The sequence below is a fragment of the Rattus norvegicus genome, chromosome 12 (assembly GCF_036323735.1).
Source record: "Rattus norvegicus strain BN/NHsdMcwi chromosome 12, GRCr8, whole genome shotgun sequence".
NCBI lineage: Eukaryota > Metazoa > Chordata > Mammalia > Rodentia > Muridae > Rattus > Rattus norvegicus.
This window is the reverse complement of record NC_086030.1, coordinates 22,782,378-22,854,466: the sequence shown is the minus strand read 5'-3', so window position 1 is coordinate 22,854,466 and position 72,089 is coordinate 22,782,378. Positions and strand designations below refer to the sequence as shown.

Genomic DNA, 72,089 nt, shown 5'->3' with positions numbered 1-72,089 from the left:
TGGACAGATGTCATAAGATGTCATAAGAGAAGACAAATGCCAGCCCAGGTTACTGTATCCAGAAAAACTCTCAATTAACATAGATGGAGAAACCAAGATATTCTGTGACAGAACCAAATTTACACAATATCTCTCTACAAATCCAGGCCTAAAAAGGATAATAAATGGTAAAGCCCAACACAAGGAGGCAAGCTATACCATAGTAAAAGCAGGAAAATAATGGTTTTGCAACAAAACAAAGAGAAGACAAGTACAGAAATGTAATGTCAAATCTAAATACAAATATATCAGGAAGCAACTATCACTATTCCTTAATATATCTCAACATCAATGGACTCAATTCTCCAATAAAAAGACACAGATTGACAAACTGAATATGCAATGAGGACCCAGCATTTTGCTGCCTACAGGAAACACACCTCAGAGACAAAGACAGATACTACATCAGAGTGAAAGGCTGGAAAACAACTTTCCAAGCAAATGGTCTGTAGAAGCAAGTGGGAGTAGCCATTCTAATATCGAATAAAATCAATGTTCAACCAAAAGTTATCAAAAATGATAAGGAAGGACACTTCATATTCATCAAAGGAAAAATCCACCAAGATGAACTCTCAATCCTACATAACTATGCTCCAAATATAAGGGCACCTACATACATGAAAGAAACCTTAGTAAAGCTCAAAGCACACATTGCACCTCTCACAATAATAGTAGGAGATTTCAACACCCCACTCTCATTAATGGATAGATCATAGAAACCAAAATTAAACAGAGCCATAAACAGACTAACAGAAGTCATCAACCAAATGGACTTAACAGATATTTATAGAACATTCTATCCTAAAACAAAAGGATATACCTTCTTCTCACCACCTCATGGTACGCTCTCCAAAATTGACCATAGAATTGGTCATAAAACAGGCCTCAACAGATACAGAAAGATAGAAATAATCCGATGCATCCTATCCTACCAGCACCGGCTAAAGCTGGACTTCAATAACAATAAGGAAAGAATGCCTACATGTACATGGAAGTGGAACAATGCTCTACTCAATGATAATCTGGTCAGGGAAGAAATAAAGAAAGTAATTAAGGACTTCTTAGAATTTAATGAAAATGAAGGTACAACATACCCAAACTTATGGGAAACAATGAAAGCTGTGCTAAGAAGACAACTCATAATTCTGAGTGCCTGCAGAAAGAAACAGGAGAGAGCATATGTCAGCAGCTTGACAGCACACCTAAAAGCTCTAGAACAAAAAGAAGCAAATACACCCAGGAGGAGTAGAAGTCAGGAAATTATCAAGCTCAGAGCTGAAATCAATCATGTAGAAAGAAAAAGGAGTATACAAAGAAAAAATAGAACCAAAAGTTGGTTTTTTGAGAAAATCAACAAGATAGATAAACCCTTAGCCAGACTAAGCAGAGGACATAGAGAGTGAATCCAAATTAATAAAATCAGAAATGAAATGTGAGACATAACTACCAAATTAGAGGAAATTCAAAAAAATCATCAGATCCTTCCACAAAACCATATATTCAACAAAACTTGAAAATCTGCAGGAAATGGACAATTTCTTAGACGAATACCAGGTACCAAAGTTAAATCAGGAACAGATAAACCATTTAAACAACCCCATAACTCCAAAAGGAATAGAAGCAGTCATTAAAGGTCTCCCAACCAAAAAGAACCCAGGCCAGATGGGTTCAGTGCAGAATTCTATCAGACCTTCATAGAAGACCAATAGTATCGAAATTGTTCCACAGAATTGAAACAGATGGAGTGCTACTGAATTCTTTCTATGAAGCCACAATTACTCTTATACCTAAACCACACAAAGACCTAACAAAGAAAAGAGAACTTCAGACCAATTTCCCTTATGAATATCGACGCAAAAATACTCAATAAAATTCTGGCAAATCGAGTCCAAGAGCACATCAAAACAATCATTCACCATGATCAAGTAGGCTTCATCCCAGGCATGCAGGGATGGTTTAATATACGGAAAACAATCAACGTGATCCATTATATAAACAAACTGAAAGAACAAAACCACATGATCATTTTATTAGATGCTGAGAAAGCATTTGACAAATTTCAACACCCCTTCATGATAAAAGTCCTGGAAAGAATAGGAATTCAAGGCCCATACCTAAGCATAGTAAAAGCATATACAGCAAACCAGTAGCTAACATTAAACTGAATGGAGAGAAACTTGAAGCAATCCCACTAAAATCAGGGACTAGACAAGGCTGTCTACCCTCTCCCTACTTATTCAATATAGTTCTTGAAGTTCTAGCCAGAGCAATCAGAGAAGAAAAGGAGATCAAGGGGATACAGATTGGAAAAGAAGAAGTCAAAATATTACTATTTGCAGATGTTATGATAGTATATTTAAGTGATCCCAAAAGTTCCACCAGAAAACTAATAAACCAGATAAGTAATTCAGCAAAGTGGCTGGGTATAAAATTAACTCAAATAAATCTGTAGCCTTCTTCTACACAAAGGAGAAACAAGCCAAGAAAGAAATTAGGGAAACGACACCCTTCATAATAGACCCAAATAATATAAAGTACCTCGGTGTGACTTTAACCAAGCAAGCAAAATATCTGTACAATAAGAACTTCAAGCCTCTGAAGAAAGAAATTGAAGAAGACCTCAGAAGATGGAAAGATCTCCCATGCTCCTGGATTGGCGGGATTAATATAGTAAAAATGGCCATTTTACTAAAAGCGATGTACAGATTCAATGCAATTCGCATCAAAGTACCAATCCAATTCTTCAAAGAGTTAGACAGAACAATTTGCAAATTCATCTGGAATAACAAAAAACCCAGGATTTCCTCAATAATAAAAGGACTCCAGGGGAAATCACTATCCCTGAACTCAGCATTATTATAGAGCAATTGTGATAAAAAACTGCATGGTATTGGTACAGAGACAGACAGAGAGACCAGTGGAATAGAATTGAGGACCCAGAAATGAACCCATACACCTATGGTCACTTGATTTTTGACAAAGGAGCCAAAACCATTCAAAGATAGCCTTTTCAGCAAATGTTGCTGGTTCAACTGGAGGTCAGCATGTAGAAGAATGCAGATCGATCCATGCTTATCACCCTGTAAAAAGCTCAAGTTCAAGTGGATCAAGGACCTCCACGTCAAACCAGATACACTCAAACTAATAGAAGAAAAAGTGGGGAAGCATCTCGAACACATGGGCACTGGAGAAAATTTCCTGAACAAAACACCAATGGCTTATGCTCTAAGATCAAGAATGGATAAATGGGATCTCATAAAACTGCAAAGCTTTTGTAAGGCAAAGGACACTGTGGTTAGGACAAAATGGCAATCAACAGATGGGAAAAGATCTTTACCAATCCTGCAAGTGATAGAGTGCTTTTATTTAAAATATACAAAGAACTCAAGAAGTTAGACCTCAGGGAGACAAATAACCGTATTAAAAAAGGGGTTCAGAGCTAAACAAAGAATTCACAACTGAGGAATGAAGAATGGCTGAGAAACACCTAAAGAAATGTTCAACCTCTTTAGGCATAAGGGAAATGCAAATCAAAACAACCCTGAGATTTCACCTCACACCAGTGAGATTGGCTAAGATCAAAAACTCAGGTGACAGCAGATGCTGGCGAGGATGTGGAGAAAGAGGAACACTCCTCCATTGTTGGTGGGATTGCAGAATGGTACAACCATTCTGGAAATCAGTCTGGAGGTTCCTCAGAATATTGGACATTGAACTACCTGAGGACCCAGCTTTACCTCTCTTGGGCATATACCCAAAAGATGCCCCAACATATAACAAAGACACATGCCCCACTATGTTCATAGCAGCCTTTTTTATAAGAGCCAGAAGGTGGAAAGAACCCAGATGCCCTTCAACAGAGGAATGGATACAGAAAATGTGGTACATCTACACAATGGAACATTACTCAGCTATCAAAAACAACGACTTTATGAAATTCATAGGCAAATGGTTGGAACTGGATAATATCATCCTGAGTGAGGTAACCCTATCACATAAAAACAAACATGGTATGCACTCATGGATAAGTGGCTATTAGCCCAAATGCTTGAATTACCCTAGAGGCATAGAACACCCAAAAATGAAGAAGGATGACCAAAATGCGAATGCTTCACTCCTTTAAAAGGGGAACAAGAATACCCTTGGTAGGGAATAGGAAGTCAAAGTTTAGAACAGTGGCAGAAGGAACACCCATTCAGAGCCTGCCCCACATGTGGCCCATACATATACAGCCACCAAACTAGATAAGATGGATGAAGCAAAGAAGTGCAGGCCAACAGGAACCAGATGTAGATCTCACCTGAGAGACACAGCCAGAATATTTCAAATACATAGACGAATGCCAGCAGCAAACCACTGAACTGAGAAATGGACCCCCGTTGAAGGAATCAGAGAAAGGACTGAAAGAGCTTGAAGGGGCTTGAGACCTCATATGAACAACAACGCCAACCAACTGGAGCTTCCCGGGACTAAGCCATTACCCTAAGACTGTACATGGACTGTCCCTGGGCTCCAACCTCATAGGTAGCAATGAATAGCCTAGTAAGAGCACCAGTGGAAGGGGAAGCCCTTGGTCCTGCCAAAACTGAATCCCCACTGAATGTGTTTGTTGGGGGGAGCATTGTAATGGGGTTATGATGAGGAGGGGAAGCCCATGTAGAAGGGGAATGGGAGGGATTAGGGGGATGTTCGCCGGGAAACCGGGAAAGTTAATAACAATCGAAATGTGAATAAGAAATACTCAAGTTAGAAATATAAAAAAATAAAATAAAAAGAGAAATAAAAAATAAAATAAAAAATAAATATGGTCTTCACTAGTTCTGTCCACTCACCTGTAAAGTTTATGATTTCATTTGTCTTTTGTCGGTTCAAGAAATAGCTATAAAACGTGCTGTTTTTGCTTAGTATTAATAACATGCATACCTTTTAGTACTGAGAAGTAGGCCTTCAATAATAACTTAGGAATCTCATGTCTGTGGACGATGTATTCCCCCTCCCAATAGGACTTATTTGCCTTTATCTATTCATGTAGGGTTGGGGATTGTGAGATTTGTCCTTTTTGCTTTGTGCTACCCATTAATGATGTCATTGTGAATGTCATCTTTTAGGCAGCCATATTGTTGAAATTTCATATATCATTTCAACACAGGGAAATAAAGCCTTAGATACTGAGACAGAGAGACAGTTGTCTAGGCATGCCTTTCTCACAGTGAACTTGAGCTCAGGTCCTAGCACAAGTATCAGACACTCAGGAGCCACATCAAACTCCAGGGCCAGGGATGAAATACTTCTGGCCTCTGAATACATGTACATTCATGCAATCTCCCCTTACATACACCCACAAACCGACACACACACCTACACAAGCACACACCCTTACTACATGTAATAATATAATAATAAGGCATAGATTCATAATGTGGAAGAAATAAAAAGTCATGATTGGTTAAGCATTCATTGTCCTAAGAAATTTCATGTATTATCTATAACTCCTGCTCAGAAACTTTCATTTTAGAGCAGATAGATTTCAGGTATTCAGTACTAACACAGGACATGTGGTTACATGACGAACATAAAAAGCATCTGGAAGTAGAGGAGCAACATTTCCAATCATCTCACTCAGATTAATGTGAGGGAAAACACTGTTGTTTGCTTGTGTCCATATGAGCACTCCTTTCCTTCACAGATTCCTGCACATTGACACCTCACATTTTGGGGACATATGGAACACTTAAAGAACAAACATTTGTTTTCCATCTGATGTATGGTATTGTCTAAACAGTGACTGACATAGTATGTTACCTCACTTTGATACTAATAAATTATTTTTAAAAATTCCTCCATGGTTCCTGTATAGTACATAGCAATTTCCTCTGATATTGTCCTCTGAGCTAGGAACCAAATGTTCAACTTTTTCCCACATAACATTTTAATAGATTCTCTTGGAGTTTTCCGTGATCAACTCCTATCATAATCCCTTTTTAGTCCTTCCATTTTTTCTCTTCCCTGTGATTCACCCTCCCCAAAACAAGCAGGTCTACTGATGTTATCGATATCCTCACTGGAGCATGATCAAATACTCAGTGACCTGACTGTCTAAATAGGACTGTGTCCTTCCCCTTCCAGACCTCTACCAGAAGCCATCAATTGAACAGAGCCACTTCTCATTAGTTCCATCACCATCACACTTTTAACAATTATCTTCTGTAGATTCTTGCCTAGTCTACTATATCTTACAATTTTAATTTAATTTATTTTACTTTAAAAATTCATTTTACATCATCATCACAACTCCTCTCCTTCCTCTCTTCTCAGTCCCACCCTTACAAAAATGTCCCCCATTGCCCCTTCTCTAGTTCTCAGAGTACCACCCCATTTTATGCCATATGGTTTCACCAGAAGTAGCCACATTCATTCCCAATGAGCCACAATTAAGCTGTTCAAGTTAGGGAAAGGAGATCCAATGGCAGAGAAGAGAGACAGAGACAGCCCATGCACTATTTGTTATGGGACCCACATGACTACCAAGCTTCACATTTGCTACTAATGTGTAGCGGGTATAGGTCCAAGTACTGTATGCCCCCCAGTGGGTGGCCAAGGCACTGTGGGTCCCCATGGCCCCAGGCTAGTTGACTAGGTGAACATTGTTGGACTCTCTGACATATTGACTTCTAGCCCCCAATCTTAGCAAAGAGTCTCTGGACTCTGTCTGCCCTTTGATTTTGGCTTCCTGTATCTGCCTCCTTGGATATATTGTGGGTGGTGGATTGATGTTCTCCTCCCTCCTCTAATAATCCTTCCTAACTACAGGAGGTGCCCAGTTCAGTCTCTATATCTCTTTCTGGTAACAATCTAAGATAAAGTCATCCACATAGATTCCCAATATCCTGTCCCATCTGAGGCCTTCATAAAGTCACTAGATATCACCCCAGTTTCTCTTCTTGGACTGAGGCTTTGAGTTGTAGGGATCATGACTGATGTCTTCCATATTTCTTCCTTTTAACTCATCTGTGTCTCATCAATATCACTTCAAAAGTATCCTCCTTGTTACTCAAAATCAGCAACAGCTCTAACCATGCATCTCCATAGGGATTCTCATGGGAGTAGAGATCATGAACATGACACCTGCTGCAGCAGGGTCCCAGACACAGACAAGACCCAGACCCTAGAAATCAATAAGTTCTTAGAAAGCAGTGAAGTCTGCCCACATCAATATGGCACAATGTAGCAGAACTGATTTTGGTGCAGCTTCAGGAATCATTTTCCACACATACATGCCAATTCCCAGCAGAGTTTGACTGATTGAGTTCTAGGCAGGGTCTGGCCTGGCTGTTTGGCCCAACTTTCTTTGCTTTTACCAGGTCTCTCAGCGTTTTCTTGGTAGGAGCAAAGAGACACAGAAAGGCTAACAGATTCAGTGGGAAAACTGCAGATTTTAATGTTTGCCCATGTTCCATAGCATCAAAGAATGATTTTTCTCCTGGAAGGATGACCCAAAACACAAGTATAAATTCAAGGTTACTTACATTGACCAAAGCATAGGGCAATGATGAAAAAAGAAACAGTAACATTGATTCTATCTGGGCTTGATCTTCGGATATACATCTCTACCTGCAATCTCAGATCTATGTTCTACTCTCCAGGCCATAGCTCAGCCTGCGTCCTGGGAGGCCTGCTGTCAAGAGTTCAACCAGAGGAGATACCAACTGCAATCCCATGCTACATGGTACCAAGGCAAGCCCAGCAGGCTGTAAGAATGCTCCCTCTGCTCTGTGCTCCATCTTCTTGTCCACACCTCTACTTGCTATTGAGGATCTCCATTTCCTATCCAAGAATGACCTTGAAGTCCTACATATCCCCTTCAGTTCTTTGCATGCCAGGCAAGTGAGCATTCAAGAACAGGAACCACATCTTTAGCATCAGTGATATCCACAAGGATACTCTACTCCAGATTTTCTTTACTGTCTGCCATCTCTAGGTAGAGGTCATCTGCTTGTTAACCGACCCAAGAAGGAGGTGGGACTGACAATATTGTCATTGTCAGATGCTGGATCTAAGCATTTTTACACAATAGGCTCTGGTGAATTCTCCAGGATCCTACCTGTCCCTTGTGGCCTTCCACACTTCTGCTACCTGCTGGCTAATTAATCCCAATTCATGGTCTCTGTCATAGTGCCTGGACTCAGTAGAATCTTCTTGGGACCCTGCTCTTGGGTATGATTCTGTCCAATGTGGTTTAATCAGTCTCCTGGACTGCCATCCTGTTTTTCCAATAGCAGTGACTCTGCCATGTAGCCATGTTGCTTTCTCAGGGGCAGGGCACTTTCTGTGGAAGCACAGCCTGTGGTTTTGCATGCACACAGGGAGCTTTTGTGAACCATGTGACCATGGGGTATGTCCAACTGGACAGTGGGAACCCAAAGTCCAGTGGCACATGTGTGTCCTGCCATGCACAGAATAAATATTAAATGAAAGGTAAACAATTAAACATATAGTGGTCTAGGAATGTTATTGCATGCCTTCAATAGTCATATATGGGAGACAGAGACAAAGGAAAATAGATCCTTCTAAGTTTGATGATAGCCTTGTCTGCAAGGGCTATACAGTGAGATCTTTTTCCCAAAAACCAAAATAAAATCGAAAAGCAAAACAAGTAAACAGAAAAACCCAACCAAACAACAAAACCTACGAACAAAAACCCCAAGATGTCTATTCATGTTGGATGGTGTCCTCAGTAGTAATGCCTGAGGTTGCCCTCTGTCCTCCATATACATGAACACACTCTTGCACATACATGCATCTTCATGCTGACAAGAATCATGTAAGGACCCTTTCACAGCTCTTATGCCACCAAATGTCTACCAGTTTCCATCCTGAGTAACTACGGCCCCTCCCAGCCCAAGGTCGGTGATTGTTCAGACTCCAGTGTCCACAGCATTCAGACTCTCTGATTTTATACCCAACTTGGTTGTACAATAGTAGCAGTGTGATAGAGAAGACTGAACACTTCCTTTTTGTCTGTGACCCTTCCATTCCGAGACATCCCTCAAATACCACATACTACAGTCTCTATGTTTCCTGATCCATCAGATAACCTCATTAAGCACCCCAACCATTCTCTGTTCTTGTCATTACCTCCTTACCCACATGATCAATGATCTTCCTTGTTTAGTGACAACACATAGACACAAAGTGGGTCTCCAAACTAAGCCACCCAGACTGGGGCATGGGGAAAGTAGTGAAGATGCTAGAGAGGGTGGTGGAAGGAGTTGGCAGGTGGTCCAGACAGGAGGCTCAGGCTGAAACTGAAGCTTTACAATTGCATAGTTGCCCTGCTGCCATCTGACCTCATGTTTCTCCCCTAGGATGGCATCATCATCTTCATCTTTCTTATCTGCTGCCCACCTCAGCATAAATACCTGCCTGCACCTCCCAAGGTGCAGTTGGCTAGTTCCCAAGAAGGGACTCTATACTGTGTCATAAATTCCCAGTGAGTGCAACTGGGTCCAGCTCAGTCTCTTCTGGAATGAGGTTTCCTAACTTCTGCTGATTGCCAGGACAGAAGCATTTATTTACATGAATCTTTGAGTTTGTGGTCAGAGAAACAAAGAAACTCCCCCTCTCTCCTCAGTGTTATGCATGTAGTTTAAAGAGCCAAACCAAAACCAAAGAAATGAACAAAAACAAAAGAGTATTTTTAAGAGGAATGGCTGTCAGGACTTCATCCCATTCTGTCAGATGCAGCAGCAGGAGATTCTCTGAATTCCAGGGCCACCTTAGAGACCCCATTATCAAAAACAAAACCAAACCAAACAACCAAAGAAAAACTAAGATATTGACAGTCACCAACAATCTTTATGTAAATCTGGAGAGATAACTGGTAAGATCCCCAGGGTCTCCACCTCCAACCAAGAGGGAACTAACTGATGACCTTACTCCATAACTTTTTGATGATTTACAGATTTGGTTTACTTTGCTATTGGTTTCATGATGAAGTTTCATGTAATGGAGGCTGGCCTCAAAGAGGTGCTAAGAATAGCCTTCAATTCAGTGATTCTCAGCCTTCCCAATGTAGTGACAACTTTTCCCCATTTGGTTGACTCCAATCATAAAATTAATTCATTGTTATTATATCACTGTTATCCATCTACTGTTGTGATCATAATTCAAACATATTATATGCAGGGTATCTGACATGCCACTCCTGTAAAAGGGAAGTTCTACCCTGTAAGAGGTTGTGACCCACAGGTTGAGAAGCAGTGCTTCAATTGGTAATCTCCCATCAATATATGTCAATAATTGGGACGACAGGCATGTTTTATGCCTAATTTCCTACAGTACCTATTTCTACTGACTACCCCAAGCTAGGGAACACATGTTATAAACATTGTTAGCCAGGATATAAGCCAATGGTTTTTCCCAGTTGGACCATAATGTTCACTTGTGGCAGATCAGAGATCCAGTCTCCCCAAGTGCCTTCAACAGGGGATGAGGTATATATGTGATTGCAGAATGTTGGCTCTGTGCTAAGTCTTCATTGTGAACATTTCTGTGTTTTTAACTTTGAGCAATGGGAAAGAACCTGGGAATTGATAAGACCATTTCAACAACTTCCTTTAAGCACCTTGTTGGTGTGTGCAGATGCCTGTGACATGAACCTAAAATGTGGACTCCTCTAGATGTCTTGACAGACCACCATCATGGCATCCTGCCTGTAAACACTTCAAGAATGTTCGGAGGAAACATAACTCCAGGGCCCATATCTCAGTGAAAGAATAATATGGTAGGTTCACTGGACCTCTTCGAGATTGGGTCCTATGAAGAAATAGGCTTCTCTGAGATGTTTTCAGTGAAACAGCTGTCTTTCACTGGGGGTTAGGAGGCAGTGTTACAGGGCTGTATGAACCCTCCTGAGTGATTATTAGTTACAGAGGGGAGTATACAGTATTGGCTGGTGCTGAGGTTCTGGTAAAACTTCATTTGCATAAAGAGAAATTCCAGGTGCTTGCTTGGCATGTCCTAATGGGAAGAAAGGAAGTTAAACCTATAATTTGGCCATTTTGCTATGACTACTTCAAGGCTAGTGGTGGTGGGGTCATACAGTCTCCTTGCTCCTAAGCATGCTGACCAGAGCAAAAAAAATATCCCTAACTCTGCTGTTCTCAGAATGTTATTTTCAGGGTTTGGACACAATTCGATTTTCTCCTTGCCCTGAAATGTCTCCCTGAGTTGCACAATGTTCTCTCCCACACTTATTAAAAAGTATCATTAACTCCAAGACCAAACAGGGAACAGCACAGTCAGGCTCTCAGGACCAGAGACACACAGGAAGACATGGGTTCTGAGGACTGGACATCAGAGCCCACATGGCAGAAGAGGGGTTATCTTCCTATCCCTGCCAGAGAACAGGGACATTTCACAGAACAATCCTGCAGCCAGGCATGTTGTGATTCCCAGAATAACAGAAGAAGAATTTGTAAATTGAGATCCTGATGTGTGGTCACCAATCACTACACTGATATAAACTCTCTCTCCTGGTGAGAGAACCAGGCACCTGGTGGTCTGTTAGCTTGGAAGAAACAAAGTCTGTATCACCAGGAGCCTGTGGGTGACCCTGAGAGACAGAGGACAATTGTCCAGAGTCAGTTTTCCCTGTAATCCATTTGGGTACCCAGGAGTTACACCCAGATCATTGAGCTGAGATATCTCACTGTCATATACTATTGTTTTTCCAATAGTACATTATTTGAAATACTTCCCTTCAAATAAATTTAGACGATGTTATGACCTTGATTTATCACCTTGAAAAATCCCCCTTGGTTTTTTTTTTCATTTTCTTGTTTGTTTTTTTATGTTATTGGATTCCTTTTATTTATATTTCAAATCTTTCCTGGTTTCCTGTCCATAACCCCCCTAGCCAATGCCCCTACACTTCTTGTATAAGATTGTTGCCCCTACCCAAACACCTCCCATTCCTTCCTCACTGTCCTGACATTTTCCTACACTGGGGTCTACCCTTGGCAGGAACAAGTGCTTCCCATGTCATTCATGACCCAAAACATCAATGTTACACATGCAGCTGGAGCCATGTGTCTGTTCATGTGTAATCTTTGGGTAGTGGTTGAGTCCCTGGGAGCTCCTGTTGCGTGGTATTACAGTTCTTATTGTGTTACAAGTACTTTTGGCTCTTTCAATCCTTTCTCTAATTTCTCCAATGGGAACTCGATCCTCAGTTCAATGCTTTGCTGCTAGCATTTTCCTCTGTATTTGTCATGTTATGGCTGAGCCTCTCAGGAGACAGGTGTATCAGGCTCCTGTCAGCACGTATTTCTTGGCTTCATCAATATTGTCTAAATTTGGTATCTGTATCTATCTATCTATCTATCTATCTATCTATCTATCTATCTATCTATCTATCTATATATATATAGGCTGGATCCCCCAGGTGGGGAAGGCTCTGATGGCCATTCCTTTAGTGTCTGTTCTAAACCTTGTCTCCATATTCTCTCCTATGAATATTTTTTCCCAGTCTGGACATTCCTCAGAAAATTGGATGTTGTACTACCTGAGGACCTAACTATACCTCTTCTGGGCATATACCCAAAAGATGCTCCAACATACAACAAAGACACATGCTCCACTATGATCATAGAAGCCTTATCTATAATAGCCAGAAGCTGGAAAGAACCCAGATGCCCTTCATCAGAGGAATGGATGCAGAAGATGTGGTACATCTACACAGTGGAATACTACTCAGCTATCAAAAACAACTTTATGAAATTCATAGGCAAATGGATGGAACTAGAAAATATCATCCTGAGTGAGTTAACCCAATCACGGAAAAGACACATGATATGCACTCATTGATAAGTGGATATTAGCCCAAATGCACAAATACGCTAGATGCACAGACCACATGAAACTGAAGAAAGATCACAAATATGTGGATGATTCACTCCTTCTTTAAAAGGGGAACAAAAATATATCCCATAGCAGTGGATAGGTAAGCAAAGTTTAGGACAGAGACTGAAGGAACAGCTATTCAGAGCCTGATCCACATGTGGCACATACATATACAACCAACAAAACTAGATAAGATGGATGAAGCTAAGAAGTCCAGGCTGACAGGAACCAGATGTAGTTCTCTCCTGAGAGACACAGCCAGAATATGTCAAATACAGAGGTGACCACCAGCAGTTAACTACTGAACCAAGAACATAACCTCTCTTGGAGGAATCAGAGAAAGGACTGAAAGAGCTGAAGGGGCTTGAGACCCCATAATAGAAACAATACCAACTAAGTAGAGCTTCCAGGGACTAAGCAACTGCCCAAAGATGATACATGGACTGACACTGGGCTCCAAATTAATAGGTATCAATGAATAGCCTTGTAGGGGCACCAGTGAAAGGGAAGCCCTTGGTCCTTCCGAGGCTGGACCCCCACTCTCTGGGATTGTTAGGAGGGGCGGTAATGGGGAGTGGATTGGAAGGGGAACACCCATATAGAAGGGGAGGGGAAGGGATTAGGGGGCTGATGGCCTGGAAACCAGGAAAGAGAATAACATTTGAAATGTAAATAAGAAATACCCAATTTAATAAAAATGGAAGGAAAGAAAAGGTTATTGTTTTTATTAGTTGAGTAGTACTCCATTGTTTAGATGTATTACATTTTCTGTATCCATTCCTCTGTTGAAGGGCATCTGGGTTCTTTCCAGCTTCTGGCTATTATAAATAAGGCTGCTAGAAACACAGTGGAAACTGTGTCTGTTATATGTTGGAGCATCTCTTAGGTATATGCTCAGGATTGGTATAGCTGGGTCCTCAGGTAGTGTTATATTCAAATTTCTGAAGAATCTCTAGACTGATTTCCAGAATGGTTGTCCCAGCTTGCAATACCACCAACAATGGAGGAGTGTTCGTCTTTCTCTATATCCTTGCCAGCATTTGTTATCACCGGAGTTTTTAATCTTAGCCATTCTGGCTAGAGTGAGGTGGAATCTCAGGGTTGTTTAGATTTGCATTTCAAAGATGACTAAGGATTGTGAAAATTTCTTTAGGTACTTCTCAGCCATTCGATATCCATCAGTTGAAAATTCTTTGTTTAGCTCTGTATCCAATTTTTAATAGGGTTATTTCACTCTCTGGAGTCTAACTTCTTGAGTTCTTTGTACATATTGGATATTAACTCCTTACCAGATACAGGATTGATAAAGATCTTTTCCCAATCTGTTGGTTGCCATTTTGTCCTAATTATAGTGCTCATTGCCTTACAGAAGCTTGGCAGTTTTATGAGGCCCATTTGTCAATTCTTATTCTTGGAGTATAAGCCATTGGTGTTTTGTCAAGAAAACTTCTTCAGTGCCCTTGTGTTTGAGGGTGTTCTCCACTTTTCTTCCTAGTAGTTTGAGTGTATATGGTTTTATGTGGAGATCTTTGATCCACTTGGATAGGGCGACAATAATGTGCCAGTTTGCATTCTTCTACATGCTGACCTCCAGTTGAACCAGCACCATTTTTTAAAAAATGTTACCTAGTTTTCACTGGATGGTTTTAACTCCTTTGTTAAATATCAAGTGATGACAGGTGTGTGGGTTCATTTCTGGGTCTTCAGTTTTATTCCCTTGATCTACCTGCCTATCTCTGTACTAATACCATACAGGTTTTATCACTTTTGCTATGTAATAGTGCTTGAGGTCAGGAATGGTGATTCCCCCAGAAGTTCTTTTGTTATTGAGAATAGGTTTTGCTATCTGGAATTTTTATTTGAAATGAATTTGTAAATTTCTCTTTCTAACTCTATGAAGAAGTGAGTTGAAATTTTGATGGGGATTGCAATGAATCTGTAGATTGCTTTTGACAAGATGGCCACTTTTACTATAAAACTATTATATTGCTTAACATTAAGCACATAATTTTATTAGTTGGGTTATTCCAAATCTTGATATAGGGAGCAGTATGTTACAATAGAAAATTCCTGTCTCCAAGAGTCTGAAGAAGATGGTTAAGTTACAACTAATTTAGAAAAGAGATTCCTGAATATTGGTGCTTAAGTTACTATCTCTTTATAGTCACCACTGAAATCTTGTCCATGGGATATAGTTCCAAGCATTGAGATGGATCCTTCCTATTAGGTTAGTATTCTCTGTCAATACTATCATACATATACCAGAAACATGGTTGTATTGTGATATTATATTCTAGTAAATTTAACATGTCATGTAGTCATGACTTCTGATATTGTAATTCATCTGACTGGAAAGGAACATGCTCTTTAGTATTGCAAAGTTGCTGAAGTTACAAATAATCAGACATACAAAAAATTTTACCTCAAATATTGTATGGAAAACTTTATGTTTGCAACAAATACCAGTGACCATTGCCTGAGAATACAGGTTACTTCAAATACTGTGTTCAGATATAATGGTACCTTTCTCCTGTCCTTTTATATAATAGAATGCATTAATATACAAATAAAGACTGTTTAAAATTACATGACAGGAACAAGTTTGTGGTCAAGTTACAATAAAACTTGTAAATCTATTTATGGTAAATTGTACAATATTTTCCTTTATTATCTAGGCCTCTGGTTTGGTACATAACTATAACATGTTGTTAATTTTATGAGAACTTAACATAGAGAGATGAGTTGTAGCTGTCTGATTAAATGTCTAAAAGAGCTCAAGATAATGTAGTCTTTGACATAAAACACTCTAATGTTACCACAGAATAGCTAATCACTCACTAAATCTTCTGGCAGGTGTCAAAGATATACAAGTTTTTAACCTGATAAACTTTATTTTGAGGACTCCAAACTCTAAAAGAAATATGAGGTATTCAAAAACCCTCTTATGTCCACTGAACTCTATTTTGTCTGCATTTCAATGAGTTCATGTCAGGTCTTGCAAGAATAATATAACATTTGAGGATAAAGATACAACCTAGAAGACCTGTGCTGGAGGCCAAAATGGAGAAGACTTCCACAACCACCATGATCTTTCCTTTAGTACTGTGGTAGACAGGGAGAAAGGTGATCCAAACACTGAGGAATACCAGCATGCTGAAGGTCAAGAACTTGGCTTCATTGAAGGCGTCAGGCAGGTTTCTGGCCATAAAAGCTACTGTGAAGCTCACTAGGGACAGAGCTCCAAGGTATCCCAGCACACAGTAGAAGGCTGTTACTGAGCCCTTGTTGCACATAATAATGATATGACCATGTTCAGAGTGTGCATCTGTGTCCACAAATGGAGGAGATATTCCCAGCCAGACTCCACAGAAGACAGTTTGTATTAGTGTACAGATGGGAATGATGAATTTCGGTGCTCCTGATATAAGCAAACACCTCAACCTTCGTCCTGGAGCTGTGCTCTTGAAGGCCAGGATGACTGTAATGGTTTTTGCCAAGACAGTAGAAACAGCCACTGTGAAAACAACTCCAAACGTGGTCTGCTGCAGGATGCAGGTGACTGCGTTGGGCTGACCAATGAATAGAAATGAGCAAAGAAAGCAGAAGGTGAGGGAGATGAGCAAGATGTAGTTGAGAGTACTGTTATTTGCCTTCACCACAGGAGTGTTTTGGTACTTTACAAAAATCCCCAGGACAAATGAGGTGAGGATAGAAAAGCATAGGGCCATGCTGGCGAGTGTCATCCCCAAGGGGTTTTCAAAAGCAAGAAATGTTACAGCTTTTTGGATGCAGAGAGTCCGATCTGTGTTAGCATACTGGTCCTCTGTACTTTTCACACACTGATCAATATCTGGCAAGAAATGCAATGTGACATGATACTACAAACTCGACATCTTCCTATTTGTACATTACCACGCGTGAATGTTGCTCATTCTGAAATGTAAGGCAAGTACTTTTCTGTGCACAGATGGAAATTGGTAACAACATGTTTCTTCTTTCAAGAGTATATCCAATAAATAAAAATCATGTAAATAAGCAAATGCGTTTTCTTTTTCATTTCTAATATGTATTCATGGCACTTTTTTCTTATCTCCAGATTAAAGCACTATTTTTATTCCTATAATATTTATGGTATGCTATGGTAATTTATACTGAGGAATCCATGAAGGGAATGTTATTTACTGTTACATATAGAATATTGAATATTATGTTCTCTGCAGCACGAAGACACTTGTTGGACACTATTACTATTTTTGTCTCATGTGAGAGAAAGTTAAAGACCCAAAAACATGCTGAAGTCTTTGGGAATCCTATTTATTGATATGAAGGCATAATGAACTAGCAACCATCCAAATTTATTTTTCCAAAATATCATCTCTGATGCTGGTTATTGTTTTCTTAACTTAGAACAAAATGAAGGCACATTTGAAATGGGAATATCAAATGAGAAAATGCTTCCATCTGGTTGGCCATAGGGAAGTCTGTGAGGTATTGTCTTAATGATTGTAGTTGGTGGTTCTCCCCATTTGTGGCCTTTGCCAACCTTGGAGATTCATCCTCAGTTATTTTAACAAATACATTAAATGGGCTATGGGGAGCAAGGCAGTAAGCAGCTCCATGGTCTCTCCTTTAGTTTCTGCCTCCAGATTCCTGCCTTGACTTTATTCCATAACTTCCCTTCATGATAAACTGTGAACTGGAAGGTGAAGTAATTTTTTTATTTTTGAAGTGAAGTAAATTCTTTACTTTGATGTTAATTTGGTGAAAGACATAACCAAATGTGAATATTGGAACAGTACACACATTTTTCTTGCACTAAGTTAGATTCCTAAAACCTAGACCCTGTTGGTTTAACTGAGGTACTAGGTAGTCATCTAAGTACGCTTAGGAAGATGACTTGCAAACTACCTAGAAAATGAAAGGAAGATACACTATGTTAAAATGGGGAACATAACTTTCTTTATATAATTTTTAGTTTCTACCACATAATGTTAACTTATTTTTAATTACATAGAAATTGTTGATGGATTGTGTTCATTTTTCCAGCTTTCCCATTCCCATTTTTCAAGTTGCCAACTTCTCAACACTATTTTGTGCAATACTGAGGCCCATGTGCTGTCTTCTGTCTACTTTAAAATATCTATTTTACATGTAAACTATTTCAGTTTACCTTTGGGTACACATATTGATTAGCCTTTATGTACAATTTTGGATATATATTGTATTAAGCTTGGTACTATGGCTGTTAAAATATTTCTTCCTCCTCTTTCACAATGTTTTAGAAACCTTATATGTATGATTTCTTGTGTGTTTTGAAGATATCTCTACTACTGGGACTATGTCTACAACTCTATATTCTGAGCGGTTGTGGTATTCTGTGATGAACTCTATGGGTTGGAAAGTGATCTTCTTGATAATAGGTGGAGAGTAAACTTAGCAGTGGGTAATACTATAACTCAATTTCAAATAAAGATATACTATCTGCTTCACAAGCCCATGTTATGTCCAGTTATGGAGATGATGGGCTCCTTCAAGCTATGTGTAGTGACACTGAACTGATAGGATCATCATGGCTAGTTGTTACAGTGGCTCATAGGTATCATAGGTAGGTAGGTCTGGTTGTTGCTTCTCCTCTTCAGAAGCTTGCACGATGCCTTCTGTTTCCATGAAAGCTACTAGTTAGGAGAGGTCATTTATGTCAGTCCTAACTCAGGAATCTCTGGATCAGTTTATGAAGTGCTGAGTATATTTGGCAATAGGCACTTACACCTCTTGGCCAGAACCTGGGTCAACAGAAGAGGCTATAAACTTTTGTAGATTCTTGGATATCCCTGAGCAACAAGTCCAAGAAGGCTTTTGGGACCTATCATTGGGGTATTGATTAGGTGGTCTTTGACTCAATCATGGACCATGGAGCAATATGTGGAATGTTACATACACTACAGGTCATTCCATTAAAAATTGACTTTGCTTTATTAGTTGCTTGGAAAGATTAATAGCTTCTCAGATAATGGGGACTGTATATATTAACCATAGCATTGACTTCATTTCTGCTCTTGGTGTTCTGCTATGTGTCTCTGTGTGCCTGTGTTTCTACCATTCTCCTCTCTCACTCTTTCTTTTTCTTCATCTTTCCTGTGATGCCTCTGGATCAGAAGTAAGTTTTGAATGATAGCTAGAACATTGTACTTTCCAATTGATTTCCTCGCTCACCATGATTTCTTGAAGGGAATCTACTATGCTATGAAACCATGAGCCCCAAATTATTTTCTTTGTTTTGTAGAAAACATTTTTTGTCCCACTACTACACAAGCGATTGAGACATGATTCAAAACCCTCCAGTATCACAAGTTCACCTCAAAAGAGGTGATAGAAAAAACCTAGAAACTTGGAGTTCATAGCACAGCTTCCTGACAACATCAGAGGATGCATAGTGTCTCCAGAAACCTCACATGTTTCTTGTCGTCTCAGGGATCTGGGCTTACCTCTTCTTGCTTCAGTGAGCTTTTACTTTCAAAACGTTCTAAATTTAATCTTTCCTGCTTCTATACATGTTCTGAGCGAGTGTTCTAATGTATTTGGATATTTTCAGAGTCTCTCTGAAGGCGTTAAAAGTGTTACATATTGAGATTAAATATATTCTCTGTGACATTTGTTACTTAAGCTGCTTTAGAGTTTTCTGTGTCTTAATGAGCTTCCATCCATATTAGATGTTTTCTTTCTGAAATACCCTCTATATCACAGTAATATTCTTGGTATGTTTTATGCAAAGTCTTGTGCTTAGAGACTGTCTAATCCTCTGTCTACTAATCAGCAGTGAGAAAGCCTCTAGGTCGGTTTTGCATGTTTTCTCCTTGTTTATGTCTCAGATATGTGGTTTCTACAATAGCAATAGGAACTTAAGATTAAGTAGTGAGGAATTACCAATTATTTGGGGTTGTCTCTATTAGTTCATTGACTAACCCATTGAAAGATTGTAGCACATATGTGTCACGTGGCTATTTACTTGATAGCCAGTGGTGAATCTGCCATGCATTGTCTCTCCATATAGGATTGCTCCAGTGAAATTCTGTGTCTGTAAAGTACAGGTTCTGAAGCTTCAGCAGGTGTGGGTTTATTTATGACATTGTGAAAAGATTTTAGTATTAATTATGTTCCCCCATTCTTCCTCTTCTACTCTTCTAATCAATTGTGGACCACACTCCGCAAATGATTTCATTATTATATTTCTTTTAATCATATGTTTTCAGCATTATGAACCATTTCTAGCTTCCTGACTTCCATACATACTCAATTTGAAACTCTACCTAAAGTTTTAAAGACTATATATAAATATATAGATATAGATATAGATATATAGATATACACGCACATATATGATTGTCGGTGGCAGTATTACTTCTTTGTTTGCATTACCTCACTCAATTTTATTTGAATTAACATTCATTTTCCTGGGAGTGTGATCATTTCATATTCATAGATAAATTATTCTTTTATGTGTATTTGTATACAGTTTAATTAACCATTCATTAGTTGATTAATATGGGGGATATTTCATTGTCTTGACTCTTGTAAGTAAAAGAGCTATTATCATGAATGAGCATGTGTGCATAGCTGTAGATCATGTGTATTGGGTTGCTTTTGGAGATGATGCATGTGATTGTTGGTTTCTGACAACGTGACACATGTATAAACATGTGGAAAAAATAGTCTTACAAAAAGGAAAGCATCCATAAGGTTGACCTGTGGACAAGGTTTTGGTGTATTTTCTTTTCTTTTTTTTCATTCTGATTGACTTGGGTATTTCTTATTTACATTTTGATTGTTATTCCCTTTTCCAGTTTCCAGGCCAACATCCCCCTAAACCCTACCCCTCCCCTTCTCTATAGGTGTTCCCCTCCCCATGCTCCCCCCATTTCTGCTCTCCCCCCAACAATCACGTTCACTGTGGGTTCACCCTTGGTAGGACAAAGGACGTCCCCTTCCACTGGTGCTCTTACTAGCCTATTCATTGCTACCTGTGAGGTTGGAGCCCAGGGTTGGAGTCCATGCATAGACTTGGGTAGTGCCTTAGTCCGTGGAAGCTCTGGTTGGTTGGAATTGTTGTTCATATGGGGTTTCAAGCTCCTTCAAGTTCTTTCAGTCCTTTCTATTATACCTTCAACGGGGGTCCCGTTCCCAGTTCAGTGGTTTAGTGATGGCATTCGCCTATGTATTTGCTGTATTCTGGTTGTGTCTCTCAGGAGAGATTTACATCCAGTTCCTGCCAGCCTGCACTTCTTGCTTCATCCATCTTGTCAATTGGGTGGCTGTATATGTATGGGCCACATGTGGGGCAGGCTCTGAATGGTTGTTCCATCTGCCTCTGTTCTAAATTTTGCCTCCCTATTTCCTCCCAAGTGTACTCTTGTTCCCCTTTTAAAGAAGGAGTGAAGCATTCACATTTTGATCATCTGTCTTGAGTTTCATGTGTTCTGTACATCTAGGGTAATTCAAGCATTTGGGCTAATATCCATTTATCAATGAGGGCATACCATGTGTGTTTTTCTGTGATTCAGTTACCTCACTCAGGATGATATTTTCCAGTAGCATCAATTTGCCTATGAATTTCATAAAGTCATTGTTTTTGATAGCTGAGAAATATTCCATTATGTAGATATTCCACATTTTCTGTATCCCTTCCTCTGTTGAAGGGCATCTTGGGTCTTTCCAGCTTCTGGCTATTATAAATAAGGCTGGTATGAACATATTGGGCATGTGTCTTTGTTATATGTTGGGGCATATTTTGGGTATATGTCCAAGAGAGGTATAGTTGGGTCCTCAGGTAGTTCAATGTCCAATTTTCTGAGGAACCTCCAGACTGATTTCCAGAATGGTTGTACCAGTCTGCAATCCCAACAACAATGGAGGAGTGTTCCTCTTTCTCCACATCTTTGCCAGCATTTTCTGTCACCTGAGTTTTTGATCTTAGCCATTCTGAGTGGTGTGAGTTGAAATCTCAGGGTTGTTTTGATTTGCGTTTATCTTATGACTAAAGAGGTTGAACATTTCTTCAGGTGTTTCTCAACCATTTGACATTCCTCAGCCATGAATTCTTTGTTTATCTCTGAACCCCATCTTTTAATAGGGTTATTTGTCTCCCTGCAGTCTAACTTCTTGAGTTCTTTGTATATTTTGGATATAAGCCCTCTATCGGTTGTAGGATTGGTAAAGATCTTTTACCAATCTTTGCCATTTTGTCCTAACAAGTGTCCTTTGTCCTACAGAATCTTTGCAGTTTTATGAGATCCCATTTGTCCATTCTTGATCTTAGAGCATAAGCCATTGGTGTTTTGTTCAGGAAATTTTCTCCAGTGCCCATGTGTTCAAGATGCTTCCCCACTTTTTTTTCTATTAGTTTGAGTGTATCTGGTTTTATGTGGAGGTCCTTGATCCACTTGGACTTAAGCTTTGTACAGGGTGATAAGCATGGATCGATCTGCATTCTTCTACATGCTGACTTCCAGTTGAACCAGCACCATTTGCTGAAAATGCTATCTTTTTTCCATTGGATGGTTTTGGCTCCTTTGTCAATAATCAAGTGACCATAGGTGTGTGGGTTCATTTCTGGGTCTTCAATTCTGTTCCACTGGTCTATCTGTCTGTCTCTGCACCAATACCATGCAGTTTTTATCACTATTGCTCTGTAATACTGCTTGAGTTCAGGGATAGTGATTCCCCCAGAAGTCCTTTTATTGTTGAGGATAATTTTAGCTCTCCTGGGCTTTTTGTTATTCCAGATGAATTTGCAAATTGTTCTGTCTAACTCTCTGAAGAATTGGATTAGTATTTTGATGGGGATTGCATTGAATCTGTAGATCGCTTTTGGTAAAATGGCCATTTTTAATATATCAATTCTGCCAATCCATAAGCATGGGAGATCTTTCCATCTTCTGAGATCTTCAATTTCTTTCTTTAGAGGCTTGAAGTTCTTATCATACAGATATTTCATTTGCTTGGTTACAGTCACACCGTGGTATTTTACATTATTTGTGACTATTATGAAGGGTGTCGTTTCCCTGATTTCTTTCTCAGCTTTGTTCTCTTTTGTGTAGAAGAAGGCTACTGATTTATTTGAGTTAATTTTATACCCAGCCACTTGCAGAAGTGTTTATCAGGTTTAGTAGTTCTCTGGTGGAACTTTTGGTGTCACTTAACGATACTATCATATCATCTGCAAATAGTGATATTTTGACTTTTTTTTCCCCAATCTGTATCCTTTGCTCTTCCCTTGTTGTCTGATTGCTCTGGTTAGGACTTCAAGAACCATTTTGAGTAAGTAGGGAAAGAGTGGGCAGCCTTGTCTAGACCCTGATTTTAGTGGGATTGCTTCAAGTTTCTCTCCATTTAGTTTAATATTAGCTACTTGCTTGCTGTATATGGTTTTTACTATGTTTAAGTATGGGCCTTGAATTCCTATTCTTTCCAGGACTTTTATCATGAAGGGGTGTTGAATTGTGTCAAATGCTTTCTCAGCATCTGATGAAATGATCGTGTGGTTTTTATCTTTCAGTTTCTTTGTATAGTGGATTATGTTGATGGTTTTCCATATATTAAACCATCCCTGCATGCCTTGAATGAAGCCTACTTGATCAAGGTGGATGATTTTTTTAATGTGCTCTTGGATTCAGTTTGTAAGAATTTTATTGAGTATCTCTGCGTCAATATTCATAAGGGAAATTGGTCTCAAGTTCTCTTTTTTGTTGGGTCTTTGTGTGGTTTAGGTATAAGTGTATTGTGGCTTCAAAGAAGGGATTCGGTAGCACTCCATCTGTTTCAATTGTGGAATAATTTCGATAGTATTGGTATGAGCTCTTCTATGAAGGTCTGATAAAATTCTGCACTGAATCCATTTAGACGTGAGCTCTTTTTTGGTTGGTAGACTTTTAATGACTGCTTCTATTTCTTTAGGAGTTATGGTGTTGTTTAAATGGTTTATTTATTCCTGATTTAAATTTGGTACCTGGTATCTGTCTAGGAAATTGTACATTTACTCCAGATTTTCAAATTTTGTTGAATATAGGCTTTTGTAGTAGAAATTGATGATTTTTTGAATTTCCCCTGATTCTGTAGTTATGTCTCCTTTTTCATTTCTGATTTTGTTAATTTGAACACACTCTCTGTGTTTGGTTAGTCTGGCTAAGGGTTTATCTATCTTGTTGATTTTCTCAAAGAACCAGCTTTTGGTTCTGTTGATTGTTTGTATAGTCCTTTTTGTTTCTACTTGGTTGATTTCAGCTCTGAGTTTTATTATTTCCTGCCTTCTACTCCTCCTGGGTGTGTTTGCTTCTTTATGTTATAGAGCTTTTAGGTGTGCTGTCAAGCTACTGATATATGCTCTCTCCTGTTTCTTTCTGCAGGCACTCAGAGCTATGAGTTTTCCTCTTAGCACAACTCTCATCGTGTCCCATAAGTTTGGGTATGATGTACCTTCATTTTCACTAAGTTCTAAGAAGTTTTTAATTTCCTTCTTTATTTCTTACTTGACAAGGTTATCATTGAGTAGAGGATTGTTCAACTTCCACGTACATGTGGGCGTTCTTCCTTTATTGTTATTGAAAACCAGCTTTAGCCAGTGGTGGTCTGATAGGACTCATGGGATAATTTCTATCTTTCTGTATCAGTTGAGGCCCGCTTTATGCCCGATTATATGGTCAATTTTGCAGAAAGTACCATGAGCTGGTATGAAGAATGTATGTCCTTTTGTTTTAGGATAGAATGTTCTATAAGTATCTGTTAAAACCATTTGATTCATGACTTCTCTTAGTCTGTCTATGTCTCTGTTTAGTTTCTGTTTTCATAATCTGTCCATTGATTAGAGTGCGGTGTTGAAATGTCCTACTATTATTGTGTGAGGTACAATGTGTGCTTTGAGCTTTAGTAAGGATTCTTTTATGTATGTAGGTGCCCTTGTATTTGGAGCATAGATATTTAGGATTGAAAGTTCATTTTGGTGGATTTTTCCTTTGATGAATATGAAATGTCTTTCCTTATCTTTTTTGATGACTTTTGGTTGAAAATTGATTTTATTTGATATTAGAATGACTACTCCCACTTGCTCCTTCAGACCATTTGCTTGGAAAGTTGATTTCCAGCCTTTCACTCTGAGGCAGTGACTGTCTTTGTCTCTGAGGTGTGTTTCTTGTAGGCAGCAGAATGCAGGGTCTTCATTCTGTATCCAGTTTGTTAATCTATGCCTTTTTATTGGGGAATTGAGTCCATTGATGTTGAGAGATATTAAGGAATAGTGATTGTTGCTTCCTGTTATAGTGGTATTTGGATGTGAGTTTATGTTTGTGTGCTTTTCTTCTCTTTGTTTTGGTGCCAAGACGATTATTTTCTTGCTTTCTGTAGGGTGTAGCTTGACTCCTTGTGTTGGGCTTTACTATTTATTATTCTTTGTAGTGCTGAATTTGTAGAAAGATATTGTGTAAATTTGGTTGTCATGGAATAACTTGGTTTCTCCATCTATTTTAATTGTGAGTTTTGCTGGATGCAGTAACCTGGGCTGGCATTTGTGTTCTGTTAGGATCTGTATGACATCTGTCCAGGATCTTCTGTCTTTCATAGTCTCTGGTGAGATGTCTGGTGTGATTCTGATAGGTCTGCCTTTATATGTTACTTGATCTTTTCCCCTTACGGCTTTTAATATTCTGTCTTTGTTTTGTGCATTTGGTGTTTTGACTATTATGTGATGGGAGGAGTTTCTTTTCTGGTCCAATCTATTTGGAGTTCTGTAGGCTTTTTGTATGTTTGTGGGCATCTCTTTCTTTAGGTTAGGGAAGTTTTGTTCTCTGATTTTGTTGAAGATATTTACTGGTCCTTTGAGCTGGGAATCTTCACTCTCTTCTATGCCTATTATACTTAGGTTTGATCTTCTCATGGAGTCCTGGATTTCCTGTATGTTTTTGACCAGTACCTTTTTCCATTTCACATTATCTTTGACCATTGTGTTGATGATTTCTATGGAATCTTCTGCTCCTGAGATTCTCTCTTCTATCACTTGTATTCTGTTGGTGATGCTTGAATCTATGGCTCCTTGTCTCTTCCTTTGGTTTTCTATATCCAGGGTTGTCTCCCTTTGTGCTTTCTTGATTGCTTCTATTTCAATTTTTAATTCCTTCACCTGTTTGATTGTGTTTTCCTGGAATTCTTTCAGGGATTTTTGTGATTCCTCCATATAGGCTTCTACGTGTTTACTTATGTTTTCCTGCGTTTCTCTAACTGAGTTCTTTATGTCTTTCTTGAAGTCCTCCATCATCATAATCAAATGTAATTTAAAATCAAGATCTTGGTTTTCTGGTGTGTTTGTATATTCAGTGTTTGCTTTGGTGGGAGAATTCGGCTCCGATGAGGCCATGTAGTCTTGGTTTCTATTGCTTGGGTTCCTGCGCTTGCCTTTCGCCATCAGGTTGTCTCTGGTGTTACCTTGTTCTGCTATTTCTGACAGTAGCTAGACTGTCCTATAGGCCTGTTTTGTCAGGGGTGTTGTAGACCTGTTTTTCTTTTTCTTTCAGCCAGTTATGGGTACAGAGTGTTCTGCTTTCAGGCGTGTAGTCTTTCCTGTCTACTGGTCTTTAGCTGTTCCTGTGGGCGTGTGTCATGAGTCCACCAGGCAGGTCACTTGCAGCAGAAAAGTTGGTCTTACCTCTGATCCTGGGCCTGAAGTCACTCCTGGAGGGCTGTGTTTCAGCTCTCCTTGAGGGCGGCAACCAGAAATGCCTGCCCCACCTTTTTCAGGCTACTTTGCACATGGGTCCCAGATGGCATTAGGCGTTTTCTTTTGGAGTGAGAAATGTGGGGACAGTGTAGTCTCTTCTGACTTCCCAGGCATATCTGCCCCTCTGAAGGTTTTACTCTCCCTCCCACAGGATTTGTGTGCAGGGAACTCTTGACCAGGTTCCTTCAGATCAGGGCAGTGTCCCTGGTATATTTTCTCGATTGATGATTGATGTGGGATGGGATAGTTCAGTGTGGGTGTGGCTACTACTGGACAATTGATACTACATTGCTTCAGGAAGCATCCTGGCCAAACACTGAAGCAATAATGTAAGTTCCATTATCCCATGTCTTCTTTGTAATTTTCTGCCCCCAACTTTCTGCTTTCTATTTTTAGCCTGATTTCCTTACGTAGTGGTAAGCTCAGGGCTAAAACATGAAAGAAAGGATTTCTTCCCTTAACTATAATTTTAACGTTTTATGAGAGCAATACAGTCCCAACAAAGACACTATTCATTTACACAAAGTGGAAGGGAGTTATTTTTACCTTCCGGTAGGTTTTTCAATTTCTTTTCAGTGTTTAAATCTTTCAGTGTACTGATGTTTCCACCCCATTGTTTTAATTATTATCAGGTATATTTAGTTCCCATTGTTTACTTCCTGATTGGTTTGTTTTTTTTAAGAAGCCATTTTCTGAGTTAATATTGTGTCTTGTTACTTTGCTGAATGTGTGCATCAACTGTAGGATATTTCTTGTAATGTGTTTAGGGCCTATTAGGCATATATCCTGTTTGTTAAAGTACAGATATTTTGAGTTTCTCTTTTGTATTCTGCACTTCCTTTGTCTATTTCATTACGCTACTTCTCAAGATAAGATATAAAAAATTTATATAAAATGTATGTATTAGTTAATATTTTCTTGCCCCTGATTTAATAGAACTAGTTAAAGTGAATTTTATATTAGCAGTAGGATATATTTGCCTTTATCATGTCTATAAATACATACATCTAAAGGATGGAACCAAGATTGCATGATTTTCATCACATGTCCATTGCATATAATGCACCATTATATTATGTGCACCATTGCATGCATGTATTGCATGTGTGATTTATAATATATATATATATATATACATATATATAATTATCATATATACATGGTTGAATTAGTCATGGTTTCTATTCTTGCACAAACATCAGCAAAAAGAATCAAGTGTGGGGTGGGGGAGGGTTTGTTCAGCTTACACTTCCACGCTGTTCATCACCAAAGGATGTCAGGTCTAAAACTCTAAAAGGTCAGGAAGTAGGAGTTGATGCAGAGGCCATGGAGGGATGTTTCTTGTTTTTCATATTTAAAATAATTTTTATTAGTGGCATTTTCCCTTTAAGATAAAAACTTTCCTTAGTGACTTTACATATTTATCTTGGTAAGTAACAGTGATAATGCATAAATAAGTAAAAAGTATATGGTAATACACATTGTGGCTTATTGACATGGTTTTAAAGGGGATTCCTCATTATTATAGCTATAGGTAGGAGCACAATTATATTATCCATGCTTGGCATTTGGGTTTTTTTCTCTTTTTTTCCCCATCTTTATTAACTTGAGTATTTCTTATTTACATTTCAATTTTTATTACCCTTCCCGGTTTCCAGGCCAACATCCCCCTAATCCCTCCCTTTGTCCTTCTATATGGATGTTCCCCTCCCCATCCTCTCCCCATTACCACTGGAGGGATGTATCTTACTGGCTTGCTTAACCTGGATTCCTCAGTTTACTTTCTTGTAGAACCCAAGACTTCCAGCCCAGGGATGCTACCACCCACAAGGGGCCCTCCCTCCTTGATTACTAATTAAGAAAATACCTTACAACTGGATCTCTGGAGGCATTTCTCCAACTGAGACTCCTTTTTCTGTGACAACTCCAGCTTGTGTCAAGTTGATACACAAAACTGGCCAGTACAATGATATTCAGGAAGATTGATTAATTTTTGGGGGTGGATTTTACTCACCTAATTCAATATTTACTGATTATTACATGATGTATTTTTCCATGCTCAGCCATACCTGACAATACTAAGAAACATTTATGATGTCCTTTAGTCATCTTATGTCTTGGTTCAAACATTTTTAAAAAGCCATGATGAACTCTCACATGTGTGTAGCATCGCTTTCTTCATTCAGCAGGAATTTGCACATAACCCTAATTGTGCATCTACACAGATTTTATTACCTACTTATTTGAGCTACAGATAATCGGAAACAGGATATTACATTGGCAGAATATTATGCCATATATTGTTATGTATGAGACCTATGAATCTTTTACTACCCATGCTATTTGGATTGAGTTTTTTTACTATATGTTGTTCTGTGCCAGAAATGAGTATGCTATCAAGGTTGGTCATAATGTGGTGTCAGATCCTTGGGCCTTGAATTATAAAGAGTTTCAAGCCATCATAGTACTAGTGGAGGTCACACCCATTTCCACTAAAAGGGAAGCCGCTTCTATTAACTACTAAGCCATCTCTTGAATGCCTGTATTAATTAAAAAGAAATCTACTGTCTATTAAGATCATATCCATTTTAGGATTTGTTCTGGGAATTTTTAAGATGACCTTGTGACAGATTAAAAGTTTTAATATGGTACAAATATAGGTAAAAATTCTGGACAAGATTAGACATAATTATTTGAATCTAGAAGGCACTTGTTACATTCTCTAGAAAAACTATTGTTAGCATCCTTTCACATTCTCAACAAGTATTAACCAAATTAAATATAGCTTGTAATCATATAAAGCTCTAAATGTAGACTAGAATAAGGAGCTCTGTTGTTGAATATTACTATTAATTATGAGGACAAAATCTTAAGCATGATTAAAAACAGTGGTGAGAACCTCATCTTTAATGCACGCACTTGCCTGTTCCATTGGAAATTTCATTTTCTGGACATAGGACACAATCAAAACAGCAAGCAGCTTTCCCTTCCTGAAGAGATATTCTGAATCCAGGACCACAACTTTCACTGCATACAGAGACAGGAATCTGAGGATATTAAAGAAATTGGGATATAAAGAATTAGCCTGGTAACTAAAGTATATTACAGGATTGGGTAATAATGAATTTAATATTACGCATGCTCATTCTATTTATTTATGATAATTTATATTGCTAAAATACACATTATCTATAATATATCTATATCTATCTATCTATCTACTTATCACAGAATGAAGAGATTCAAATTGTGTACACACAAAAAAATTGCACATTATCAAATAGGTATATATACGCACACATATATGTATATGTAAAATTAGAATTATGCATAACATTGGTAAGAATTTGATAATCTTTGCAAAGGTAAACACATTAAGAAACACTTGAACATGGAAAGTAAGTTTGGCACTTTATCATTAGATTCATCTTTTAATTTATGTGGAGGCATCAGTCTCACCAAGGCATGTTACATGGTTTTTACCTGTGTTCTCTACAGAATAGTGTAGGATTCCACCCACCTGTTGCTCCACTCCTATACTCCACTCTATTCTGTCCTCAGAAATCGACAATTGTTGACCAGGTGGAAAATATGGAGAAAATGTTCCTACTTTCACTTTATATGTAAGACCTTGTGGAAAATCCCAGAAGTTCAGAATGTCATAATCTATGTGCAAGCTCTCTGAAGGATTCAAAGATATCGGCTCTCCACCAGGATTCATGAATTTAATGTTCTTCAGCAGGGAGTTCAGCTAAGGAAGATTTATGATTCATAATGGTAATTTTATAGGAGTCTGAATTATGTCATATTCACATATTCATTGATCCCAATAAAAAATGAAATAACATTAGGCATATATGATTGGGAAATATGTATACATACATTGAAGTGGCATCATAAGTACCATAATAGTATTTTAACAGGATAGTGAGATAAATCTACTGTTTCTTTTGCACCCTAATGATTTTCAGCACTGGTGAGCAAAGTTTATGTTACATGGACATTTTGCATATGAGACTGATAGTCTACAGGCATCTGGTTTTGTGTTATCAGTGTAAAATTGTCTGTGATATTTTGCACTCTGATTATGTCTAAGTGAGTTTTTGTCATTTGGGTTAATTGAGGTGTGAATACCCATCCTTAACTGAAGTAGGTTCATTTCATAATCTGTGCCTGAACTGAATATACTGAATGGAGCCAGTAAACAATAGCATACTCATAGCTAATTGCTTTGATTATGGAAATGTATGTGGCAAGCTTCGTTAAAATACTGTCAAATTGAATTCATACTGATGCTGGTCTATACTGTCTTATTGGCGTAAAAATTCATTTCTAATATATGGCATTTGTCCACATATTTTATGAGATCAAATAAAATGAATTTAAGAAAGTATCTATAATGTCATACAGACCCTAAGAAACACAAATGCCAGCCCAGGTTACTGTATCCTGCAAAACTCTCAATTAACATAGATGGAGAAACCAAGATATTCCATGACAAAACCAAATTTACACAATATCTTTCTACAAATCCAGCACTACAAAGGATAATAAATGGTAAAGCCCAACATAAGGAGGCAAGCTATACCCTAGAAGAAGCAAGAAACTAATCATCTTGGCAACAAAACAAAGAGAAGAAAAGCACACAAACATAACTTGATATCCAAATATGAATATAACAGGAAGCAATAATCACTATACCTTAATATCTCTCAACATCAATGGCCTCAACTCCCCAATAAAAAGACATAGATTAGCAAACTGAAGATGCAACGAGGACCCTGCATTCTGCTGCCTACAGGAAACACACCTCAGAGACAAAGACAGACACTACCTCAGAGTGAAAGGCTGGAAAACAACTTTCCAAGCAAATGGTCGGAGGAAGCAAGCTGGAATAGCCATTCTATTATCAAGTAAAATCAATTTTCAACTAAAATTCATCAAAAAAGATAAGGAAGGACACTTCATATTCATCAAAGGAAAAATCCACCAAGATGAACTCTCAATCCTAAATATCTATGCCCCAAATACAAGGGCACCTATGTACGTAAAAGAAACCTTACTAAAGTTCAAAACACACATTGCACCTCACACAATAATAGTAGGAGATTTCAACACCCCACTCTCATCAATGGGCAGATCATGGAAACAGAAATTAAACAGAGACGTAGACAGACTAAGAGAAGTCATGAATCAAATGGACTTAACAGATATTTATAGAACATTCTATCCTAAATCAAAAGGATACACCTTCTTCTCAGCTCCTCATGGTACTTTCTCCAAAATTGACCATATAATTGGTCAAAGAACGGGCCTCAACAGAAAGATAGAAATAATCCCACGCGTGTTATCGGAGCATCACGGCCTAAAACTGGTCTTCAGTAACAATAAGGGAAGAATGCCCACATATACGTGGAAATTGAACAATGCTCAACTCAATGATAACCTGGTCAAGGAAGAAATAAAGAAAGAAATTAAAGACATTTTAGAATTTAATGAAAATGAAGGTACAATATACCCAAATTTATGGGACACAATGAAAGCTGTGCTAAGAGGAAAAATCATAGCGCTGAGTGCCTGCAGAAAGAAACAGGAGAGAGCATATGTCAGCAGCTTGACGGCACACCCAAAAGCTCTAGAACAAAAAGAAGCAAATACACCCAGGAGGAGTAGAAGGCAGGAAATAATCAAACTCAGAGCTGAAATCAACCAAGTAGAAACAAAAAGGACCATAGAAAGAATCAACAGAACCAAAAGTTGGTTCTTTGAGAAAATCAACAAGATAGATAAACCCTTAGCCAGACTAACGAGAGGACACAGCGAGTGTATCCAAATTAACAAAATCAGAAATGAAAAGGGAGACATAACTACAGATTCAGAGGAAATTCAAAAAATCATCAGATCTTAATATAAAAGCCTATATTCAACAAAACTTGAAAATCTACAGGAAATGGACAATTTCCTAGACAGATACCAGGTACCGAAGTTAAATCAGGAACAGATAAACCAGTTAAAGAACCCCATAATTCCTAAGGAAATAGAAGCAGTCATTAAAGTTCTCCCAACCAAAAAGAGCCCAGGTCCAGACAGGTTTAGTGCAGAATTCTATCAAACCTTCATAGAAGACCTCATACCAATATTATGCAAACTATTCCACAAAATTGAAACAGATGGATCACTACCGAATTCCTTCTATGAAGCCACAAATACTCTTATACCTAAACCACACAAAGACCCAACAAAGAAAGAGAACTTCAGACCAATTTCCCATACAAATATCGACGCAAAAATACTCAATAAAATTCTGGCAAACCAAATCCAAGAGCACATCAAAACAATCATTCACCATGATCAAGTAGGCTTCATCCCAGGCATGCAGGGATGGTTTAATATACGCAAAACCATCCACGTGATCCATTATATAAAGAAACTGAAAGAACAAAACCACATGATCATTTCATTAGATGCTTAGAAAACATTTGACAAGATTCAACACCCTTTAATGATAAAAGTCCTGGAAAGATCAGGAATTCAAGGCCCATCCCTAAACATAGTAAAAAGCCAAATACAGCAAACCAGTTGCTAACATTAAACTAAATGGAGAGAAACTTGAAGCAATCCCACTAAAATCAGGGACTAGACAAGGCTGCCCACTCTCTCCCTACTTATTTAAAAAGTTCTTGAAGTTCTAGCAATCAGACAACAAAAGGAGGTCAAGGGGATGCAGATTGGAAAAGAAGAAGTCAAAATATCACTATTTGCAGATGATATGATAGTATATTTAAGTGATTCCAAAAGTTCCACCAGAGAACTACTAAAGGTGATAAACAACTTCAGCAAAGTGGGTGGGTATAAAATTAACTCAGATAAATCAGTAGCCTTCCTCTACACAAAAGAGAAACAAGCCAAGAAAGAAATTAGGGAAACGACACCCTTCATAATAGACCCAAATAATACAAAGTACCTCGGTGTGACTTTAACCAAGCAAGTAAAAGATCTGTACAATAAGAACTTCAAGACTCTGAAGAAAGAAATTGAAGAAGACCTCAGAAGATAGAAAGATCTCCCATGCTCATGGATCGGCAGGATTAATATAGTAAAAATGGCCATTTTACCAAAAGCGATCTACAGATTCAATGCAATCCCCATCAAAATACCAATCCAATCTTTCAAAGAGTTAGACAGAAAAATTTGCAAATTCATCTGGAATAACAAAAAACCCAGGATAGCTAAAACTATCCTCAACAATAAAAGGACTTCAGGGGGAATCACTATCCCTGAACTCAAGCAGTATTACAGAGCAATAGTGATAAAAACTGCATGGTATTGGTACAGAGACAGACAGATAGACCAATGGAACAGAAATGAAGACCCAGAAATGAACCCATACACCTATGGGCACCTGATTTTGCAAAGGAGCCAAAGCCATCAAATGGAAAAAAGATAGAATTTTCAGCAAATGGTGGTGGTCCAACTGGAGGTCAACATGTAGAAGAATGCAGATTGATCCATGCTCATCACCCTGTACAAAGCTTAATTCCAAGTGGATCAAGGACCTCCATATCAAACCAGATACACTCAAACTAGTAGAAGAAAAACTAGGGAAGCATCTGGAACACATGGGCACTGGAAAAAAATTCCTGAACAAAACACCAATGGCTTATGCTCTAAGATCAAGAATCGACAAATGGGATCTCATAAAACTGCAAAGCTTCTGTAAGGCAAAAGACACTGTGGTTAGGACAAAATGGCAAACAACAGATTGGGAAAAGACCTTTACCAATCCTACAACAGATAGAGGCCTTATATCCAAAATATACAAAGAACTCAAGAAGTTAGACCGCAGGGAGACAAAGAACCCTATAAAAAATGGGGTTCAGAGGGGGAGGGGGGAGGGTGATGTTTGCCCGGAAACCGGGAAAGGGAATAACACTCGAAATGTATATAAGAAATACTCAAGTTAATAAAAAATGGGGTTCAGAGCTAAACAAAGAATTCACAGTTGAGGAATGCTGAATGGCTGAGAAACACCTGAATAAATTTTCAACATCTTTAGTCATAAGGGAAATGCAAATCAAAACAACCCTGAGATTTCACCTCACACCAGTGAGAATGGCTAAGACCAAAAACACATTTGACAGCAGATGCTGGCGAGGATGGGGAGAAAGAGGAACACTCCTCCATTGTTGGTGAGATTGCAGACTGGTACAACCATTCTGGAAATCAGTGTGGAGGTTCTTCAGAAAATTGGACATTGAACTGCCTGAGAACCCAGCTATACCTCTCTTGGCCATATACCCAAAAGATGCCCCAACATATAAAAAAGACACGTCCTCCACTACATTCATCGCAGCTTTATTTATAATAGCCAGAAGCTGGAAAGAACCCAGATGCCCTTCAACAGAGGAATGGATACAGAAAATGTGGTACATCTACACAATGGAATATTACTCAGCTATCAAAAACAATGACTTTATGAAATTCGTAGGCAAATGGTTGGAACTGGAAAATATCATCTTGAGTGAGGTAACCCAATCGCAGAAAAACACACATGGTATGCACTCATTGATAAGTGGCTATTAGCCCAAATGCTTGAATTACTCTAGATGCCTAGAACAAATGAAACTCAAGGCGGATGATCAAAATGTGACTGCTTCATTCCTTCTTTAAAAGGTGAACAAGAATACCCTTTTGAGGGAATAGAGAGGCAAAGATTAAAACAGACACAGAAGGAACACCCATTCAGAGCCTGCCCCACATGTGGCCCATACATATACAGCCATCCAATTAGACAAGGTGGATGAAGCAAAGAAGTGCAGGCAGACAGGAGCCAGATGTAGATCGCTCCTGAGAGACACAGCCAGAATACAGCAAACACAGAGGCGAATGCCAGCAGCAAACCACTGAACTGAGAATAGGATCCCAGTTGAAGGAATCAGAGAAAGAACTGGAAGAGCTTGAAGGGGCTCGAGACCCCATATGTACAACAATGCCAAGCAACCAGAGGTTCCAGGGACTAAGCCACTACCTAAAGCCTATACATGGACTGACCCTGGACTCTGACCTCATAGGTAGCAGTGAATATCCTAGTAAGAGCACCAGTGGAAGGGGAAGCCCTGGGTCCTGCTAAGACTGAACCCCCAGTGAACTAGATTGTTGGAGGGAGGGCGGCAATGGGGGGAGGGTGGGGAGGGGAACACCCATAAAGAAGGTGAGGGGGGAGGGGATGTTTGCCCGGAAACCGGGAAAGGGAATAACACTCAAAATGTATATAAGAAATACTCAAGTTAATAAAAAAAAAAGAAAGTATCTATAGTTGATACAGTTTCATGAGATATTTTAAGAATATATATCTTGCTGGTACTCTACAATTTTTAGGATCATAAACCTGTTGTCACTCCTTTTCATATATAAGAATAAGGTGGGGGAAAGATTGAGTTTTTACTGTTAAGAAAGTTAGAAGGTAATGAGATTGCCAGTGCCTTTAGCAGAAACATTTTGTTCCTTGGTTTTCATTTCTATATGATTGGGAAGTTGACTCTCAATTTCACTCAGGGATAGATTTTTCTTCCAGTCAGTAAAATAGTCTAGAAAACTTGTTTTCTAAAAGGACCCCCATTGAATTTGTTTAGAGTACATATGGGCCAATTTTAAAAAGTTACATTGGTGACACTGGCTAGAATCCAAAGAAAAACCATTACCTTCAAGGGGGGAAAATCCATGCTGCCTCCATTTTTCATTCCTTCTATGTCTATTTCTTGAATAAGCATCTTGTGCATGGTGTGGGCCACAGCATATACAGCATTGTATACATGGTAATTGCCAGTACTTACAGCTATGTCAAAGAGGTACCAAGGTAACAACCCCAAGTTACCTCTAGATGAACAATTTTTTAATGATTTACAGGTAGCATTAGATATTGCACAACCAAAGTAAATCTCCCACAGTCTTGCAAGAAAAATGTCATCTGGGTATTTGGAAGGTCTCACTGATTTTACAAACTCTTTAAAAGTAGAAATATCACCCTGGCATTTTGAAAAGATGAGAGTCCCATGGAATGAGTCAAGAATTAAATGTCTCATAGAAGTGACGACTCCCCATTGTTAAGTGGTCACCCAGATTCTCCACAGAAGTATATATTCCCATCTTCTAAACAGCACACCTAAGGAAGAGTCAGTGTTAGCATAAATGATAACAACTTTGGCTGGGTTTCTCATAATCCAAATAGGGTATTCATAAGTGTTTTCCAGGTCCATCATGTGAGTAACTGGGATAAATTCCATGAAGGCTACACAGACTGTGTTTCTTTCCATTTGTGGAATCAAGTCTGTGACAAAGTTAACACCATTCTCATCCTCTGAGATGACCAGCCGCACCCAATTCCATTTGAAATGGACAAACAATGAGACCATGCCTAAGGCCAAAGAAGATTCTTTGGCAGCCATCTGATACAAAAAAGGAAACTCCTCAGAGTTATTCATACTTTGTTCAAAAAGTCGAATGCTCAGCTGTAAAAATGAAAGCAGGGATAGACATTAATGAGGAGGTCCTGGAAATCACAGAAAAATTGCATATGAAACAGTCACTTAAAGTTTAGAGATCCAAATTTTTACTTAAAGTCAAGTCTAGTACTGATATATGATTCTGGAAAATGAGTTGAATTACTCTCTTTTATTGTAGACCTGTGTGTATATTTTAAGGCCTGTATGTACATTTCAATCAGAAGAAATGTGAATATAGTAACATCTCAAAGTATGTAGCTTTAAAGTTATGTATTTTAAAGGAGTATTTGGACAGCTGGTTCATTGACTCTCTCTCTCTGTGTGTGTGTGTGTGTGTGTGTGTGTAAAAGTGTGTGTGACAAGCCTTCTACAGTGAATACAGAGTATGTATTAACGTGAAGGCTAAAAGAAGGCAGCAGGTGTTCTCTACTTTTTTCCACATATTCTTCTGAGGTAGGGTCTCTCTTCATCCCTGGGCTCCATGTGTTTTGCCCTGTGGAGAAGATAACATGGACACAGGGATTATCTTGTATCTGGTTTGTTGTCATGAGTGTAAGTGTGAAGATGGCATTCGAACTTTTATCCTCCTGATTGCACTGAAACTGTTCTTGACATTTGTGCTGTATTCCAGTCCACTACTATTATTTTGAATCATGCATAATGAAACATTTCCTTATGATTTTTCATGGTATACAAATTATGGAACCAAATGAGAATAGTTTCCTTTCTTCTCATGCATCTAATCTCACCTGTGGATATTTATAAAGACTCAAAAATATGCCAATTAAGGAAGAAATTTCCCATGTTGTTCCTGTGATTGCAGCCACAGATTTTCCCTTGGTTTTGCATGTATAGTTAGGAATGAGTCTGTCCTGCTCTGTGAGCCACTTGAGGAAACTTACTACAGTCTCATTACCAATGGCCCCAGCACTGTGAATATTATATCCAAGTGTCATGTTAGGTAAAAGTATGGGGTTTCTGTTGATCTCCTCTATGGCAAAAATTAAGGCCATCACAAATTGGTAGTTTTGTGGAGCAATCCTGTGTAGAAAACATAGGAATCATTAGAGCATAATCTCAAATCACATTGAGTCATTCAATTGAGTACATTCACTATTATATATTGAATGAACACACCCCCTCAGAGCTTCAATGTTCAAACTGCATCTTCTTTCCCAAGATTGCTCATGTGTCATTGTCACAGGTTTTTGTCATGTTTAGCAGCTCCTATGGGGACTAATTCCTTTGTAAATATTTGAGCATAGATGAAGAAGCCTATATTTCATTCAGGAAACAACCAGAAACTACATGTTTTTCTTTAACATGGATGTCTACCTGTTATAAAACTGAAAAAATATATTTAATGTGATTTGAGGGATTGGAAGTGTGTAGGTTGTGAAAGGCCAGACTGAACCAATACATACTAAGAGTTCCTGATGAAAGATGAAATGAAAAATGTTCTATGCCCTTGTCCAAGGTTATACTTGTCAAAGCCTGTATAGAGCTGGAGACAGGAATTATGAATTAGTGAAATTTGAGGTGTTTGATGATATTTTCTACCTCTTATACTTCTTGTCTACCTCAATGCTTCTGTTTTCAGATTATGTAATTTAATATACTTTAAGATCTAAATAGTTTTTTGCTCTCTTTTTTAAGCAAGTTGGCCATTTGGTTCATAAGTATGAAATTTTATATATTCCAAATTCTACATACTCTTTCATCTACATGCATTCCTTTGGTAGCTACTAAGTGTTCTCATTTATCTTTTTATATCTCTCTATGTATGCATACACCTATATGCATAAATGTAAAAAAATTAATCTGCATATTTGTATAATGTTTCTTGTATGTATTATTCAGAACATAATAAGAAATAGACATGCTAACATGTACAGGTGAAAAGCTGTGACACCTTAGCAAGATAAAATACAGCAATGGTGATTGAGGAATGCTGAGTGCAGGAGGCATAGTCTTCCCCAGGAAGTGGAATATCGGTTGGGCTTCCAATATTAAATGCTTGGTTCTGAAAATGCTAATATGTAAGAGCCTATACAGTTTTTAATGTTTTTCTACCTCAACAGTCCTTATACAGTTTTGTGACTCCATGAGAAAACGTTTTGTTTGCTCATTCTGTATCTTGTGTATTGTCCATTACACAAGTGGGGGCTTAGAAGTTAATGCTGTCCTTTTATATAAAGTGTGTTTTCCTTTGTTGCAGTGAACAGCACTGCATTTCCTTGTGAGTCTGAAGAGTTGTTTTGTCACCCAGAGCTGATCATAGAAAGCTAGTATTTTACAATTTTACATATGTTTATAAATTTGAATAAAGAAAATTCTGTAAGACATAAACAAATGAATGAAATTAAGGGAAAACCAGGATGCTAATCAGTATAAAGTTCCAAAAGTGTTCCAAGAACTAGTTATTTGTAACTTGGTTATGAAGAAATTTGAACACTTTGGGGTTCATGTATTTACTGAGAAAGAAAGAAATAAAAACATTGAACCTAGCAAAATCAAATTGGAAAGGGATTCACAAGGCAATGCAGTTAGTCTGTAGAGGAAATAAGGATAAACCAAAACTTTAAGTTTCATATTGAGTAAATCTAATAGGGAAAACATTGAAGTAAATATAATCAAGAACATATTGTTCACTGCAAAGAAGGAAAACACACTACATAGGATAATAGAAAGGTCCAAAAGAAGGAGGATAACTACACTCTAGAAAGTTATCTTCTTGCAACAAACCAAGAAGAATATAGCCACACAAATGTAAATCCTCTTCTAAGAAGAAATATAACGTGTAACACTATTCATTGGGCATAACTTGCCAATAAAAACACATGGACTAACAGACTGACTACATAAATAGGACCCAGTGTTTTGCCGCATAAGAAAAAAATCTTCTAAGATGAACTCTCAATTCTGAACATTAATGTTCCAAAAGCAAGGGCACCAACATCTATAAAAAAATTTATTAAGCACTCCCACAGAAAGGGAGATTTCAACACACCACTCTCATCAATGGACAAATCATGGAAACAGAAATTAAATGGAGAGAAAATGAAGCTAACAGAAATTATGAAACAAATGGATTTAACAGACATCTATAGAACATTTCATCCTAAAACAAAAGAATATACCATCTTCTCAGCACAGCATGGTACTTTATCAAAAATTGACCAAATAATTGGTCACAAACAGGATTGAAATAAACCTATGCATTCTGTCAGAACACTATGGACTAAGACTGCTCTTCAATAACAAGAAAAACACCAGAAATTCAACATACACATGGAAACTGAGGAATCCTCAACTCAATGACAAGTTGGTCAAAGAAGAAAAAAGAAATTAAAGACTTTTTAGAATTTATTGAAAATGCAGGCACAATATAGCCGAACTTATGGGATACAATGAAAGCAGTGTTAAGATTTGAGTGCCTCAAAAATGGAAAAAGCATAGACTAACAGTTTGACAGCACACTTGAAAGCTACAGAAGAAAAAGAGGCTAATTCACCCAAGAGTAGACAGCAGGAAATAATCAAACTCAAAGCTGAGATCAACCAAATTGAGACAAAAAGAACTATTTACTGGGTCAACAAATCCAGGAGATGGTTCTTTGAGATAAACCCTTAGCAAACCACACCAGAAAGCAGAGAGACAGTATCCAAATCAACAAAGTCATAAATGAAAAGGGAGACAAAATTCAAGAAAGTGAGAGAGTTCAGAAAATTAGCAGATCCTACTTCAAAAGCCTATACTCAACAAAACTGGAAAATCTGGAAGAAATGGACAACTTTCTGGACAGATACCAGATAACAAAGTAATAAGAGGCTCAGATAAACCATCTAAACAGTCCCAAAACCCTTAAAGAAATAAAAGCAGCCATTAAAAGTCTTCCAACCAAAAAAGTCCATGGTCAGATGGGCCTAGTGCATAATTCTATCAGACATTCATAGAAGACCTAATATCAATAGTGTCCAAATAGTTCCACAAAATCGAAACAGAAAAAACACTACCCAATTCATTCTTTGAAGCCATAATTATGCTTATGCCTAAACCGCCCAAAAACCCAACAAAGAAAGAGAAGTTCAGACAAATTCCCCTTATGAATATTGATGCAAAAGTACAATCATATACTTGCAAACCAAGTCCAAGAACACATCAAATCTTTCCTCCATGATGACCAAGTCTGCTTCATCCCAGGGAGGCAAATATGTTTCAACATACAGAAATTCATCAACATACTCCTCTACTTAAAAAAACTCAAAGAACAAAACCACATAATCATCTCATTGGAATTTGAGAAAGCATTTGACAAAATTCAACACCCCTTCATGTTAGAAGTCCTTGAAAGATCAAGAATTCAAGACCCACATAAACAGTAAAATCAATATACAGCAAACCAGAAGCCAACATCAAACAAAATAGAGCAAAGCTTGAAGCAATCCACTTAAAACAGGTGCTGGACAAGGCTGCCTACTGTCTGTTCACCTATTAAATATAGTACTTGAAGTTCTATCGAGAGCAATCAGACAACAAAAGCAGATCAAAGGGATAAATTTGAAAGGAAGAAGTCAAAATATCACTATTTGCAGATGATATGATAGTACACTTAAGGGACCCCAAAAATTCCATGATAGAACTACTACAGCTGAAAAACAACATTAATAAAGTGGCTGGTTATAAAATTAACTCAAACAAATCGGGAGCCATCTTCTACTCAAAGGATAAACAAGCTAAGAGAGAAATTAGGGAAATGACATATTTCACAATAGCCACAAATGGTATAACTATTTGACTCTAACAAAGCAAGTGAAAATCTGTATGAAAAGAACTTCAAGTCTCTGAAAAAAGAAATCAAAGGTCTCAGGAGATGGAACAATCTCCTATGCTCATGGATTGGCAGGTTAATACAGTAAAAATGCCCATTTAGCCAAAAGTAAACTACAAATTCAATGAAATCCCCATCAAAATTCCAATGCAATTCTTCATAGAATTAGGAAGAGCAATTTGGAGATTCATTTGGAAAAGATAACACACCAGGATAATGAAAACTCTTCTCAACAATAAAAGCAGTTATGGGGGAATCACCATCCCTGACCTCAAGCTGTATTACACAGCAATAGTGATAAAAACTGCATGGTATGGGTACAGAGACAGGCAGGTAGATCAATGGAACTGAATTGAAGACCCAGAAATAAACCCACACAACTATGGTCACTTGATCTTTGATAAAGAAATTAAAAATACCCAGTGGAAAAAGACAACCTTTTCAACAAATAGTGCTGGTTGAATTGAAGGTCAGCATGTAGAAGAATGCAAATTGACCCATTCTTTTCACCTTGTATAAAGCTCAAGTCCAAGTGGATCAAAGACCCCATATCAAACCAGATACACTGAAACCAATAGAAGAGAATGTGAGGAAGAGCTTCAAACTAATAGGCACAGGGGGAAATTTCCTGAACAGAACACCAACGATGCATGTTCTAATATCAATAATTGACAAATGGGTCCTCATAAAATTGCAAAGCTTCTGTAAGTCAAAGGACACTTTCAATAGGACAAAATGGCAACCAACAGACTTGGAAAATTCTTTACCAATTCTATATCTGATAGAGAGCTAATATCCAATATATACAAACAACTCAAGACAGACACCAAAGAATCAAATAATCTTATGAAAAATGAGGTACAGACCTAAACAAATAGTTCTCAACTGAGGAATATTGAGTGGCTGAGAACTGTCTAAATAAATGTTCAACATCCTTAGTCATGAGGTAAGTGCAAATCAAAACGATCCTGAGATTCCACTTCACACCTGTCAGAATGGCCAAGATCAACAACTCAGGTGAAAACAGATGTTGGCAAGGATGTAGAGAAAGAGGAACACTCCTCCATTTTTGATGGGATTTCAAGCTGGTACAACCACTCTGGAAATCAGTCGGGAAATTCCTCAGAATATTGGACGTAGTACTCACTGAGGACCCAAATATACCACTGAAGAGCATACACCCAAAACATGCTCCAACGTATAACAAAGACACATGTCCAACTATGTTCAGAGCAGCCTTATTTAAAATACGCAGAAGTTGCATGCCCTTCAACAGGAGAATGGATACAGAAAGTGTGGTACATTTACACAATGGAGTACTACTCAGCTATCAAAAACAATGACTCCATGGATTTCATAGGCAAGTGGATGAAACTAGAAAATAACATCCTGAGTTAGGTAACTCATTCACAAAAGATCATACATGGCATACACTCACTGCTAGATGGTTATTAGCTCAAAAGCCTGGAATACCTGAGAAAAATTCACAGATCATATGAAGTTCAAGAAGAAGGAAGGCCAAAAAGCAGATGATTCATTCCTTTTCATAACGGAGCACAAAATACTTTCAGGAAGAAATACAGGGACAAAGAGTGGATCAGGGGATGAAGCAAAGGTCATCCAGAGACTCCATATTTTGGGATTTATCCCATATGCTGCCAGCAAACTCAGTCACTATTGCTGATGCCAAGAACTGTTTTTTGACAGGAGGCAGATGTGCCTGTCTCCTGAAATGCTCTGCCAGAGTCCTACTGCTACAGATGAATATGGTTGCAGCTAACCATTGAACTTTACATGGGGACCCCAATGGAGGAGTTAGAGAAAATGCTTAAGGAGTTGAAGGGGTTTGCAACAACACAGGAAACAACAATATCAACCAACCAAACCCTACCAGACCTCACAGGGATTAGACCACCAACCAATGAATACACATGGAGGGCCCATAACTCCAGCTACATATGTGGCAGAGGATGACATTGTCCAATATCAATGGGAGGAAAAGCCCTTGATCCTGTGAAGACTTGTTTCCCCAATGTATGGTAATGCCAGTGCACTAAGGATGGAGTGGGTGTGTGGAAATGGAAGCATCCTCATAGAAGCAGGGGAAGGGGGAAGGGAATATGGGACAGGGCAGACAGGGGATAACATTTGAAATGTAAATACATAAGTGCTTGCCTAGAAAGCACAAGGCCCTGGGTTCGGTCCCCAGCTCCAAAAAAAAAAAAGAAAGAAAAAGGAAAGTAAATACATAAAATATTATCCAAGAAAAATAAAATTAAAAAATATGATCTTGTGGAAAGCTGTATAATAAAGGTAAGAAGATCCCTAGAAGAAGAAAAATGAAAAATGTATCTAAATAATAATCAACACTGAAGCCATTGAAGATTTTACATCATGCAGTATTAAGTATTCAAGTTACTTTTCATATTTTGTACATGAAACTAAGCACTCCATCTTCAATAGTATTTATAACTTATTTTAATAGAATTTAAAATTTTATGTATACTAAAAATTTCTTTAAATATATTTATGATTTGTTACTAGTACCTGTTTTTTTTACATCATTAATATTTTGTATGAGTAGACATTCAAGATTATATAAAAATTTCTTACTAAGATAAGAGCCATAAAAGGAAAATGTTGAATTCCTGGTACATTATACATCAGCTGAATATATATATATAATATTACATCATTCCATGCATTGGATGTAGGACTTTCATGATAAGGTCAACTCTACAAGTATAAGTAAGATAATAACTGTGATTCTCTGTGTTATGTATTATCCAAAGTTTTGGAACGGAATGATGTTCTCATTGTATTTGAAGAATAAATTCCTCAGATGGACTAAATTCCATAATTAGGAAAAAAGAGTTTATTTACCATTTCCTCCACAGACCAACTGTATTGCCTTGTAAATTCCTTTCCAATTTGATGATGCCAGGTTCAATATTTTCATTTCTTTCTTTCTCAGTGAATTTATGAACCCCCAAGAGTTTGAAACTCTTGATAATCAAGTTACAAATCACTGGTTGTTAGAACACTGTTGGACCTTTATACTGATTTATGTCCTGGTTTCCACTTGAATTCATTCATTTGTTTATGTCTTGAGGCATTTCCTTTATTAAATTTAATCAATTAATTTAAAATTATAAAATACCAGATTTCTAAGGATCCATGAGCACCTATTTTAACAAATGAGAGATGTGGGAAGAGACCACCAACACTGCTCACCCCTGCCCACATCCCTGGCCCAAGAGGAAACTGTATAAGGCCTCTGGGCTCCCGTGGGGGAGGGCCCAGGAGCGGCAGGACTTCTGCGCCTGAGACACCGCCGGAACCTGAAAGAAACAGACCGGATAAACAGTTCTCTGCACCCAAATCCCGTGGGAGGGAGAGCTAAACCTTCAGAGAGGCAGACAAGCCTGGGAAACCAGAAGAGACTGCTCCCTGCACACACATCTCGGACGCCAGAGGAAAAAGCCAAAGACCATCTGGAACCCTGGTGCACTGAAGCTCCCGGAAGGGGCGGCACAGGTCTTCCTGGTTGCTGCCGCTGCAGAGAGCCCCTGGGCAGCACCCCACGAGCGAACCTGAGCCTCGGGACCACAGGTAAGACCAAATTTTCTGCTGCAAGAAAGCTGCCTGGTGAGCTTGGGACACGGAAGCAGAATTTCTATAGGAGGCACGGTCTGTGTTTACTGGAAGTCCCACACCCGCGGATCCCGGCCCGCAGCAGCTCTCTGCTCCCAGACCCGGTGAGAGAGAGACCCAACCGCCTGGTCAGGTGGGCACTCCTGAGGCTGCAGAGCGGAAGAGACCACCAACACTGCTCACCCCTGCCCACATCCCTGGCCCAAGAGGAAACTGTATAAGGCCTCTGGGCTCCCGTGGGGGAGGGCCCAGGAGCGGCAGGACTTCTGCGCCTGAGACACCGCCGGAACCTGAAAGAAACAGACCGGATAAACAGTTCTCTGCACCCAAATCCCGTGGGAGGGAGAGCTAAACCTTCAGAGAGGCAGACAAGCCTGGGAAACCAGAAGAGACTGCTCCCTGCACACACATCTCGGACGCCAGAGGAAAAAGCCAAAGACCATCTGGAACCCTGGTGCACTGAAGCTCCCGGAAGGGGCGGCACAGGTCTTCCTGGTTGCTGCCGCTGCAGAGAGCCCCTGGGCAGCACCCCACGAGCGAACCTGAGCCTCGGGACCACAGGTAAGACCAAATTTTCTGCTGCAAGAAAGCTGCCTGGTGAACTCAAGACACAGGCCCACAGGAACAGCTGAAGACCTGTAGAGAGGAAAAACTACACGCCGGAAAGCAGAACACACTGTCCCCATAACTGACTGAAAGAGAGGAAAACAGGTCTACAGCACTCCTGACACACAGGCTTATAGGTCAGTCTAGCCACTGTCAGAAATAGCAGAACAAAGTAACACTAGAGATAATCTGATGGCGAGAGGCAAGCGCAGGAACCCAAGCAACAGAAACCAAGACTGCATGCCATCATCGGAGCCCAATTCTCCCGCCAAAACAAACATGGAATATCCAAACACACCAGAAAAGCAAGATCTAGTTTCAAAATCATATTTGATCATGATGCTGGAGGACTTCAAGAAAGACATGAACACACGTAGGGAAACACAGGAAATCATTAATAAACAAGTAGAGGCCTACAGAGAGGAATGGCAAAAATCCCTGAAAGAATTCCAGGAAAACACAATCAAACAGATGAAGGAATTAAAAATGGAAATAGAAGCAATCAAGAAAGAACACATGGAAACAACCCTGGATATAGAAAACCAAAAGAAGAGACAAGGAGCTGTAGATACAAGCTTCACCAACAGAATACAAGAGATGGAAGAGAGAATCTCAGGAGCAGAAGATTCCATAGAAATCATTGACTCAACTGTCAAAGATAATGTAAAGCGGAAAAAGCTACTGGTCCAAAACATACAGGAAATCCAGGACTCAATGAGAAGATCAAACCTAAGGATAATAGGTATAGAAGAGAGTGAAGACTCCCAGCTCAAAGGACCAGTAAATATCTTCAACAAAATCATAGAAGAAAACTTCCCTAACCTAAAAAAAGAGATACCCATTGGCATACAAGAAGCCTACAGAACTCCAAATAGATTGGACCAGAAAAGAAACACTTCCCGTCACATAATTGTCAAAACACCAAACGCACAAAATAAAGAAAGAATATTAAAAGCAGTAAGGGAAAAAGGTCAAGTAACATATAAAGGGAGACCTATCAGAATCACACCAGACTTCTCGCCAGAAACTATGAAGGCCAGAAGATCCTGGACTGATGTCATACAGACCCTAAGAGAACACAAATGCCAGCCCAGGTTACTGTATCCAGCAAAACTCTCAATTAACATTGATGGAGAAACCAAGATATTCCATGACAAAACCAAATTTACACAATATCTTTCTACAAATCCAGCACTACAAAGGATAATAAATGGTAAAGCCCAACATAAGGAGGCAAGCTATACCCTAGAAGAAGCAAGAAACTAATCGTCTTGGCAACAAAACAAAGAGAATGAAAGCACACAAACATAACCTCACATCCAAATATGAATATAAAGGGAAACAATAATCACTATTCCTTAATATCTCTCAATATCAATGGCCTCAACTCCCCAATAAAAAGACATAGATTAACAAACTGGATACGCAACGAGGACCCTGCATTCTGCTGCCTACAGGAAACACACCTCAGAGACAAAGACAGACACTACCTCAGAGTGAAAGGCTGGAAAACAACTTTCCAAGCAAATGGTCAGAAGAAGCAAGCTGGAGTAGCCATTCTAATATCAAATAAAATCAATTTCCAACTAAAAGTCATCAAAAAAGATAAGGAAGGACACTTCATATTCATCAAAGGAAAAATCCACCAAGATGAACTCTCAATCCTAAATATCTATGCCCCAAATACAAGGGCACCTACATACGTAAAAGAAACCTTACTAAAGCTCAAAACACACATTGCACCTCACACAATAATAGTGGGAGATTTCAACACCCCACTCTCATCAATGGACAGATCATGGAAACAGAAATTAAACAGTGATGTCGACAGACTAAGAGAAGTCATGAGCCAAATGGACTTAACGGATATTTATAGAACATTCTATCCTAAAGCAAAAGGATATACCTTCTTCTCAGCTCCTCATGGTACTTTCTCCAAAATTGACCATATAATTGGTCAAAAACGGGCCTCAACAGGTACAGAAAGATAGAAATAATCCCATGCGTGCTATCGGACCACCACGGCCTAAAACTGGTCTTCAATAACAATAAGGGAAGAATGCCCACATATACGTGGAAATTGAACAATGCTCTACTCAATGATAACCTGGTCAAGGAAGAAATAAAGAAAGAAATTAAAAACTTTTTAGAATTTAATGAAAATGAAGATACAACATACTCAAACTTATGGGACACAATGAAAGCTGTGCTAAGAGGAAAACTCATAGCGCTGAGTGCCTGCAGAAAGAAACAGGAAAGAGCATATGTCAGCAGCTTGACAGCACACCTAAAAGCTCTAGAACAAAAAGAAGCAAATACACCCAGGAGGAGTAGAAGGCAGGAAATAATCAAACTCAGAGCTGAAATCAACCAAGTAGAAACAAAAAGGACCATAGAAAGAATCAACAGGACCAAAAGTTGGTTCTTTGAGAAAATCAACAAGATAGATAAACCCTTAGCCAGACTAACGAGAGGACACAGAGAGTGTGTCCAAATTAACAAAATCAGAAATGAAAAGGGAGACATAACTACAGATTCAGAGGAAATTCAAAAAATCATCAGATCTTACTATAAAAACCTATATTCAACAAAATTTGAAAATCTTCAGGAAATGGACAATTTCCTAGACAGATACCAGGTATCAAAGTTAAATCAGGAACAGATAAACCAGTTAAACAACCCCATAACCCCTAAGGAAATAGAAGCAGTCATTAAAGGTCTCCCAACCAAAAAGAGCCCAGGTCCAGACGGGTTTAGTGCAGAATTCTATCAAACCTTCATAGAAGACCTCATACCAATATTATCCAAACTTTTCCACAAAATTGAAACAGATGGAGCCCTACCGAATTCCTTCTACGAATCTACAATTACTCTTATACCTAAACCACACAAAGACACAACAAAGAAAGAGAACTTCAGACCAATTTCCCTTATGAATATCGACGCAAAAATACTCAATAAAATTCTGGCAAACCGAATTCAAGAGCACATCAAAACAATCATCCACCATGATCAAGTAGGCTTCATCCCAGGCATGCAGGGATGGTTTAATATACGGAAAACCATCAACGTGATCCATTATATAAACAAACTGAAAGAACAGAACCACATGATCATTTCATTAGATGCTGAGAAAGCATTTGACAAAATTCAACACCCCTTCATGATAAAAGTCCTGGAAAGAATAGGAATTCAAGGCCCATACCTAAACATAGTAAAAGCCATATACAGCAAACCAGTTGCTAACATTAAACTAAATGGAGAGAAACTTGAAGCAATCCCACTAAAATCAGGGACTAGACAAGGCTGCCCACTCTCTCCCTACTTATTCAATATAGTTCTTGAAGTTCTAGCCAGAGCAATCAGACAACAAAAGGAGATCAAAGGGATACAGATCGGAAAAGAAGAGGTCAAAATATCACTATTTGCAGATGATATGATAGTATATTTAAGTGATCCCAAAAGTTCCACCAGAGAACTACTAAAGCTGATAAACAACTTCAGCAAAGTGGCTGGGTATAAAATTAACTCAAATAAATCAGTTGCCTTCCTCTATACAAAAGAGAAACAAGCCGAGAAAGAAATTAGGGAAACGACACCCTTCATAATAGACCCAAATAATATAAAGTACCTCGGTGTGACTTTAACCAAGCAAGTAAAAGATCTGTACAATAAGAACTTCAAGCCTCTGAAGAAAGAAATTGAAGAAGACCTCAGAAGATGGAAAGATCTCCCATGCTCATGGATTGGCAGGGTTAATATAGTAAAAATGGCCATTTTACCAAAAGCAATCTACAGATTCAATGCAATCCCCATCAAAATACCAATCCAATTCTTCAAAGAGTTAGACAGAACAATTTGCAAATTCATCTGGAATAACAAAAAACCCAGGATAGCTAAAGCTATCCTCAACAATAAAAGGACTTCAGGGGGAATCACTATCCCTGAACTCAAGCAGTATTACAGAGCAATAGTGATAAAAACTGCATGGTATTGGTACAGAGACAGACAGATAGACCAATGGAATAGAATTGAAGACCCAGAAATGAACCCACACACCTATGGTCACTTGATTTTTGACAAAGGAGCCAAAACCATCCAATGGAAAAAAGATAGCATTTTCAGCAAATGGTGCTGGTTCAACTGGAGGGCAACATGTAGAAGAATGCAGATCGATCCATGCTTATCACCCTGTACAAAGCTTAAGTCGAAGTGGATCAAGGACCTCCACATCAAACCAGACACACTCAAACTAATAGAAGAAAAACTAGGGAAGCATCTGGAACACATGGGCACTGGAAAAAATTTCCTGAACAAAACACCAATGGCTTATGCTCTAAGATCAAGAATTGACAAATGGGATCTCATAAAACTGCAAAGCTTCTGTAAGGCAAAGGACACTGTGGTTAGGACAAAACGGCAACCAACAGATTGGGAAAAGATCTTTACCAACCCTACAACAGATAGAGGCCTTATATACAAAATATATAAAGAACTCAAGAAGTTAGACCGCAGGGAAACAAATAACCCTATTAAAAAATGGGGTTCAGAGCTAAACAAAGAATTCACAGCTGAGGAATGCCGAATGGCTGAGAAACACCTAAAGAAATGTTCAACATCTTTAGTCATAAGGGAAATGCAAATCAAAACAACCCTGAGATTTCACCTCACACCAGTGAGAATGGCTAAGATCAAAAACTCAGGTGACAGCAGATGGTGGCGAGGTTGTGGAGAAAGAGGAACACTCCTCCATTGTTGGTGGGATTGCAGACTGGTAAAACCATTCTGGAAATCAGTCTGGAGGTTCCTCAGAAAATTGGACATTGAACTGCCTGAGGATCCAGCTATACCTCTCTTGGGCATATACCCAAAAGATGCCTCAACATATAAAAGAGACACGTGCTCCACTATGTTCATCGCAGCCTTATTTATAATAGCCAGAAAATGGAAAGAACCCAGATGCCCTTCAACAGAGGAATGGATACAGAAAATGTGGTACATCTACACAATGGAATACTACTCAGCTATCAAAAACAACGAGTTTATGAAATTCGTAGGCAAATGGTTGGAACTGGAAAATATCATCCTGAGTGAACTAACCCAATCACAGAAAGACATACATGGTATGCACTCATTGATAAGTGGCTATTAGCCCAAATGCTTGAATTACCCTAGATCCCTAGAACAAACGAAACTCAAGACGGATGATCAAAATGTGAATGCTTCACTCCTTCTTTAAATGAGGAAAAAGAATACCCTTGGCAGGGAAGGGAGAGGCAAAGATTAAAACAGAGACTGAAGGAACACCCATTCAGAGCCTGTCCCACATTTGGCCCATACATATACAGCCACCCAATTAGACTAGATGGATGAAGCAAAGAAGTGCAGACCGACAGGAGCCGGATGTAGATCGCTCCTGAGAGACACAGCCAGAATACAGCAAATACAGAGGCGAATGCCAGCAGCAAACCACTGAACTGAGAATAGGTCCCCTATTGAAGGAATCAGAGAAAGAACGGGAAGAGCTTGAAGGGGCTCGAGACCCCAAAAGTACAACAATGCCAAGCAACCAGAGCTTCCAGGGACTAAGCCACTACCTAAAGACTATACATGGACTGACCCTGGACTCTGACCCCATAGGTAGCAATGAATATCCTAGTAAGAGCACCAGTGGAAGGGGAAGCCCTGGGTCCTGCTAAGACTGAACCCCCAGTGAACTAGTCTATGGGGGGAGGGCGGCAATGGTGGGAGGGTTGGGAGGGGAACACCCATAAGGAAGGGGAGGGGGGAGGGGGATGTTTGCCCGGAAACCGGGAAAGGGAATAACACTCGAAATGTATATAAGAAATACTCAAGTTAATAAAAAAAAAAAAGATAAAAAAAAAAAAAACAAATGAGAGATGTAAAATTTCTGGAATGTGGCTATGGCATATGGGTTCATTCAATCCTTCGTAATTGAAGTTCATCAAGTATACTGTGTATGTATATTCTGAGGATTAAACAGATTTCTCTGGACAAATAATTACCACTGCCAATAAAGTGTGTGAGAAAAGAAATCATCCTTTTCTTTTAATGATTAACTTGATTAATTTCTTTAATATGACAAATAGATAGATACCAGTGATGGTAGAAGACAGGCTCTACTGAATCAGATATTCTGAGTGCGGGATTCCCAATGATCCTGGTCTTTTCCAAGAGGTCTGTGTCTAAAGCACACTTCACAGTTCCTGGGGTCCACATATTGGAGCAATGAAATAAATATGAACATTGTAAACCTCTAGCGATGGAGAGCATACTCTTTTCCTCTATCATATCTTTTTAATGGTAATGCACCCCTTTATTTTTTTAAGACTTATTTTATATATACAAGTACACTGTAGCTGTCCTCAGACACACCAGAAGAGGGCATCAGATCTCATTACAGATGGTTGTGAGCCACCATGTGGTTGCTGGGAATTGAACTCAGGACCTCTGGAAGAGCAGTCAGTGCTCTTAACCACTGAGCCATCTCTCCAGCCCCTCCTCTATCATATCTTACAGGGGAAACAAACATTTGAAATGCTAGAAAATAAAAAGTTCATATTGTGGTTGCAGAAATGGTGTGGCAGCAGACCACACGAAACTCAAGAAGAAGGACGACCAAAGTGTGGTTGCTTCAGTCTTTCTTAAAAGGGGGGACAAAAATATTCATAGGAGGGGATATTGAGACAAAGTTTGGAGCAGAGACTGAAGGAATGGCCATTCAAAGCCTGTCCCACCTGGGGATCCAGCCCATATATATATATGCACCCAACAAAACTAGACAATATTGATGAAGCCAAGAAGTGCATGCTGACAGGAGCCTGAAGTAGCTGTGTCCTGAGAGGCTCAGCTAGAGCATGACAAACACAGAGGTGAATGCTAGCAGCAAACCATTGTACTGAGAACTGTGTTCCTGTTGGAGGAGTTAGAGAAAGTATTGAAGGAAATGAAGGTGCTTGCAACCCCATAAGAACAACAATACCAACCAACCAACCAGAGCTTCTGGGGACTAAGTCACAACCCCAAGACTAAACATGGTCATACCCATGGCTCCAGCTGCATATGTAACAGAAGACAGCCTTCTTTGGTATCAATGGGAGGAGAAGCCCTTGGTCATGCCAAGACCTGATCATCCAGTGTAGGGAAATGTTAGAGCAGGGAGGTGGGAAGGGGGTCTGGTTGGGGAGGGAGAACACCCTTATAGTAGCAGGGAAGGTGGACAGGATAGGGGGTTTATTGATGGGAATCCTGGAAAGGGAGAAACATTTGAAATATAAATTAAAAATATCAAACTCAAGAAAAGGAAGGAAGGAAAGGAGGGAGGGAAAGAGAGAGAGAGAGAGAGAGAGAGAGAGCGAGAGAGAGAGAGAGAATATTAAACAAGCTCACTTAAGTCTAAAATGAGTGACTTAATCACTCTCCTAGTCAGAGAAGAGAATAGCACAATGACAATAGCAAGCATATGCCACCGGCAGAATTACAGATAGTAAAATGGAAACAGACATGACAGAAAGTAAAGGAGAAGGCAAATATATTAGCAAAAATTAGGAGTTGTGGGGGAAGATCAGAGATCCTAAGCATGTAGGTTGAATTTCTGTCTAGCTATCTAGAAAGGCAACATTTGACACATCTGTGTCTGACAGGAGGAACAATTACTGCTCTCTGTAGCACCTTCTCTACTCACAGCACCAGAAGTCACCTGTTCAAATTCTGTGCAAGTCTGTTTCATTCTTTTAGTAAAGAGTTCTTTGATTGCTGTGGTGACATTCCTTAGTGTCAAATGAATATTCCTGTACAGGTATACTTCAGATACTAGAGAAAATTTAAAGATAACTGCTGTCTGCTCACAGTGCCTAGACTATCTATCCTGTAATACCAAAGTGTGGGAAGACAGCTGCAAGGAAACAATTGTCTTCAAAGAGTTTGAAATAACCAAATAGAATAGGTAATCTCCTGAGAAATATGGCACAATCAGCAAGTCCCACCCAACTGTACCAACATTAGGAAGTGCACCGAAGGAATATTCAGTGGAAAGTCTTTGTAGAATGGACATTGTTCTGTCACCCTAAGTACTGAACTGTACCTATCCCACAAGACAAGATTCTAAGTTGCATCATTCGTCCTGTGTGACAGGAGTGTTGGACCTGGCTGGAGATTGATTTTCTTCTCAGACTACACCCATAAAAATAGAAGATAATGGATGGAAAGAGAAACTTATTTGATGGAAGAAGTGCTGTTGGGAATAAATAATGAGATGGTTAAAGGTGCACACTGGAGAATGTGGTTAGGTAGATCAGGCAGCAGACACTTACCGTGCACTGACGTCTTTGTTCTCTGCCCCTTCAGTGTGTTGGGAGGTTTGATAGGTATAAAGTGGTAAGAATGCACTGATCACCATATCCCCATCCTGGTATACATTGTCTATGAAAGAAACAAAACACTCATGGGTGAACAATTTGCACAGAAGCATAGGAAGCTTCAGGGTAAAAAAAGAAAAAAATCCAAGTGGGCATTGTCAGGGTTCCTTTGAGCACAAACGTAATCTGCCGTTAAGCCAGGTGCTCACATTCAGTAGCTGAATGTGTGGGCCCTTCTGTGGGTTTATAAGAGTTACAGACATAGGAGTCCTTTGAACTAGTCATTGCAAGGCAGCTTTTTCCAGTCCCCTGGAGAAAATTCCAACACTTTGTACCTTGAGGCTTCACAGCTGAGGTCTTCTCTAAAAGTGACAAACACTTGTTGAAAAAACATGGCTGAGATTCAGATCATGCCCTCATAGTATTTTGTATTATTATTATGCCATTCAAATCCAAGAATGAAAAAGAAGTCACCACAAGAATAAAATAAGAATCCAATACAAATGCAGAAGATTGGTTCTTCTACAGGTGTCCATACGCTATTGGCACAAACACCATTTGATAAGAAGAAATTAGTATATACTTGAAGATTCAAAGTTAGATTGGTGAAGAAAGGATCTATCCTGAAAGGGTCCCTCTACATAAATAGGGAACAGTGCCCCCCTCTCTGTTCCAGAGAAAGAGGGTCTTGTATAAAATGTTTAGTGGAGATATTCTGCTTTCTCCAGGATTCCCAGAATCTACACAGATTTCACAGCAGAAGATACTCATTTCCTGATTGATATGCATATGTACATCATATACATATATGCTATATATACATTGACATCTGTATGTACATCTACATAGTGTCACCATTTTCCACTACATACTAAGGCAAGCTGGAACCAGTGTAGTTGGTTATTACTTTGAGATACCTGAGAATGTTGTTTTGATTAGGATTTGTTGTTGTGTAAGGACTTTGCAAGTTTGGCCTATAAGTGCCATTGAGAGTTGAAACGCATTATTTTTTTCTGGAGGAGGTTAAAAGATAAAAATTGAAAGGCGTTCAGAGAGCAAAGGATTGACTTGTGGATTTTAGAAGGAAACAAAGACTGAATGTTTTTATGTGAAAAATCTAATGTTCTCCTTATTTGGGGCCAAAAAGTCAGCTTTAATTAACAAGCTACTCAAAATACTGAAGTAAATCATTTGCTTTGCTGGGAGACTGATCAGTTTGAGCTGAGAAACCAGTGTTGAGGAAGAAGAGACCTACATTTTGAGGGAAAATCTAATGGTAAGTATTTTCTGAGTGTGAGTACACAGAAGTTATGTTTTATACATGACCAATGTTGGGCCTTATACTGGAAGCCAAACTTGAAAATTTAAGAGACTTCAAGTGTTGGTTTTGAATTTATGAAGGGGTCAAGGAGAGAGGCTGAAGTTTGCCAATCTGTGGCAGGGCTAGAGTCCTTAAAAAGCACCCTGGAGAGACTATTGTATAAATTACAGTCCAGTTGCAGTAAGGGAGTCCAGCAGTTTTAGAGGTTCTGTTACCATGGCATGAACAACAGGAACAACAGCAGTAGAACACAGTCAGCCAGAGCCGAAGACAATTAGTGTGTTCTGCAGAGTAGAGCTGGAGCATTGGTCCATGGTCCTTGGAGGAACCTAGAAAACATGACTGACTCCCAGACAAATGATATCGATTTATACCCCATAATTTCTCTCTTATTGTCTCCTCTCTTTCCATCACATTACATTCCCACAACTTTTCTAGCCTCTAGTGACCACTATTCTTCACACTATTTCTCTAGAAACAGAAAGATAATCACTTACATACAAATGAAATGCGTATTTTTGTGTCTGTTCTATAAAACAACACTGTTTCCTTTTCTTCCTAACACAATTTGCTGTACACCCTTATGATTTTTTGTTTATATATGAATAATACTTCATTATGGAAACATATATTTAAAGAGAACAGAAATTCAGTCTTGATTTTAGTACTTTCTTTTTCCGTTTTAATTTTGTGTTTTTAACCCATTTTTATAATTGAGTTTGGTCAGTTCAGATATTTGAATTCATATTCAACTTCTAATAAAATTGTACATATTTTCTTTATAATGTAATATATTAAACAAAATTTACCCTCTTATCATCAAAAGGCATGAAACTGTATGAAGTATCACACATATAATCTTAAGATAAGAGTACTATGTGTATATCTGGCACCATAGAACACTTAATACATATATTTCTTCCAAACTATATGTAAATAAGACTTTGATCTCTATATCTATAATGTGCTACATGAGCATATGGAGAACCATGGTGGAGAATAAATTTTCAGTTCCTTCTCTGAAATTCATTTAAAATACTTTTGATGGTGGAAACAATCCTCAAATGCCCACATATTATGTTCTATGAGTATGACAATGTAAAAATACTGGAATCAAATGTTGGTTAAAATGTTTCTAAGAAGTATGCCAACAAGTTTCCCATACCTCTTTCCCTCTTTTCCCCAGTAATTTATCCATTCTTGATTTTTGTAAAATGTTTGAAGAAAATGTCTTGATTTAACTTTATATCCAAGACCTTATGGAAAATCCAAGATGTTTACAATGTAATATTCTGCATCTAGATTTCTTTTCTAGTTCAGGTTTCCATAGTCTCCAGAAGAATTGTTAAAAATGTATCTTAAATTTGAAGTGTAGACTAAAAAGCTGCAAATTTGAAAAACAAAGACTAAAGTTACCCCTTTTATCTTTAGTAATTTTCTTAAATTAAATGTTAAAGCTGCAGAAATAAAAATGTAAATATTATAGGGAAATAATTCCTGAATCATGGGAAAATGTTAATAATTCTCAGGAGCACATGCTCTAATACAATGATAAAATTCAGTAAACATGGGAGACACAGACACTGAGAGAGTTTGGTTGAAGCAAAAGTCAAGCTCCAACAATTTATGTTTTCTCATAAACACTTAATACTACATAAGACAAAGTTTTTCTATTAGAAAAAAATTACTTCATAGCCACAAACTACACATGTTCTAGGAACAGCACAAAAAAATCATTCTTCAAAGCACATTGAAGTCATTGCACAACATGAATTCCCAAGCCATTTTGCATATCTACTGGCACTGTCCTTGTTCAGCTCATGTTTGGAAGCCATGTTGGTAAAAATTAATGTATTTTAATTCTGACATTAATAGAAGACATAATAACACAGCACATCCCTGATCCTCGGGCATTTACAGATTTATCCTATTTCATAGTCAATGTTTCCTCAGGTTTAGGTGCCAGAATGTTTTACACACATATGCATTGTGACTTAGTGCCACAACATTGTGTTTTGATTGTTTCTCTGTTTTCTGGAATCATCTCTATCTGTTGCAAAGAGAAGTGTTCTTGTTGATATATGAGGAAAATACCATGTGTCAAGGATTGGGAGCTAGGAGTCTTCCAGGAAATGTGATTTGTTTGTCTTTGTGGGTGTTTAAGATACATCAATAAATATGGTCTTCACTAGTTCTGTCCACTCACCTGTAAAGTTTATGATTTCATTTGTCTTTAGTTGGTTCAAGAAATAGCTATAAAACTTGCTGTCTTTGTTTAGTATTAATATCATGCATAACTTTTAGTACTGAGAAGTAGGCCTTGGATAATAACTTGGGAATCTTACATCTGTGGATGATGTATTCCCCCTCCCAGTAGTACTTATTTGCCTGTATCTATTCATGTAAGGCTGGGGATTGTGAGATTTGTCCTTTTTGCTTTGTGCTACCAATTAATGTTGTCGTTGTGAATGTCTTCTTTTAGGCAGCCATATTGTTGAAATTTCATACATAATTTCAACAAAGGGAAATAAAGCCTTAGATACAGAGACAGACAGACAGTTGTCTAGGCAGGCCTTTCTCACAGTGAACTTGAGCTCAGGTTCATAGCAACTTCCTCTGAAAGTGTCCTCTGAGCTAGGAACCAAATGTTCAATCTTTTCTCACATAACATTTTAATAGATTCTCTTGGAGTTTTCCGTGATCAACTCCTATCATAATCCCTTTTCAGTCCTTCCATTTTTTCTCTTCCTTGTGATTCTCCCTCCCCAAAACAAGCAGGTCCACTGATGTTATCCATATCGTCACTGGAGCATGATCAAATACTCAGTGACCTGACTGTCTAAATAGGACTGTGTCCTTCCCCTTCCAGACCTCTACCAGAAGCCATCAATTGAACAGAGCCACTTCTCATTAGTTCCATCACCATCACACTTTTAACAATTATCTTCTGTAGATTCTTGCCTAGTCTACTATATCTTACAGGTTTTATTTAATTTATTTTACTTTAAAAATTCATTTTACATCATCATCACAACTCCTCTCCTTCCTCTCTTCTCAGTCCCACCCTTACAAAAATGTCCCCCATTGCCCCTTCTCTAGTTCTCAGAGTACCACCCCATTTTATGCCATATGGTCTCACCAGAAGTAGCCACATTCACTCCCAATGAGCCTCAACTTAGGGGAAGGAGATCCAATGGCAGAGAAGATAGACAGAGACAGCCCATGCACTATTTGTTATGGGACCCACATGACTACCAAGCTTCACATTTGCTACAAATGTGTAGAGGGTATAGGTCTAAGTACTGTATGCCCCCCAGTGGGTGGCCAAGGCACTGTGGCTCCCCATGGCCCCAGGCTAGTTGACTAGGTGAACATTGTTGTCTCTCTGACATATTGACTTCTAGCCTTCAATCTTACCAAAGAGTCTCTGGACTCTGTCCTTTGATTTTGGGTTCCTGTATCTGCCTCCTTGGATATATTGTGGGTGATGGATTGATGTTCTCCTCCCTCCTCTAAAAGTCCTTCCTAACTACAGGAGGTGCCCAGTTCAGTCTCTATATCTCTTTCTGGTAAGAATCTAAGATAAAGTCATCCAAATAGATTCCCAATATCCTGTCCCAACTGAGGCCTTCATAAAGTCACTAGATATCACCCCAGTTTCTCTTCTTGGACTGAGGCTTTGAGGTATAGGGATCGTGACAGATGTCGTCCATATTTCTTCCTTTTAACTCATCTGTGTCTCATCAATATCACTTCAAAAGTATCCTCCTTGGTACTCAAAATCAGCAACAGCTCTAATCATGCATCTCCATAGGGATTCTCATGGGAGTAGAGATCATGAACATGACACCTGCTGCAGCAGGATCCCAGACACAGACAAGACCCAGACCCTAGAAATCAATAAGTTCTTAGAAAGCAGTGAAGTCTGCCCACATCAATATGGCACAATGTAGCAGAACTGATTTTGGTGCAGCTTTAGGTATCATTTTCCACACATACATGCCAATTCCCAGCAGAGTTTGACTGATTGAGTTCTAGGCAGGGTCTGGCCTGGCTGTTTGGCCCAACTGTCCTTGCTTCTACCAGGTCTCTCAGCGTTTTCCTGGTAGGAGCAAAGAGACACAGAAAGGCTAACAGATTCAGTGGGAAAACTGCAGATTTTAATGCATGCCCATGTTACATAGTGTCAAAGAATGATTTTTCTCCTGGGAGGATGACCCAAAACAGAAACATAAATTCAAGGTTACTTACATTGACCAAAGCATAGGGCAATGATGAAAAAAGAAACAGTAACATTGATTCTATCTGGGCTTGATCTTCGGATATACATCTCTACCTGCAATCTCAGATCTATGTTCTACTCTCCAGGCCATAGCTCAGCCTGCATCCTGGGAGACCTGCTATCAACGAGTTCAACCAGAGGAGATACCAGCTGCAATCCCATGCTACATGGTACCAAGGCAAGCCCAGCAGGCTGTAAGAATGCTCCCTCTGCTCTGTGCTCCATCTTCTTGTCCACACCTCTACTTGCTATTGAGGTTCTCCATTTCCTATCCAAGAATGACCTTAAAGTCCTACATATCCCCTTCAGGTCTTTGCATGCCAGGCAAGTGCGCATTCAAGAACAGGAACCAAATCTTTAGCGTCAGTGATATCCACAAGGATGCTCTTCCAGATTTTCTTTACTCTCTGCCATCTCTAGGTAAAGGTAATTTGCTTGTTAACCTACCCAAGAAGGAGGGGACTGACAATATTGTCATTGTCAGAAGCTGGATCTGAGGCTCTGGTGAATTCTCCAGGATCCTACCTGCCCCTGTGGCCTTCCACACTGCTGCTAACTGCTGGATCCTTAATCCCAAGTCATGGTCTCTGTCCTAGCGTCTAGACTCAGTAGAATCTGCTTGGGACCCTGCTCTTGGGTATGTTTCTGTCCAGTGTGGTTTAATCAGTCTCCTGGACTGCCATCCTGTTTTACCAATAGCAGTGACTCTGCCATGTAGCCATGCTGCTTTCTCAGGGGCAGGACACTTTCTGTGGAAGCACAGACTGTGGTTTTGCATGCACAGAGGGAGCTTTTGTGAACCATGTTACCATGGGGTACGTTCAACTGGACAGTAGGAACCCAGAGTCCAGTGGCACATGTGTGCCCTGCCATGCACAGAATAAATATTAAAAAATGAAAACAATTAAACCCATATTGGTCTAGCCATGTTCACGCATGCCCTCAATGGTCATATATGGGAGAGAGACACAAAGGATAGTAGATCCTTATAAGTTTGATGATAGCCTGGTCTGCAAGGGCTATACAGTGAGATCTTTTTCTCAAAAGCCAAAACAAAATCAAAGACCAAAACAAGGAGACAGAAAAACCCAACCAAACAACAAAACCTACAAACAAAAAATACAAGATGTCTCTTCATGTTGGATGGTGTCATGAGTAGTAATGCCTGAGGTTGCCATCTGGCCTCCATATACATGAACACACTCTTGCACATACATGCATCTTCATGCTGACAAGAATCATGCAAAGACCGTTTCACAGCTCTTATGCCACCAAATGTCTACCAGATTCCATCCTGAATAACTACGGCCCCACCCAGCCCATGATCAGTGATTGTTCAGACTTCAGTGTCCACAGCATTCAGATTTTCTGATTTTATACCCAATTTGGTTGTACAATGGTAGCAGTGGGATAAAAGAGGCTGTACATTTCCTTTTTGTCTGTGACACTTCCATTCCAGAGACATCCCTCAAATACCACATACTGCAGTCTCTGTGGGCCCTGACCCACCAGATAACCTCATTATGCACATCAACTATTCTCTATTCTTGTCATTACCTCCTTACTCACATGATCAATGATCTTCCTTGTTTAGTGACAACACACAGACACAAATGGGTCTCCAAATTAAGCCACCCAGACTGGGGCATGGGGAAAGTAGTGGAGATGCTAGAGAGTGTGGTAGAAGGAGGTGGCTGGTGGTGTAGACAGGAGGCTCTGGCTGAAACTAAAGCTTTACAATTGCATAGTTGCTCTGCTGCCATCTGTCTTCATGTTTCTCCCCTAGAATGACATCATCATCTTCATCTTCCTTATCTGCTGCCCACCTCAGCATTAGTACCTGTCTGTACCTCTCCCCAGAGTATGCCCAGGAAGGAACTCTATACTGTGTCCTAAAATCCCAGTGAGTGCAACTGGTTCCAGCTCAGCTCCTCTGGAATGAGGTCTCCCAACTTCTGCTGATTGCCAAGGACATTTACATGAATCACTGAGTTTGTGTTCACAGAAACAAAGAAACTCCCCCTCCCTCCTCAGTATTATGTATGTATTTTAAAGAGCCAAACTAACACCAAAGAAATGAACAAAAACAAGAGAGTATTAATAACCAGGCATGGCTGTCAGGACTTCATCCCATTCTGTCAGATGAAGCAGCAGGGGAATCTCTGAATTTCAGGGCCACCTTAGAGACCTCATTCTCAAAAACAAAACAAAACAACAACAACAAAAAACCAACCAAACAAAGAAAAACTAAGGTATTGACAGTCACCAACATTCTTTATGTAGATCTGGAGAGATAACTTGTAGGATCCTCAGGGTCTCCACCTCAAACCAAAAGGGGACTAACAGATGACCATACTCCATGATCTTTTTTGATGATTTAGAGATTTGGTTCACTTTGCTGTTGGTTTCATGATGAAGTTTCATGTAATGCAGGCTGGCCTCAGGTGCTAAGAATAGCCTTCCATTCAGTGATTCTCAGCCTTCCCAATGTAGTGACAGCTTTTCCCCTTCTGACTGACTCCAATCACAAAATTAATTCATTTTTATTACATAACTGTTATCCATCTATTATTGTGATCATAGTAGAAACATCTTGCATGCAGGATATCTGATATGCCACTCCTGTTAAAGGATAGTTCTACCATGTAAGAGGTTGTGACACACAAGTTGAGAAGCATTGCTCAACTGATAATCTTCCCATCACTATCTGTCAATAGTTGGGATGACGGGCATGTTATGATGCCCAATTTCCTCTGGTATCTTTTTTTATTGACTAACTCAGGTCAGGGAACACACATTAAAAACAGCGTTACCAGTGCAGAAGCCATTGATTTTTCCCAGTTGGACCATAATGTTCACTCGTGGCAGATCAGAGATCCAGTCTCCTTAAGTGTCTTCAAGAGGGGATTAAGTATCTATGTGATTTAAGAATGTTGACTCTGTGTAAGTCTTCACTGTGAGCATTTCTGTGTTTTTCCATTTGAACAATGGGAAAGAACCTGGGAATCAATAAGACCATTTGAACAACTTCTTTAAGGCACCTTTTTGGTGTGTGCAGATGCCTGTGGCATGGACCTAAAAAATAGACTCCTGTAGATGACTGGACAGACCACAATCATAACATCTTGCATGTGAACACTTAAAGAATGTTCAGAGGAGACACAGCTCCAGGGCCCATGGCTCAGGGAAGGAAAAATGTGAGTTCACAGGATCTCTTCTAGATTGAGTCCTGTGAAGAAATAGGCTTCTCTGAGATGTTTTCAGTGAAACAGCTGCCTTTCACTGGAGGTTAGGAGGCAGTGTTACAGGGCTGTATGAACCCTCCCAAGTGATTATTCGTTGCAGAGGGGACTATACAGTATTGGCTGGTGCTGGGTTTCTGGTAAAACTTCATTTGCATAAAGAGAAATTCCAGGTGCTTGCTTGTCATGTCCTATTGGGAAGAAAGGAAGTTAGACCTATAATTTGGCCATTTTGTTGTGACTACTTCAAGGAAAGTGGTGGTGGGGTCGTACAGTCTCCTTGCTCCTGAGCATGCTGACCAGAGCAAAGAAAAAAACATTCCTAACTCTGCTGGTCTCAGAATGTTATTTTCAGGGTTTGAACACAATTCGATTCTCTCCTTTCCCTGAAATGTCTCCCCGAGTTGCACAACATTGTCGCGCCCACCTCGTCCGGCAAGGAAGATGCAACACGGTTGGATTCTTCTCAACAGCCTTTACTGCAGGACACCTTCTTTGTTGATACAGGGAGGCGGCGGCAGCCAGCCCTAAGTGTTACAGCTCCAAGTGTTACAGCTCCAAGTGTTACAGCTTTAAGTGTTACCGCGCCGAGCGGCAAAGCCGCTCGGCTTATATACACAACAGTATGCTATTCTTTCAGGGATTGGTGGGGCACGAGTCACCCCACTGCCATCCCAGCTACTTGTCCTCCAGAGATTGGCGAGGCATGAACTCCCATTTAGCATAGTACCGCCCCAGCCAGACTGACGTCAGGTGCAAAACTCCACGCATGCTCAGTACTGTTGTTAGGAGGGCGCCAGATTCACCTCATTATCATACAGCTGTCGCACCGCTCCCTACATCTCCCCCTTTTTTGTTTAATAAAATGACTGGTCTAGATCTGGGTGTCACGTCAATCTTGTCATTGCTCCTGTCTTAGGTCGTTCCTGACGATGACTCGGCCTTACCCGTCGTTGGGTCACCCTATCGCCACCGGGCCCCATGTCTTAGGTTGGTCTGAGCTCGAGGAATGTTGCCCGTCCCTGGATACAATGACCCCACATGACTGTGACAAAAATGATCTAGGGCAAACTCTTAATCTTTCAAAGAGGCCAGCCATACATTGGGAGAAGCACCATTGTCAATGGCAGTCATAGCCTGGTAAACAACCGCTTTGTGTCTGGCATGTTCTCTTTTTAAACGGCCAATAAGCCAGAGACATACTCCGCATCCCAGGAGGACAATAGCTCCCCAGGCAAACATGCCCGCCCACTCCTTAAAAAAGGAGAAAGCATTGGTAATCCATGAGGTAAAGTCTTCAATTGTGATGGGGTCCAGCCTAGTGCTGTTGAGGACAGCAATCTGCATCAGCAATTGTCTGGATAGTTGCTCTGCTTTCATGGACCAGTTTCCTATCAGATAATTTGAGATTTCTTTGCTCTGTTGAGAATGCTGAGAAAAGTTGGCTTGCAAAGGAGTAATGCATAAACCTCTTAGGGAGGAAACGCAAGACAGCTGTGTCATATGATACAGTGCTTCAATTTGTTCTTGAACTAAATCTATCCTTTGATTGGCTAATAGAAGGCCAGATGCCAAATGAGTATTAAATTCTTCTTGTATCTCTAGCGCCATTGCAGTTCTTTCTACAATCTGATTGACAGTCTCAGCCTGTATTTGATTGGTCATAGCAATTGCAGCTGTGGTAGCTGCGGCAGCAGACAGCACGATGGCTGAAATTATGGCTGCCGTAATTCCAAAATCTCTTTTGGTTCTCAGCAAATTGAGAATAGGAAAACTATCTGGGTTTGCCTCTACTGGGATTGGCACAAAGGAGGGAATCTTGACCATCACTGCGGTGTCATTGTTGCCATCCCAGCATTCAGCTAAATAGCAGACTACATCAGAGCTATTACAATTTAAAACACCATTGTTGACATTAGTGCTTATCAGAAAGAAAAAGGGTGATCTAACACATACTGAAGTACTAGTGGCAGTATTATGTTCCAAAAGGTTATTATATTGAATATTGGTCAACCTGGTATCATTTTTTCTGGTAGCCGAAACATTATACAGCGTGAAGTTCTCACCCATCAACCTAGCAAAGGGAGTCAGGGATGTATATGCCCCTTGCTCATTGGACAGCACCCATTGAAACCAAGGCCAGAGATTATGCTTGCCAGTCTTATTCTCCCCCCAGTCATACTGTACATGGCCAAGAGGAGGGGAAAATTCAAATCCCGGTAGGAATTGTTTTGTTCTATGGAATGGACTCTGACATGGGGTAAAATTAGGTGGAAACTCTTGATGCGGGGGGCAAGCGGGTAAGACTCTACGACGGGTAGAGCTATTCTGTGCATAGTTACCTTGTCCTGGGCGTGATGGAACACTACAATTATGCATCACAATTAGTGTTGTAATGTTCAGATCAGCAGAACTATCGACTGACATGTCCTCGCTGGGTGAAGAGACTCCCTGGGCAATTTGACTCAAAGCAGCCAGGATGATCCCGGTGTTCATTGTGCTGTCACTTATAGGATTCAACCAATTAGCTAACGTGGCTCTATGCAACCAAATACAGGGCAAGGAAGAGTCTTTAATGGTAAAACATAAGGTATGCAACAGAGAAACGTTAGTGGCGGCATACCGTTGGGGCATTTCTCCAGTTGGCACTATACAAGGAACATCACGCAAACAGGAGGTAGAGAAAAAGGTTGGTAAAACAGTAGAATTGCTATGGACTGGCATGGGTACTGGCCAGGATCTGGCAATAGCCCACAGGGTGATCGAATTAACCTGTATTATCATTCCCAGTAGCAATAGTAGGGTTCATAGTCTCATCTTCAGGAAGAGCAGAAGGCAATTTTCGAGTCAAGCGCTCAGGTACCCAAATTGGATTTTCTTGATTCTGCGGAAAAACACAAACAGCTCCCCTAGATCTCGAGATCACGGGATCTGGGCCACACCATTTATCAGTTAAGACATCCTTCCACTTTACTACTGCATTAGTTATAGGTGTAGTAGCAGCATGGCGATCCACAGCAGAGCGGCCATGCGCATCCAAAACTAAGAAATTTAGAGTAAAAAGAGCTAAAGAAAGTTGTTCTTTTGGTGTTCGGCTGCTGGCAATTCCCTCTTTTTGTTTTTTTATCAGCTCTTTTAAGGTACGATGTACACTTTCCATAATTCCTTGACCTTGGGGATTGTATGGCAATCCTGTAGTATGTTTGACCTGCATTGTCTGGCAAAATGCCTGAAAGGACTTTGCAGTGTAGGCAGGCCCGTTGTCCGTCATGAGACTATCAGGCTTTCCCCAGGCTGCCCATGCCTCTAAGCAATGGCTAATGGCATTAGGAGCCTTTTCACCAGTCATCAGAGTAGCATGTATAATACCAGAACATGTATCAACAGAAACATGAGCATATTTTAAATTTCCAAATTGAGATATGTGTGTAACATCCATCTGCCAAAGATTTAACGGGATCAGACCACGAGGGTTAATCCCTACATGAGGAGGGTGGTGAAATTGAACACAATTCTGGCAACTTAACACCACATCACGAGCAGCAGCTCTAGAGATTTTAAATTTTTGTTGAAGAGTAAAGGCAGGTACATGAAACTTTTGATGAAATTCTCTAGCGAGGTCAACCGGAGCAGCATGAAAAATAAACTCTCTACGAGTACTAGCATCCACCAGGGCGTTATTACTGGTCATGGGACCAGGCAAATTAGTATGGGCTCGAATATGTTGTATGAAAAATTTATTTTTTCTGGCCCAAATCAAATTTTGTAATTCTAAAAGAATTTGACATACAGTACTAGTCGACCGAATTGGCCCTGCAATTTCAAGTGAGCGCACCGCATTAACCACATAAGCAGAGTCAGAAATTAAATTAAAAGAATCATGAAATCTTTTGAAAACTTCCAATACAATTTTACATTCTGTAATTTGGGGGGTACCTGGACTATATTGAATTAATACTGGTTCTTGAGAATCAACCATATAGGCACCTACACCTGTTTTGGAGCCATCTGTATAAATATCTAACGCTCCAGACAAAGGCTCTGAGGCAGTGATCTTAGGAAAGATCACTGGATGTTCAGTAAAAAATTGTAGCAATGGATCCTTAGGATAATGATTGTCAAACTCTCCATCAAAACTACAGTGCAATATGGCCCAATCATCTATCAATGCACACAATGTTTCTACCTGAGTGGTTGTATATGGTATAATAATTTTCTTTGGTGAAATACCAAAATGCTGAATGCAAGATTTAACGCCTAATATAGCTAGCTGTGCAACAGCAGAAGGATAATATTCAAGGGTTTTATTAGGAGAAATATGGGGATAAATCCAAAGAAGTGGACCTTGTTGCCAAAATACTCCTGTAGGTTGACGAAAAGTTCTCAGTATACACAAAAGCAGATCTTCCTCTTCCTTATACCTTTTTAGTATTGCCTTTTCTAGTCTTTCTTCTACTTTCCTCAAGGATAATCGTGCTTCCTTGGTTAAAACACGGGGTGAAGTAAGCTGAGAATCCCCTTTCAGGATCTCATAAAGTGGTTGTAAATCTACATTGGGCATTTTTATATAGGGTCGAATCCAATTTATGCTTCCTAGTAATTTTTGAAAGTCATTTAATGTTTTTAAATGGTCTTTTCGTAATTCAATTTTTTGAGGAGAAATACTATGAGGAGTGATTTTTGTTCCTAAGTATTCTCCCATTTGGCCCATTTGGACTTTTTCAGGTGCTATGCACAATTGGTTGCTTTCAAGCGCCTTAACCACTTTTGCATAAGCTACTTCCAGGGTGCCATGATCTTTAGCAGAAAGCAAGATATCATCCATGAAATGAATCATTCTTAATTTTGGGAATTGGTCACGTACAGGCCGTAGGGCCTGTCCTACATAAAGTTGACACATAGTAGGACTATTTGCCATACCTTGAGGTAAGACCACCCACTGATAGCGCTTATCAGGTTCCTCATTATTCATAGATGGCAAAGTAAATGCAAATCGCACGCTATCTTGTGGAGCAAGAAGGATAGAAAAAAAGCAATCTTTAATATCAATAATAATAATAGGCCATTCAGCAGGAATGCTGGAGAGTAATGGTATACCTTTCTGTATGGGACCCATTATTTGCATTTGAGAATTAATAGCTCTTAGATCATGTAATAACCGCCATTTTCCTGACTTTTTCTTAATAACAAATATAGGCGTATTCCAAGGTGATCTGGATGGTTGAATATGTCCTAATTGTAATTGTTCGAATACTAATTCGGCAGCAGCAATTAATTTTTCAGAGGATAGAGGCCATTGAGGAACCCATAAAGGCTCCTCCGTTTTCCATGTAATGGGTATTCCCCCCTCAACGGCCCCTAGGAAAAACCCAGACCCGTCCTGTCATGTTTTTGTTTTGACAGTACTGGGTCAACTCGTCCTTGTAATTTCTTTCCCAGACCCTTTCTAGGCACGTAACCCATTTTTGCCATCATATCCTGGACTTGTGGGGAGTAATCATTTGTCAGTCTCATGTCCAGCTCTACCAAAACATCTCTGCCCCACAGCGTTACTGGAATGTCTATAACATAAGGAGTGATCTTTCCTGATCTCCCTTCTGTATCTCTCCACGTCAATTCTTTTGAGCTCATTAAAGGAGCCATTTCGTACCCTAAACCACATAGGGCCTGAGACGATGTTTGTGTAGGCCATCTGGGTGACCAGTCATGAGCAGAGATAATACTACGATCTGCTCCAGTATCCAATAGACCAAGGAATGAACGTCCCTCCACAGTCAATGTTAACATTGGACGATCACTCATTTCCAATGAGATAAAGGCAAATCGGGAACCTGTAGATCCCAAGCCCCTATCCCTTCTAATCCTATTTTCATCAGGAAAGCGCTTATGTAAGCTGGGCAGAAGCAGCATTTGAGCGATTCTGTCTCCAGGGGAAATGGCGGTGACACCCTGGGGGGAGGCTACCAGCACTTTTACTGTACCTAAATAATCAGGATCAATTACTCCGGGCACAATCTGCAAACCGTCCAGGGCAGAGGAGGAGAATCCCAACAAAAGCCCAACTGTATCTTTAGGGAGGGTTCCTCTAAAATCTGTATCTACAGGCTGCACTCCCATTTGGGGGGTCAGTATGAGTCTGGTGGTGGAGTGGAGGTCCAGTCCTGTGGAGCCTTTAACGGCTCTCCTTCGGGTGGCGAAGGAAAGGCCAAGGCCTCTGATTGTCCTGTCCTTGTCTGTCGCCCTGCAGAGCCCCATATATTTGAGGGCCCTGGGGACGTGGGCCCCGTTGTCCGTTTTTTGGCTGTGCACCACCATATCCTGTCACTAGGGGTCGGCCATCCAAGTCTTTCACAGATCGACACTCATTTGCCCAGTGGTTTCCCTTCTTACATCGTGGACATAGTCCAGGCTGCTTGGGTCTATTGCTAATTTTCCCCCTACTCCTTTCAGGGCACTGTTTTCGATAATGCCCTTTATGGCCACATTGGAAACAGGTATCCGTGGTAGCGGTTTTCCCTAATTGTACCACAGCTGCCGCTAGACCAGCATTAGTCAATGGTCCTCCCAGTTCCCTGCAGACTTTCATCCAAATCTCTAAACCTTTATGTTTGTATGGTGTTATGGCATTCCTACATTCTTTTGTACATTGCTCATATACCAGCTGTTTAATGAGCGGCATGGCTGCATCAGGGTCTCCGAAGATTTTGGTAGCGGCCTCTACCATGCGGGCCACGAAGTCTGAAAACGGCTCTGTAGGTCCTTGCAGAACCTTGGTAAGGTTTCCGGAGACTGCGCCCCTATTAGGCAGTGCTTTCCATGCCTTGATGGCTACTCCATTAATTTGGCTATAAACTTGCTCTGGATAACCGGTCTGGTCCAGAGCGAATCTCCCTAGACCCAATAGCATGTCAGCATCCCAATGTCTCTGAGGGTCTGCTCCTGAGGCCAGATAAATGGCGGCCTGAGCATTAGCATGTTCAAAAAGATAAGATTTCCAATCCAAGTATTGACCTGAGGAGAGGCAGGCCTTAGCCAGACTCCCCCAATCCCCAGGGGTGAGGCAATATCTAGCAAGAGCCTCAACTTGAGCCACAACAAAAGCTGCACTGACCCCATAAGTTCTAACTGATTCTGCCAATTGCTTTATAGTCTTAAAGTCAACGGGTTCATGATATCGTTGCCCATTGGCATCCAAAAATACTGGGAAACTTAATCCCACTTCTCTCCATACCTCTGGGCAAAAGGAAGTACCTTTTGCAGGCCTCGCTATGCTTTTATGTTGAGGGTTGTACGGAGGTGCGTTTGGTATAACTACCTTTTTGCCTAATTGTCTGCCTCCTTGCCACGTGGTGTTAGCATGTGGTCAGTCCGGATCACATCTCTCCCCCTCATACTGAGCAGCCTCTTCCTCAAGATCAGCCTCACCATCCTCACTAAGTTCTGACTCATCTGACATTTCTAAAGTCAAGGCTTTTAAGGAGGGATATATCTTATCTATTTCCTGGTCCTGATTATCTCCTTTTTTATCTCTGCCTTCTCTCTGTTCCTTTTGTCTCCTTTTCTTTTCCTTTCTTTCTTTGGGACCTTTTCTCCCTCTGACATACTTTCTTGATGCTCTGCAAGGATTCTCTGACCTGTTCTAACGACTTCCTCACATCGCTTATCCTCTAAACAAGCACGGACTATTCGCCAAAGAGGCTTTGATCCGGGTCTAAGCTTGCCCTCTGTGGCTTCTTTATCTAGATCCCTTCTCAATTTGTCCCATGCTCACAAGGTAAGAGATCCTGACACTATAAACCACGGAGCACAACGATCGCATTCATCAAGAAAACTTGACAGGATTTTCCTTTCAACTTTGAGCTTACGCCGATTAAGGAGCTCCTGGAGAGCTGTCAGGAGTGGGCTGGAATGTGAGCTTCCCATACTCAATGAACTTATTTGCAAGCGGTTTTTTAGCAAGCTGGCCTGTTGGTTTATACCCAACTCCGTAGCCTGGCACCTGTTGGCTACTCCGAGCAAGTGCACTCCCGTCCGGGACGGTGGCAATTCTAAAGAAAGCAAACACACAACACAAAGACGAAAAGAAACAAAATTATAAAACCTGCCCACAAAGGATCAACTTGAAACAACATTGCTGCAGACCGCAGACCTTTTAGCCTCTAACCCAAGGCTCCCATCGTCTCTGCTCACCTCCAGAGAACTTTATCGTCCCTTACCGGGAACTTTTCCGACGTCGCTCCTCCTGAAGCTGAAGAGTTCTGAGATCCACGAGGATGTCCTCGTCCCCGTACGGGCCACCACTTTGTCGCGCCCACCTCGTCCGGCAAGGAAGACGCAACACGGTTGGATTCTTCTCAACAGCCTTTACTGCAGGACACCTTCTTTGTTGATACAGGGAGGCGGCGGCAGCCAGCCCTAAGTGTTACAGCTCCAAGTGTTACAGCTCCAAGTGTTACAGCTTTAAGTGTTACCGCGCCGAGCGGCAAAGCCGCTCGGCTTATATACACAACAGTATGCTATTCTTTCAGGGATTGGTGGGGCACGAGTCACCCCACTGCCATCCCAGCTACTT

At 39.7% G+C, this 72,089-nt stretch overlaps 1 protein-coding gene and 1 pseudogene across 1 annotated transcript in view; both read right to left on the bottom strand.

The window, feature by feature from the left end:
* Nucleotides 1-15,884: 15,884 nt before the first annotated feature.
* LOC134481321 (vomeronasal type-2 receptor 116-like) lies at nt 15,885-54,828 on the bottom strand (annotated as a pseudogene).
* Nucleotides 54,829-63,963: 9,135 nt separating this feature from the next.
* Nucleotides 63,964-72,089, bottom strand: part of LOC134481163 (uncharacterized) — an 8,289-nt gene continuing 163 nt past the window's right edge. Inside the window, exons 1-2 of the mRNA XM_063271741.1 lie at nt 71,734-72,089; nt 63,964-66,401 (exon numbers count right to left, since the gene is read on the bottom strand). The exon at nt 71,734-72,089 is cut by the window's right edge and continues 163 nt beyond it. Coding sequence (XP_063127811.1) covers nt 64,592-66,301 — 1,710 coding nt within the window. The 5' untranslated portion in view covers nt 66,302-66,401; nt 71,734-72,089 and the 3' untranslated portion in view covers nt 63,964-64,591. The remainder of the gene's footprint in view (nt 66,402-71,733) is intronic.